This window comes from Centruroides sculpturatus, unplaced genomic scaffold (assembly GCF_000671375.1).
Source record: "Centruroides sculpturatus isolate CEXI.00-Female unplaced genomic scaffold, Cexi_2.0 scaffold1363, whole genome shotgun sequence".
Classification (NCBI taxonomy): domain Eukaryota; kingdom Metazoa; phylum Arthropoda; class Arachnida; order Scorpiones; family Buthidae; genus Centruroides; species Centruroides sculpturatus.
This window is the reverse complement of record NW_019385541.1, coordinates 111,602-181,430: the sequence shown is the minus strand read 5'-3', so window position 1 is coordinate 181,430 and position 69,829 is coordinate 111,602. Positions and strand designations below refer to the sequence as shown.

The 69,829-nt window shown below is 45.1% G+C and overlaps 4 protein-coding genes across 19 annotated transcripts in view; 1 reads left to right on the top strand and 3 right to left on the bottom strand.

Moving 5' to 3' along the window:
- Positions 1-12,257, bottom strand: part of LOC111639952 (sodium- and chloride-dependent glycine transporter 2-like) — a 15,983-nt gene extending 3,726 nt beyond the window's left edge. For 3 of the 13 annotated variants that reach the window (XM_023385922.1, XM_023385926.1, XM_023385930.1), the window contains exons 1-12: positions 11,617-12,253; positions 11,145-11,225; positions 10,324-10,377; positions 10,009-10,246; positions 2,230-2,361; positions 1,990-2,168; positions 1,363-1,400; positions 1,155-1,287; positions 956-1,090; positions 785-888; positions 599-723; positions 418-530 (exon numbers count right to left, since the gene is read on the bottom strand). In XM_023385922.1, coding sequence (XP_023241690.1) covers positions 418-530; positions 599-723; positions 785-888; positions 956-1,090; positions 1,155-1,287; positions 1,363-1,400; positions 1,990-2,168; positions 2,230-2,361; positions 10,009-10,246; positions 10,324-10,377; positions 11,145-11,225; positions 11,617-11,658 — 1,374 coding nt within the window. In that variant the 5' untranslated portion in view covers positions 11,659-12,253. Of the gene's footprint in view, positions 1-417; positions 531-598; positions 724-784; positions 889-955; positions 1,091-1,154; positions 1,288-1,362; positions 1,401-1,989; positions 2,169-2,229; positions 2,362-10,008; positions 10,247-10,323; positions 10,378-11,144; positions 11,273-11,418; positions 11,581-11,616 lie in introns of those variants that run through there. The other 10 variants (XM_023385918.1, XM_023385931.1, XM_023385919.1 and 7 more) reach the window with 9 other exon arrangements.
- Positions 12,258-19,241: 6,984 nt separating this feature from the next.
- Positions 19,242-23,862, bottom strand: LOC111639956 (heparan sulfate 2-O-sulfotransferase pipe-like). 2 transcript variants are annotated; one of them, XM_023385935.1, is made up of 9 exons: positions 23,736-23,862; positions 21,887-21,972; positions 20,750-20,844; positions 20,479-20,681; positions 20,323-20,402; positions 20,045-20,186; positions 19,863-19,972; positions 19,628-19,788; positions 19,242-19,552 (listed from the first exon to the last, which is right to left on the bottom strand). In XM_023385935.1, the coding sequence occupies exons 2-9, from the start codon at positions 21,940-21,942 to the stop codon at positions 19,395-19,397; spliced, it is 1,005 nt and encodes a 334-aa protein (XP_023241703.1). In that variant the 5' UTR covers positions 21,943-21,972; positions 23,736-23,862; the 3' UTR covers positions 19,242-19,394. The 2 variants fall into 2 exon arrangements, with proteins under 2 accessions (XP_023241703.1, XP_023241702.1); XM_023385934.1 differs by lacking the exon at positions 23,736-23,862 and adding an exon at positions 22,039-23,377.
- Positions 23,863-29,344: 5,482 nt separating this feature from the next.
- Positions 29,345-31,021, bottom strand: LOC111639950. 3 transcript variants are annotated; one of them, XM_023385915.1, is made up of 5 exons: positions 30,666-31,021; positions 30,547-30,603; positions 30,011-30,175; positions 29,841-29,949; positions 29,345-29,776 (listed from the first exon to the last, which is right to left on the bottom strand). In XM_023385915.1, exons 1-5 carry the CDS (start codon positions 30,868-30,870, stop codon positions 29,506-29,508), a joined length of 807 nt encoding a protein of 268 aa, XP_023241683.1. In that variant the 5' UTR covers positions 30,871-31,021; the 3' UTR covers positions 29,345-29,505. The 3 variants fall into 3 exon arrangements, with proteins under 3 accessions (XP_023241683.1, XP_023241681.1, XP_023241684.1); XM_023385913.1 differs by having other exon boundaries at positions 29,424-29,949; positions 30,007-30,175; XM_023385916.1 differs by lacking the exon at positions 30,547-30,603 and having other exon boundaries at positions 29,424-29,949; positions 30,007-30,175.
- LOC111639953 lies at positions 30,984-60,265 on the top strand. The gene is made up of 32 exons (XM_023385932.1): positions 30,984-31,118; positions 31,716-31,794; positions 33,343-33,408; positions 33,491-33,721; positions 33,789-33,854; positions 33,960-34,179; positions 34,955-35,086; positions 35,154-35,332; positions 35,812-35,849; positions 36,528-36,660; positions 37,418-37,552; positions 37,615-37,718; positions 37,786-37,910; positions 37,978-38,090; positions 38,163-38,291; positions 38,874-38,973; positions 39,045-39,145; positions 39,397-39,564; positions 56,053-56,266; positions 56,333-56,464; positions 56,530-56,699; positions 57,290-57,336; positions 57,411-57,543; positions 57,611-57,745; positions 57,814-57,917; positions 58,677-58,801; positions 58,883-58,995; positions 59,064-59,192; positions 59,258-59,357; positions 59,421-59,521; positions 59,595-59,765; positions 59,832-60,265. The coding sequence occupies exons 2-32, from the start codon at positions 31,756-31,758 to the stop codon at positions 59,943-59,945; spliced, it is 3,867 nt and encodes a 1,288-aa protein (XP_023241700.1). The 5' UTR covers positions 30,984-31,118; positions 31,716-31,755; the 3' UTR covers positions 59,946-60,265.
- The last annotated feature ends 9,564 nt before the right edge of the window (positions 60,266-69,829 follow it).

Genomic DNA, 69,829 nt, shown 5'->3' with positions numbered 1-69,829 from the left:
ATTTCGCCCAACGTCGTATTTATCGTCAAGGTTCGAAAGGCCAAAAGTCACCACCCCCTCCGCCGGAGGAAGCTGTTTCTCGTCCGGCACTAAGCGTAAAGTTTATTTATAGCTACGGAAGTTTAATCTTCGGCGCTGCTGGCTTTATGTACAGTACTTTGCCTCCTTTATTAAATTAAAGGTAGAGACTGTCTCTTTCGGTCCGTTTTCCTCTTAACCGGACCGGGCGGAAATAAACTTTGCGACGACCGACGACGTAAACCTTTTCCGAGAGCGGTAGCTTTCCGGTAAACCCGTTTCTTACGCAATTTATTTCCGACCCAGACCGTTCGGTCGGTAAACTCTCGCGGTAACGCCGTTTCCGGACGACAAAACTTATTCTGTATTCGCGGGTGATTAATTGAGGAGAGTACTCACCTGGCTGTCGACTCCCAAGGTAAACAACATGAAGAAGAAGAGGAAGGACCAAAATTGCGGCAGAGGAAAGGAGTTCAGCGCTTCCGGATAAACTACGAAAGCCAGTCCGAATCCTGCAATTATTAATCCCTCGTTACCTTCGAGTTTGGGAAGGCCGAGGAGTGGTAGGGACGTACGATACCTCCGGCCACCACTTCGGATACTTCCACGTCCAGGTCCCGGGCCAAATTACCCAGAGTGGAAAAGACCACGAAGCCCGACAAAATGCTGGTCAAGGTGTCCGACAGACTTATTATCATCACGTCCCTGTGCCAACAAATGCCACGTTTAGCCCTTCGGCAATTGGTGGAAGGTCGGCGTTACTCACTTGTACACGTTGTGGCGAAATTCGTTATAGCTGCCGTAGGAGATCAACGCTCCCATGGACACGCCCAGAGAGAAGAACATCTGTCCCGCCGCCGCTTTCCACACCTGGAAAAACAACGCTTATTCCCGATATTTATCGACCGCGCGCGTTTAGATTACGGCGGTGTCCAACCTCCGCGTTTAGTAATTTGGACCAAGTGGGGTAGAGGAAGTAGACGATTCCGTCTTTGGCTCCCGGTCGAAACAGTCCCGCCACGAAGAAAAGGACCAAGACCGCGTAAGGAAAGGTGGCGGCGAAGTAGACCACCTGCAAGTAGAAAGTTCGTCGGTCGGAACGTTCCGGACCCGACGGAAATTACGGCGACACCCACCTTTCCGGAAGTTTTGATTCCGTTGACCAGGCAGACGGCGACGATCATCCAAGCCAGCATCAAAGTAAAGAACAAATCCCACTTGATTCCTCCCAAATTGGACGGATCGTCGGTGGCGTCTAACACTTTCTTTCTAAAGATAATCGAACCGGTCACCCGTCGTTTCTCTTACGTAACGACATGGGATAAATTACGAAAATTTACTTACTCCCAATAGATTTCGCTGGGCGTTTTCCCGCTGACGTTCTAGGAAAAAAGAAGAAGAGAGTTTATTTTTCCGTCTTTTAACGAAAATCCGGTCTAAAGTTCGTATTTCCACCCCCGTAATAATTCGATAACGGCTGTCGAATTCCTTCGTCTTTAGTCCGACGTCATCTACGTTAAAGGAAGTGGACGTATTCCCGTAACGAGAAACGAAACACCCACCCGGTCACTCCGGTAATCGAAGTTTTTAGTCCTTAGAGAGGGGAATATTTCCGTACGACCGATACAGACGTAAACAATACCATCCGTCTCTCCGCAGTTTAATTTAAGCGAATCGACGAACGTTGGAAGAAATGCCGATAAACGAATAAGATGTCGATCTTAAATTTCAACTTACCCGAAATGACGGGGAAGAAACGTAATTTGAACACATTCGATTACGAGAAAATCCCCGTCGAATTTAAAACGATAAAATGCGAAAAAGAAAGGTGGCCTTTATATTCTCGAAAATATATTTATAATTCCTGTCGGCTCCCGCCACCGTGGGCAAAAAAAGTCGGATCCGAGATCCGTCCATTTTCTTCCGTGGCCACGAAGAAAGTAAGACTCCGATCTCCGCACTTTTACTTACGTATCGAATGGATTCCCATCTCGTTCTACAAGACGTGTTCTCGGCCCATTCCAAGTCGCAGGTGTTCCAGGGATAGACGTAAGCCAACGAAGCGAACATGTAGTAGAGAGTGTAGGTCAGTACGACGTTGTAGTATATGACGATGCAGAAAGACACCGAACACATGGCGATTCCTACGCCTGCAAAATATTACCTATTACGTATAGACAAATATACTTTAATATTTGATCTGGGTCTCACCTTTGGCCAGGGGAGCGCAAGACCAAACGCCGACGCAGCTCTTTCCCGAGAATTGACCCAAGGCCAGTTCCAAAAAGTACAGAGGTTTGCCGCAGAGAAACAGCACGACGAAATAAGGTATTAAGAAGGCGCCTGCGGAAAAAATGTTTTCCCATCAGACGGACCATATTCGCTTTTGCCCGGTCGGTCAAAATAAAAGTTGCTCGAATTGACCAGCCAAAAATATCTGTACAAATAAAAGTTCTGACCGGATGCCGTTACGATTCTACCCGTACAAAATATAGGTACTGCATTAGTACATTTTATTCCACGCAGTCGGCTGTCTAGAACCGAGGCGCGGCGTTTCTTAAACTGGGGGTCTCCACCATTCCAGGGGTGAACTGAAAGTTTCAAAAACCTAAGGTTCGCGCGTACGAAATAAGTACAGCGTATAAAGAAGGGAATGAGTTACGTATTTGTTATCGTTTAATACGTTGAAATTGTACGAAGAAACGTAGATTATAGATTATGCCCCCTGGGAGGTTTGTTTGGCACTAGATCGTCGTTTCCAAAGAAGAAAATAAAAGTTGCTCGGTAGTCGCTTCCTGCACGCCAGCTCTATAAAAATAGGTCTGGACACCGACGTTATCTTACTTACGGAGCCACCATTTTGGGACTTTTTGAATGGTGCAGATTTTAAACAAACTTGCACCGGCAGTTAGCTTTATGCCACATTAAACCGAAATTACGTAAAACCGCTGAGATTCCGGTCTAATAATAATTTCGGACGATTACGCCATGGTAATTTTATGTAACTCGATCGAATGGTTTAAAATAAAGAGTGTCCTTATCGTTTGCTGTCTCCATCGAAACTATTGTAATTAAATTAGTAGCTGCATTAGTTTTATCACCTACGTAGGCATTTCCTAAAGTGGTCGGGTAATATCGAAGAAAAGTCAAAGGAACTGTACCGCTATACGTGACTCTCGGCGAGATATAGCCTCCCCTCCCGGAAATCGGTCTACGGCCTACTTCCGGACACTGTAGGGAGTCCCGCCGCCTATCGAGTGTTTAACGGACAGTCCGACACGGTGATCGGACGAGCTAAACATATTTATCGGTAAAGAAAAAAGAAAAGTCCGAATTGCCACCCTTTGCCAGATATTCGCGTCTAAATGTGGAAATCGATGGCGCAGTTCCGATCGCCATTTTGCTGGCGGACGTCACGCTTACGAACAAATTGTTATAGGCGAGGCCATCGTGCCCGTAACAAATAAATGCATTAACTTCTGACTAAAAACGGTATTTACCGTGAACCGGTATTATTGCCTACTCTCCACGCTCCCCCTTGGTCGAGGCTCCGTTTCGGCGACCTCTAAAATTATATCGTCGAGTACTCCACCAACGAGTCGAATGGGCTACTCGAAGCCGACGTAGTCGTGTAGGATAAATAGTTAAACGCGTAATCTTAGCGGTGCGCGTTTCCACTCCCGATGGCGTGCGGCTGATTTCCAGGGGCTACGTCTCGAGAAGGGTCGCGCGTAGAGGTACGGTTTCTTCTACGGGCTCTGTCCAGGTCCCAACGGTGTCGTTCGCATCCGCAATTGTACCCGGTTCGGAATGTTCGGTTGGCCGTCACTTATTCCGTCTGAAGTTTTGCACCCATCTTACTTTTCTTTGCTTATCCGAAGGAAATGGAAATAATCTAGCATCCGAAGATTACTTTTACAATTTGGTGTTACGCGACAACCCATTCTTTCATTTTTTGAGCACTTAAATACGAGGGCGGATCTACGTAGGAACTAATAGGGCTTATGCCCTGGACCGACGCGTGTCGAGGGCCCAAAAAATTTAATTATTATCATAAATTTTAAATACTTTTTCCTTAACAATCGGCACTTATCGTCATTCGACACCATTTCAAAAATAAATATACAGTAGAACGTCGATTATCCGAAAGAATTCCAGTCGGCAAATTTAAATTTTCGCCGGTGCTGTGGCGCTGCAATCTTTGGCTATGTCTTGGGCTACTCAAATGTTTTACGTTTTTGATACTAAATTAACTTCTGAAGTATAATTTTTTATTGTTTTTATATTTTTCAATATATTTATTTTGTTCGTACAAAATAAAAAAATAATTTTTAACGATACAATAGTCTTCGTTAGGCTTAACATCGACGAAAATTCGACGCGAAGCGACACGCAACGGAGAAAAATGTCAAGATGAGATAAATTAATATATTTTTTCCTACATAATCGGTTATCCGAAACATCGATCTTCCGAACGACCCCAGTCCCCAACTGAATCGGATAATCGACGCTCCACTGTATTTAAACTCTGATTTTGATGTTATTAAAATTGAATTTTAAACCCCAATTTAATCTAACAAAAAATGGGAACCCATCGAAGTTCGATAAGCCCTAGGTCCCGAAAAACCTAGATCCGCCCCCGCTTAAATATAACCGATTCGCGCGGGAACCTCTCGCGGGTATGCTCTATCGATAAGACCCAAAATGGCCGCCGCCGCGAAGGATGGCGGAATCGCGTCCAGACGTATTTATATACATCTTGCCTGCACGCGCGTGTAGAAGCGTCGTCCGGCGGCGGCCCACCACTCCGGGGAACTCCGGTTGGAAAATGCCCCAGGAATATTTCGAACGGGGATCACTCCGAATACGTCGGCCCCATCCTTTCCTCACCACCCGGTTGCCCCATGGTGGGCCCGGCCCAACTCTTACCGCTGGCGGAGTGGAAGAAGTTATAAAAAAAGCCGAAGAAACCAAAGTATTTTTTGGGAGAGTGGTCGATTCTGAATGCGTCGGACCTAGGGAAGTCCCCGATACTTCGGACGATTTTCGCAGACGGATAAGATCTGACCGAAATAGGATTTTGCAGTCGAATTTGGGTTTTAAAGTCAATCCGGGCCGAAACCGAAACCAAATCTTAAACACTGCGTAGCGTAATAAATTCAAACACTCGGCGTTTTATCATCATCATTTAGTTCGGTCCATACAACAGAAGATTTAAAGAAAGTGTACAAATCATTAAAAGTAAAAACTGTATAAATAAAAATTTAAGCGTAAAAATAAGTGGAAATTGGCTTAGGGTATTGCGGAAGGAATTTGAAAGAATTTTTTGATAATTTTTTAAAAAAGTTTTTCGTTTTTATAATTTTTTATAATCAATCACGAACTGGCCTCTTTACGATGTAAAAATATGCTAATTAGTATGGAATTGCGTAGTAAAAGTGGTTGATGACAGTATAAAGTAAAACTAACGAGGATGTATCTGTGTTTCATTTAGTGAGTACGAATTTTTTATATAACAGTACGAGATAGAACTTGATTTGAAATTTAATATCGTATTGCGTCTTAACCTTTTACGTACCGTATGTATTTTTTGATATAATTTTACGCCCGAAACGTGTATTTTAAACACGTATCGACCCTACTAAATAAAGACGATAGAACGCCGAGTGTTTGAATTTATTACGCTACGCGGTGTTTAAGAATCAAAGAAGTGGCGATACGGTTTCGGATTATGACAAATCTTAAACTTTTTTGGCTGATATTAATGACCAAAAATCAATAAATTTCATCTCCGGAATCTACTCGTACGTACGGCGTGCCTAGCGTTGGGATTACTATTTATAAACAATTGGGCAATTATTTGAAAAATTTGAAAATCTCGAGTCGACCGATACGGTATTGGTAACATTTAGTTTATACTAGAATTCAGTTTTAATAATTTGCAGAATAAAGCGTGTTACGTTAAAAGTTGCGATTACGCCAAACATTTTAAAACCCAGCCGCGGACCGAACAGCGGAGGCTGGCATCCTCCGGGCTCGCTTAAGAGAAAGTTTTCACTGTCAATATATTTTTTATACGAGAACTAATGTCTAAAACTCGTTTATCATTTGTGTTTGCTTTTACATCGACGGCTAGGGCCTAGCGCTCGTGTGGACGGCGTTTGCCGCGGCAAACAAGCGCGCGGGCGCGCGCATGATCTCGTTCGAAGCATTTCACGCGGTCGGATTGTATCGAAAGCTGGCGGTACCCGGTCGGCATACATTGTGTATTGTACGGTGATGGATCTACGTAGAGATTAATAGGGCTTAAGCCCCGGGCCCACAAAACTTCAATTATCGTCATAAATTTTAAATACTTTTTCATTATACAGTAGAGCGTCGTTTATCCGAATCAATTAGGGACTGTGGTTGTTTGGATAACTTATTTTTCGGATAACCGATTATATACGAAAAAAATATACAGGTAGGCCTCCTACAACGCGGTGTCTTTACAACGCGTTTTCGCTCCAACGCGGTTGGAAAAATGAGGAAATTTTCTTACAATGCGGTTTACGATATTTAGAAACGAACAGAAAAATCACATAACAGAAAAATCGCAACGGATCACGTAATACGCGCCGCAGTTCGGTGTACAGAGATAAATGTTCTGGCAAACAGCTGTTTTTCCACTTTGACGTGTTATTCCCATGAAAGTTTCAGGAGAAGACCGGTATCTAGACAGATGTGCATCAGTTACTATAAACACTCAAATATATCACTGAATTTTCAATCATTTATACTCTTTCCATAGGTGGGGACCGCAAAAATGGTCCAAATACAGTATAAACGTCTATTGGGTGTATATTTTTAACAACATAGTGAAGGGAAGTTACTTTTTGCGATTTTTACTGTCCACAAAACTGCTTGAAAAAATTTTAGCCATAACAATGTCGAATGAAAAGAAAGGACCGTCGTTAGAAATAAAATTGATTAATATATCTCTTCAAACAAAGATAGAAATTTTGAATCGAATTAAAAATCAGGAGCGGATAGCTGATATTGCAGTGCGGCTCTTGACCTCCCCTTCCAGTTCTCATCTCTCTTCCGCTTTCCACCCACCTTCGGCCCTGCCACAACAGACTTTCCCTCCAACTAACCCTTCTCACTTCTTTTCATCTCTTTGAGGATATACCACTGAGTAATGCCTCCTATCCCCCTATAAATATTGATATTGGTAGGCATTTTAATTTAAATGAGTCAACTATTCGGTCGATTAAGCAATAGGAAGAAAAGATTAGGAATTCAATCGCATCAGGATCATCTATTCTTGCGAAAAATGCTGCTCCTCCGAGAGCACCTATAATGAAAACAAGCGCTAATATCATGGGTAGAAGATATGAACAAGAAACGGTTGCCTTTAAATAAAAGTGCACTTAAACACAAAGCCTTAAAAATATTTGATTATTTAAAAAAAAATGGGACAGTCGTCGGCTGATGAAACCAGTGTTAAATTCGTGGCTAGCAATAGCTAGTTTGAAAAATTCAAAAAACGCCATTCAAACGTCAAGTATTTCTCTTTTTGCAACCGAATCCCGGTTTTTGCATTAACTTGGTGTCTCCTATAACGCGATTTCCCACAACGCGGTATTTTCAAGGAACGTATCTACCGCGTTGTAGGATGCCTACCTGTATTAACCCATCCCGTGTTGAAATTTTTCTCCGTTGCGTGTCGCTTCGCCTCGAATTTTCGTCGATGTTAAGCCTAACGTAAGCTTTTTAAAATAATAATCGTGACTATTGTATCGTTAAAAATTATTTTTTTATTTTGTACAAACAAAATAAATATATTGAAAAATATAAAAAAAAACAAATTTATACTTTAGAAGTTAATCTAGTATCAAAAACGTTCGATTCAGCAGGACACAGTACTCAGAAAAACACCACACAAAAGGACCAATGCTGCCAGCTAAAACACACATCAAGAAAAAAATATATTGGAGTAGTCCAAGATACAGCCAAAGATTGCAGCGCCACAGCACTAGCGAAAATTTAAATTTGCCGACTGGAATTCTTTCGGATAAACGACGCTCTACTGTAATATATTTCGTGCGTAGATATAATGGGCTTTATAATAGTCCATACTTTTTTATTCGTACCAAATAACGTTTTTGCCTATTTTTAATGCTAGAGAGAGAGGCCTATTATTCTTATTATAACGTTCGGCACGCTCAAAAATTTTTGGTCGGCATTGGCCCTTGTCCGTATCTCGCGTCGCTACGTCCCTAGTCGGACCCTATTGTTCGTTGCTCGTCCGAATCGGTCGTAGGCTCGAAAAAAGTCTTAACACTCCGCGGCGCCTACGCCTCAAACTTACGCCCGTAGAGCGAAGACAAAAATTTAAAAAATATATCTATACTCAATTTACACCCAATGACCGACGTAGGGTGAAAAATAAATTAAAACGCGGATCGGATTGGCAATAACCAACGTCAACTAGGAGCGAACAAAAGCTCCAATTGCGGATAATTTTTTGGGTGCCGAAATAGCCGATTTGGCAGCCCGGTCTATAGGAAGAAACGACGCTCCGGGCTATTTGTAGTCGGGAATGTGGAAAATCTCTCTAAATGCCATAAAAAGGGAAGTTTGCCGTAATTTTTCTTATCGGCTTTTAACCGACGAGACCTTAAAACACGACGTTGGTGTAGTATGACCGGAGACTTTCAAAGTAGAGAGACAAATTTCCGAAAGTATTAGACTCGAATGGCAAAAACGTGACCGGACGAGTGTCCGAGACATAGCATTAGTCCGGTTCCGGGCGAAAGTGTTTAAGATACGGAGGTGTCCGGGATATCGACGAGTTTTACCGTATCTAAAAGACGATCGTCGTTATTGGAAAACCGAAGAAGCCGAGGTCCGGTCGAATTTCCTTCTAACCGTTAATGATCCGTAACGCTCGAGAGAAATTTCCTGGTAAACATTTACGCCAAGATTGTGTTATCGATAATTACGAAAACGATAATGTTTTTGCAAAATTATTAATTAAATAAGCCGCTATTTTAGTTTCCTATAATTACTCGGAATATTGTAAAGTTCCAAGCTAGTCTTAAATGGTCTTTGTTCGTACGGTGTGTAGCCTATATATTTATATTGAATGACTAATGGAGTAGAAGTACTTCGCGTAATACGCAATACAGACGGAGGTAAGCGTACGACCTCGATTATATATTTTAACTTTCGTTCTTACCGGATTAGGCGGAGGGAATAGAACCGCTTCTAACGCCCTCTTTGTTGCGAACAAATGGAAAAGAACGGTACGCGTCTTTCCAGTTAGTAAATGGTGGTAGATGGAAATTTTCTAACAAAACTAAAATTTATGCGCCTCGATGTATAAATCGCTGGGAAGTGGCCAGACCGGCCCGTGTCGGCGCTGGTCGACATCCTCCCCGTCGCCACGGGATGACGATAGATGCGCGCCGCCTAAAGGATGACCAGGTCCGGGCATTTAACAGATAGGATTGGTAAACTTTTAAACGTAATCGGCGCTAATTTTCGCGTGGATTAAGATTTTAAAATTTGCCAGCGAGTAATGCCGGGCACGGTAGAAAGCGGAGGACGGTAAATCGAGATCGTCTTAAATCTAAGCGCGTTTGGCTGCCAACCAACAGTCAAAAACGGCAAATAAACGCCACGATACCGATTTCGTCGCCGGCGGTAGGCCAGACTTTCGATTTATCGCCGACTTTTAAAACGCGAATTCCATTTTTGGCGGAGAAATTATTTTCTTACGTGCCCGAAGCGTGCATTTGCCGACGGTTACAACCGGAACGAGAAATAGACGAGAGATTATCGAAGCTGGACGAAGAACCGCCAGGAAGTTTGTCGAAATATTTAAGAGTAAAAGACGTCTTTCCTCGGACACTATTCGCGTCGTCTCCTTAATTGGCAAAAATACGGCGCGGAGACGACTAGAAACGTTTGGCCGAATCCGAACTTTAATCGACTAGAACTGACCTCCTCCGTTTTCGTAAGCCAGATAAGGGAATCTCCAGACGTTGCCCAGTCCCACGGAAAGTCCTAAACAGGACAAGAAGAATTCCCATTTGCTTCCCCATTTATCTCGAGTCGTCACGCTGGATTTTCTTCCGGAATCGGTCCGACTTTCGTCTTTCGATATGTTGGGCATTTTCATCCGGTCGAGAAACCGACTAATCCTTTTCTCGGTCGTCCGGTAATTTGGAAAAGTCTTTTCCTTAAAGTGTTGAACGTTAATTAGCAGAAATTTCCAAAAAATTTTAGAAAATTAAAAGTGGAAAAATCACGGCTCACCCGACGTTCGTCCTCCTCTTCGCACGCATTTTCTCCTACTTCTAAGTCTTCCGTCTATTTCCGAATTTTACGTTAATTATTATTTTTAAACGCGAAAGAAAATTAAAACCCGTCTAAATATTTTTCTTCTTCATTTAGCAGCTTTTTTCTCATTAAATAGTGCGCGACCGGCTTCGTTAGTCTAATTCGAACGGAGTGGCAAACGATTCCCAATCGGGCGCGGACATTTGGCGCAAATACGGCCGGGAGAAAATCGGCGAAACCGTAAACGGAAACCGGAAGTACCGACGGTTCCGATCTAAACGCGCCGACAAAACTCGTTTTCGTTGGTACGAATGAAAATCTTGGTTAAAGGAAACTCGTTCCTATCCGACGTCGGCAGCCACGACCTTATAAAAATCTGCCCTCCGCCCCGGTTATTTTTGGGGTTTTTCCGGCAATCGGAATTACCGCGCCGTAACGAACAAGGGTCGACCCGCGGTCCGAATTCCGCCGAATTAAAAATCTTGGCGCTCGGACCGGAATTTGCCAAGGGAAAGTCGACCGATCGGACCGATATCCCCGCGACATTAATAGGACCGGAGGAGGCGGTGACCAGCCGTTAATTCGCGCAGGTGGATTATTACCCGCGTGCGCGAATTAACGGAATCTTTCCGACGTTGGATTTCGACCGACTCGACTTCCTTCCGCGCCGTCTACGACGGTGTCGGGGGATACGATAGGAAGAACGAATAGGCCGATACCGTCTAATGTGGTCTATCCGTAAAATAATTAACCGGGAAGGATCGTTTTTAGCATAAATTAAAATGAAAATTTCTCACCCGGAAATGCGTTTTCTTCTCGTTCGTCATTTCGTACGACTCTTCCGATTCTTTCCGCCATTTATCCGGGACGGGTTTTTCCTACGATTTTAAACGCTTAAGTATCGACCGTCCAGGTGTACGACCATCTTACCGAAGAAATACGAATCGACGCGCTTATTTCGGAAAAGATTTAAATAAAATAAAGAAGGTTCCGACGGGAAAAAGACGGGCATTCTCCGAATTCGGAAACTCTTTTTAAAATTAGGCTACGGAATAACGGCATTTCGCTTACCGATAAATAGTTTAATGGAAAAATCAATTCTCTCGCTTCTTTCGTTTAATTTCGGTTAAGTCGACGGAAAATAAAAGAATTTCCATCCGTCGGTGGTTGTATTTAAACTTTAAATTTTGTTTAAAAAACGCCATTTTCGTCTTTTCTAGGAGAGAGAAATTTTCCGATTGGCCAAAAAAATGTTAACGAATAACTTACTTCCGGTGTCGATCCGTCGTCTGGCCGTTCCAAATTATCCATGGGAACCGGCTTCCTTGTAAATACGGAATAGGCGAAAGGGGAAATTCCTAGGTAAAAGGCCGCGGTTAAATAATCCAGCCAACGCAAAGTCGAAATTTCCGTCCTAAAACGTCGATCTTCCACCGATTAAATACCGAGTTTAAAATCGAACGGAAAAGAGTTGGAGAGTTCCACCGAACGAATCTGGTTTAATTTATTCGAAATTTGCAACTAAAAGGCGGCAGATTTATTCGATTGTGTAAAGTTTAATTAAGAAAGAGGAGAAATTTAACCGCTTTAACGTGTAAGGTTTCGATATCGACCAAGAAACGAACGTAGCGCGACTAATGAGCCATTTAATATTTTGAGCTTTGCGGCTAGGACGGACGGCGATCCGCGGCGCCACTGAACAAATCGAAACCAGACCTTACGATTAAATAGGTTTAGGTCGGTCCGAGGCGGGACCGACGTAAATTACCGGGAATATCGACCGCGGGATTACGGGGATTATCGGTTCTTTAACGTTCGTAAGTCCGAGCGGTTTCGGTAAGTGGTCGGGTGGCCAGTAAATTCCGCTTACCTTACGTAAACAGAAGCGTTATATCAGAATTTTCCTCCGTTATAGCCGAGCGCGCCGATTTGAAAAATTATAAGCGCCAATTGCCAGACTTTATTACAAATAGGTCGATAGGTAAAGGCCGATTTCCCCCGGGTAGCGTTTTACTTCCGCTATTAAAAATATCGGGGATGGCGCCACCCGGGACGCTTCCATTCCGTAGGCGGGAGTTTGGCAAAAGGTTTTAAGCGGAAATTAACTGGAAATATTATACGAAACGGCCACCGAGCCCGCGGACGATTCGACGGATATTATTTATTTATTTGTTTGTAAATATTGGTAAAATGTCAGATACCGTTAAGACCCGCCAGTTATTTCCCAGGCCCTTTTAATACTTTTATCTTTTCGTTCATACTGTATTTAATATATAAAGTAAGGTATTTTTAGTTTTACGTCACCGTCGTCTTTGTTTTTACCTACATTTGTTAATTTTGCCGGCAGATATCCACCATCCTTATCTATTTACTTATAAAAATAATGAAATAAACCAGGCGCGTGCACGCACACTACGAACCCGTTTGTTAATTAGAAAATCGTTCTCTTAAAAAACGCTATTGAAATTTAGAGGGTAGATCGATGGAAAAGAAAACGGAAAACGTTTGCGTTTCGTCTCTTATTTTGTCTTTGTTCCTCCGTCCCCGCGTTAGAGGTCGGGAGCGGCGACTCTTCCGCGCCCAGGCTTTTCCGACCGTTACTTTTTAACGCCCGGAGCGCCGATCGGGTAGGAACGTTTAACTACGATAACTGCCCAGATTTCCGTTTCCGCCGCTAACCAACGCTGGCCTTTAAACCCAACCACTTTATTCTTATTAACTAACCGCACTGGCCGTCCGTCGATTTGCCCGGGACCGGCGAAATAAAGTAATTGCCACGAAAACGTTTCGGGAAGGTAAAAATCCAACCGGTGGCGTCGGACGGGAGAGTTAACGAACCGCGGAGACGGGTGGGCGCCAAACACCACTCGGGTCCGTGGCCGTCCCGAGAAATAGTTCCTTCCCGAAATATCGCGTACGGAATTGGTCGGACCGAGGGAGGCGGAAGGAACGAAACTCGGCGGTTTTACTTACCCGCGCCTAACGAGAGAAAGTGTGGGAATCTCCTAGCTTCTTGCCAATCTGCACGTTTTCGGATCTCCCCCATCCGCAAAAGGACAAAAATTTCCGCCCGTCGGCGCCAATTCCGTTTAATGTCTCGGATCGAAGAACGGAATTGGGCGCGGTGACTGGCCCTACTCTGGAAATTAAGCTTTTTGCCATTTTATAGAAAGTTTTTTAAAACAAAATCTGGTAGCAGATGACACCGCGCGCAATTTTAATTTTTGCTTAATAATATAAAAAAGTGGTAACGGCCGGGAAAAGTACATTGTTTCTTTTTAACTGGTGGAAATATTCCCCCTCAGTCGGCAGTTTTTCGCGGGTGGAAGGATCCTTCGGCCCGGGTGCTCCGCCCACTTTCGGACGCCGACGATTTATTGCCGATTAATCGCCGGGTTAAGCGGGTTTTATTACCGTCGGAAGGCAATTAGGGCGGCCGCGCGCCTCGGGCCGTTTCCGGTTAATTACCTTTCCCCCTCGGCATATTTTACTGATTCGTCCGGAAATCTATCCGGCGGGGTAACGTAAGTACTACCGAGTCGTCCCTCGCCTATCCTAGGGGAAGGCTCCTTCCTTTCGGACGACCCAGGCCGAATGGCCCTTAAACCTCCCGGCGCCCGTAGTTTGGCGGGGGCCACTCGGTGGCGGAACGGGTTTACTACCGGAATTTTGTTTCTGTTTCAGAAATCGGCCGCGTTAAAATAGGAAGGAGAAGGAAATAAAAGGGGTCGAAAGGAAATGTAAAAAATAAGTCCGGAAATGGTGGAAAGGCGCCGTGCCGTTTAATTCTTCCGCTCACTTCAATAGTACGAAAACGAAAACCGAGTCGTTTCCACCGTATTTCCGTTTTCGGACTACGTCTTTCGGCCGTTTTTTCGTACTTCGCGCCTGGACGACCACCGGTCGAAGTACAAAACTAGAAAAGCTTTTACCGGCCTTTGGCACCGCCATTGGATGAAAAGTACTGTACGTTTCGCCCACCCGGGCGAAACGTACTAAGAGACGTAGAAGAGGGAACCGCGGACAGTTAAGGCGGTTGGGAAAAACCGGCCGAGCCGCGACATTTCGGGAGTTTTCTTTCGCGCGTAACCGGGACGATAAAAACGTAGAAAGAAAGAGAACTTTCCCGGGCTTCGCTGGTCGTTTCGTCTTTTTCTTTATTAAATACGACCGGAGCATCCGGAGGAACGAATAGACGGAAGGTGGGAAAAGGAGAAAGACCGGACGGGAAGATAAAACCGGGGTGGGAAAGAACGATTTTTCAACGTTTTTAAAGGGAAAGGAGCGCGCCTTCGCCCGCCGACGCGTTAAGTGGTAAAGAAGATTGTGGTTTTACGGGAATCGGCGCGGTCGAAGACCCGAAATTCGGCCGCGAAATACCTCTACCCGGAGACTGCGTTAGCCGGCGCCGGGTTTAGTCCGCCCGCGGGACACCGAACGGTCCGAGAGAGATTTCTCTCCGGCGTGGCCGCGTTTCCCTGGCCCCCGCGGGTTTAGGCCCGTTGGCCCGCGGTCTTCTAGTAGCTGTATCGTGGAGCGCTCAACACCATATAAATAAAAAGATTAATATTACATCTGACTGCGCATCTGCCATTGCATTATTAAAGACTAAAAATTTTCATCCTATTGCAAATAGGATACAACACACTATGAATACATCTTCTAGCTATTACATTATCAATTGGATACGGGGACACGATGGCCACTACGGTAACGAAATGGCAGATAGAATAGCTAAGGAGGCATCTACCAACGAAGATCTGAATGTCGAATACAAAAATATCAGCTTAACAACTTTCAAAAGTATCTTATGGAAAGATCTAATTACCAAATGGCAAAATGACTGGAACAATAGTAAAAATGTAACACATGACTATATCAAAGATATATTCAAATTCCTTAAGAACAAATGGTATAAACCATCTCATCAACTAACTCAAATCTTGACAAATCACGGCAGATTTAACTCGTATCTTTCAAGATTTAAAAATACATCGAATTCAAAATGCTCTGTATGCGACTGTACTGACAGCAGCAGTCATTACATTTACAGCTGTCCCATGTTGGAAACTGAAAGATTAATATTAAAAACTCTACTTCAGACGTATAACTTTCCTTGGCCACCACCCTCTTTAGATTGTATCTTTGAGCATAAAGATACATATGATGCTTTCTTACATCTCATCAAAATGTACTTTGTAAGATCAGACGTGCCTGTCTTTGTTAGATAAGCATAATTGTATATAGTTAATTTTCTTTTCACACTTAGGATATTATACTAGTCTTGTTAAATGTTAACTTCGATAACACATTATTGACTATCTTAAGATAAGGTTTGGTTCTGTTAAGGATTTGAGGTTTCATATTTTTTCCAATAGGTATGGTATCATATCATCTATTGTCAATTTTCTTATCTATTACAGTTTATTATTTTGCGGAATGGTTTGATTTGGTAAATTTTACAATCTTTTTCCACTTTATACATGATGTAGCATATTGGGTTTAATGCTTATTCTTGCTCATTATTTAGTTATAATTGGTTAAAGTGGACATGCCCTATAACTTGCGACTACTGCATCTGTATACACAGATCTTCATATTGTTTGATGATCTTCATATTGTTTGATAATCTTCAGTAACAAATATGTTGCAATGTTCTTCTGAACTTTGCTAGTCTATTATGATAACAAACAATTTATAATTTCAACTGTAAATCTCTACAGATGCATATCTACACTATCGAGGTATGACCCTCTGTGTCTCACACATCTCCTCTGTCTTAAAATAGATGAAGCTATACTAGGAGAGCTTGGTCCTGTTTTCAATTCTGATCTAATCAATAATTGTCATCACATATGACGATTTGAAAAGACTATTGTAGAATGCATTAGGAATCAACGAATGCGTTTTGGCTATTAAGTGCTGACAGATATTTCATATAATTGAACTCACATCTGGACAGTACGGATTACTAATGTAAGCACTGCACGAACTTGCAGTGCAGTGTTTCAGTTTTATATGAATTATCACATTCTTATTCGAAATCTGAAGCGTGGGATACATAAACTCTATGTGTTATGCTCAGTTCTACTTTAAATGACCACATCCACGTTGGATATTTAAGAGGCAGGTTTTGGTGTACAGTACTGAAATTCATGGTGCGTCTACACACATGTTAGATAAATGAAACTATTGGCGCTTTACCTTATAAGGATCATAGGAGTACTAAATCATGGATTATAGCATCCTAAACAAATGAGGAATAAACTGAAGAATTTCTCAACAGTTTATCATAAAGATTGTGCTTCCTGAAACTACGTATTTTGCTCCTAACAATCCTGGTAGCACGGAAAGCTTAATACTCTGGTACTTCAAAAGTATTAGTATAATAAGTTATGTAAAACTAAATGTAACCTTATGTAAATTTAGCGATGTTTTATTGTATTTTCATGTGATATTCCAGATGTATTATAATATTGTATTTTCATGTGATGTATTTATAGTATTAATTTTATTTAATATTTTGTAAAACATCGAGGTATCAAATATTTATTGTAAACGCGACCATTTACTGCGTACGTATTTAACAAACTTGTCTCTACTTTGTAAACGTGGTAAGTTATGTTATTATTATTATTTTTTTTTTCTCTCTCTTTTATTTTGTTTATATTATTCTATTTATTATTTATTCATTATACGCGTGTGCAACCATATATATTGTACTGTACACGCGATTTAATTATTACTTCTGTGTTATCTACTGTAAATCTTCAATGTTATCATTATTGTAACCTTGATTTACCCGGTAATGCTCTGTGGCACCGGGGATGTGTCTACGGACATATTACTATTAAATATATCTGTATCTGTATCTGGTCTTCTAGTTTCCCGCCGGACGACCGGACGTTAGGCCCGCGGGTGGGGAAGAGGCGGATCTTAAAGGCGGAGAAGTCGGCGGACCCGTCGTTAACCTTCGGCCCGCCCCTTTCTCGGCCAGACCGGAGAAGAAAGTCGCCTCCCTAAATTAACGGGCCGGGCTTTCCCACCCCGGATCCACCGGTACTTACCGTCGGGAAACGGGTGTCTCCGGGACGGGACCGATTTTCGGTTCTTAGGGAAAGGGCGGAAGGGCCCGGCAGATTAACGGAGGAAAAGAATAGAAAACGGGTGGGCCGACCGTTTTTATATTTCCAAGAGGCTTTCCGATACAACGAGAAATATAAGTCGGAGGCGTATTAACCCGGTTGCCTAAATGCGCGGACGTTTCCAACCGGCCGTTTTCTACCCATTTTGTCGGCCCTCGGACGTTACCTTCTTCCGGCAACCGCCGTCGGTCGGTCGGTTAATTTTCTCTCCGGAAAACAAGGTGGAGGTGGCCGAGCGCCCGTTTATTCGGGTCGAACGGAGGAAAAATTTGCCGGAGCCGATAGCCACCCGCCGGGCGCTCCGACGTTATTCCCGCTTTTGGCAGAAAATTATAATTTGGCCCTTTTCTTAAACTAATCCCGGGTGCCGAACGTAATTTTCCAGTTTTTAAGTCGTGGCGTAAATACGAATCGACGTTAAAGTGTAAAGTAATTAAACGAAGAATAGGCCTACCGCCACCCTTGGCGGCCGACCGTACTCTAGACCGGGGGTTCCCCACTCGCCTCGGCCGATAAAATTTGGGGTTCCGCAATAAAGTCGGTCGAATGTAGCCGAGACGACGACGGTGCGCGCAATGTTCGACGGAGTATTAAGAATGGCCAAAGCCATTCTTAATACTCCGTCGTTTGGTTTTCTTCCTATTGAAATAATTGTGGTGTGGACGAAGTTTCTTCGACTTCCAGTGAATATAAATGATGCAGCGTGAAGACAATCCTTCAACTTCTGGTGAATCTTACTATGTCGGAATATTACGCATAGATGCTTGGCGGAGTTCAGTGGTGTTGAGAACATTGTTCAACTTCCATTGCTCAACTACTAGCGGATTTTCTTGTGGCCGAAACATAGTATTTTGGTGCAAATGATTGTTACTTCTTTACACTATACTGTCTTATTATTATATATCATAATTTGTATATATACTCATTTCTATATGATATGTATCATCTATGATATTTTTGCACTTCTGCTGTTCGCTTTTTTTTTATAATTTGTTAACTTGCATTTAATTGTTGTGATTCTAATTTTATTTATCTTCGTTACTTCTAATTGTTACTGTATATTTACACTATCTTATTTTGTCAAAAAAAAAAAAAAATACTTACTTGTATAAATATATATTACGCCTGTATAATATCCTTGTTGCCCTCCCATCATTGTACTATTTTACTCTTAATGTTTATTAATATGCTGTATTCATTGACATAATTATTTAGTGTTTTTAAATCCTGATAATGCTCAGCGAAATCAGGAAATGTAACGCATGTTATTTTAATAAAATGAATGAATGAATGAATGGCCAAAGCCAGAAAATCGCTTTAAAAAGTATCCGAAGAGAGTCCGGACTACGCCCGAGCGCCTACCCACGTGGCGGGTAAAAAGCGGACGGAACCGCCACGCCACCCGGACGCGACTTAACACCGGGGTACGGTCGATTACGTCGGGACGGAGGCGAAACGGGAACTCGTCTCGACGACAAACACGTGTGGCCGGCAAAACCTCCGAGTGGCTCAAATACTTACTTTTTTTATAACCGATTCTCCATTAATTACGGGAATGTCGGTCGACGGATCTGGTCGTTGACGTTCTTTCTTTTTCACCCGCGCCACTCCTTCCACCGTTACTGGGCAAGAAAGCCCGTTCTCCGTCCAGAACACTCGGAATGAAAATAGAAATATTCGACCTTCCTCGGAAAGAGAATACTTTTTAACCACGCCGTCCGACGAAAGCTTTAATAAAAGACAAGCGCGTAACAACGTAGAAAATAGAATTTATTCGGGTGCAAAATATAAATTAAAACGCCGCTTTCCTAATGTAGGCAGACGACGTCGGTCGGATTCTGCGGAAGCGGGAGGGAAAGGCGTCGTCGCCGGCAATGACGTCCCACGTTTCCCTCCGGTGGCTCACGTGGCCGGGTTAAGTTGCAGTCGACGGTACTGCGCGTACAGACGCTGGACCGCGAAGTGGTACAACTCGTACTCCGACGTCAGGTTGGCCCTCAGGGCCGCCTTCAGATCCTCGGACACGTGCTCCTTCTGTCGATTCTGGTTCTTGCGCACGCCTGCGGCGGAGTTTATATTTTTAGGCTTTTTAAGGAGACCGCGGCCGTAGAAATTAGCCGGCCCGCCCTACTTACTCAAGTTGTGGTACACTTCCCAGGCTCCCTTGAAGAAGACGGGCAGAGAAGCCTCCAGGACCCGGAGAGTGACGTTCATCTCTTCCACCACGCCCACCACCGCGTAGTACCTTTCCATGTTGCTCTTGGCCGCGCGCAGAGCCCAAGGGTGGTTGAGAATCCTGCGCCGGTCGAAGCTAAAAATTAGACGGAAGGAAAGAAAAGAGCGCCAGAACTTTGGAAAGAGGCCACTTACAGGCATCTCTGGTCCTGTCCGCAGAAGTAGGGTAAGAGGAGAACTCCGTAACTTTGGCCGTCGACGAAACTGCACTCGGGATCGGCGTTGGCCACGCAGTGCCTGAATTTCTACCGAACGAAATTTAATTTTTTCCACCGTTTGGCGTAATTTGCATAAAAGGGAAAGAGACGGGACCGTACTTTATTCAGCCAGTAGCTGCTGGGTTTGGCGGTTTTCCCTCGACTGTTCCTGGCCGCCAGACGCCGATAGTAGTAAGACGAGATGATCCTCTCCACCGGATCCCTGATCAGGTTGATGTAGACGGGAGGCGATCGTCCGAACCTGCAAACGGAAACGTTAATACCACCACCTCGGAAGCCGCCGGCGTCCGATTTAAACGTCGGACAGGGAAAAAGGATTACCGGGTGGCGCCAGTGGCGGCCTTTCTATTTAATCCCGAGAAAAGAGGACGACTCACCTGGTGAAGTTGACGAAGAAGATGTGTCTGTCGAAACTGCAGGGGGCCGGAGTGTCGGCCACTCGGCGGACGAATCTACTCTGGCAAAAACGTAGCGGAAAGTTGAGTTTGGCCCGTGTGGCCCGGCAGCCGCGAGAGGGGAGTCGGACTACTTACCTGTTCGGACGGGTCGATCATCTTCTTGTCGTACACCTTGGAGTTGTAGTGGACGTAGCGGTTGAGGACGGACAGCTTCCTCATCAGCGTGTAGAGGGTGGTGCTGGCGCACTTGGGCACCCGGTTGTACAACAGTCTGCCCCCGTCCGGGCGGATCTCCTCCCCGCCGGTTCCCGGGTCCGGGGGACAGTCGCAACCGCCCACTGTCGACAGATACGGTTAGTTTAAAAAGGAAGGAAACCCGCGGACGAGAATAGGAAGGAGGACTTACGCGGTCCGTGGCCGTCCGACCGGTAAACGGGTAGAGTGGCCAAGGTGAAGATGGCGTACAACGACGCGCCGGCCAGAAAAATTCCGGTGGCCAACCTGAAAGACATAAACGGCGCTGTTAGAAAAGTTCCCACCCGTCCGGCTGACGGCGGGGAAAGGCGATTAACGCGCGGAGCGTCGGACCCGACGACGACCTCTTTTGTTTTTCTTTTTCGACGGTCCACATCTGTTAACCATCGAGGACGTCCTCCTTCTCGGTCGGCGCGAGTCCCGGTCACGTACCGACCGTCGACACCGCACGTATTTATAACAAAGGACCGAAGCCAAGTGCCCGGCCACCCAGACTATTAATAGGAGCGCGACGGCTCTTTAGCGCCCAACGAGGAGCGGAGAGTGGTGGTCGGCCGGTGGGAAACGCAGCGGCTATCGACGACCTCCCCGGGGGGGTCGGGCCGACGGGCAGCCTCCCCACCCTCTCTCCCCTTCCACGCGCCGTCCCACCGGGCCAGAAAACACGGCGCGGCGCGGAACGTCGTCTGGGAAGGTTATCGAACGTCGACGGCAGAAAAGCGGTTTTCGGAGCGGGTCGACGACCCGCCGTCCGGGTGGTGGCGCGAGAGAAATTCGGTGCCGACGACCGTCTTTCCTTCGAATCCGTCCGCGTACATTCCGACGGAAAGGCGGAAGCGGAAGTTTCCGGGAAGAAGAAGGAAGAGAAGCCGGACGCGAGACCGATTAAATTTCCGCGGGGAAGGAGAAATTTTTTCGAAAGAGAAAAGGGAGAGGCGGCGGACGGCTTCCGAAATACGCGCGACGGAGGAAAGGGAGGGTTTTCCGCAGGCCGGCGGCGTGGGGCGGAAGGAGCGGATTAGGACAATTACGCGCGAATTTCCCTTTTTATTTTGTTTTCGTAAGATAAAAAGAGATTAGAGACCGGTCGGACCGCCGCCGCCGCCGCCTCCCGGATTCCAAGGGAAAATCCGCCCGAAAGGTCGTCCTCCTCCTCCTTTCTTTCCCGGCAAAAAAGAAGTCCGTTGGTCGGCCGAGACCGAGGAACCTTCGTTTGCCCGGTGGGCGGGAGGAAGAAGAAACGAAAAACGCCTTCCGGTGGCGAGGGGAGGCGGGACAGGGCACTCACCGGGACCAGGAACCTCGAGCGGTCGACTCTCTTCCCCCGGGCGACGTCTTCCCCATCGGAAGTTGGGATCCGGAAACGACGATCTCCTGAAAAAGACGAAATCGTTTTCGAGCGGACGGCGCGGGCCACAGCCGCCACGGAAACCGTCTCACCTGGCGTCTCGGTCCACCGACGGCGTCGGCATCCCGACCGGAGGTGACGCGGCGGAACCCGTCTGCGGCGCAGTCTCTAACCGGGTCGGACCGGCGATTTTTTCGCGGCAACCAGCAAAACGGGTGGCGACGAACCGCGCTTTTCGTTTTCTCCCGTCCGGACGGGGAGAAACGGGGTCGGCGGAGGGGAACAAGTGGCGAACGAAATGCGCCCTGCGATTTCTGGCAGACACTCCCCGACATTTACTCCGGGTTTATCGCGCCTTTTTTCGCCCTGAAGTTAAGATCGGAACGAAAAGAAAATGTCTTTCTTACCAGCGTAAAGCCGCAATTATCTCCCTACGGATTTACGTGTTACGGAAAACCAGGCATTCGGAAGGAAAGCTAAATTAACTGTTTCCGTTACGGTATTTAAAGTTTCCCTACATCGCAAACCTTTCTCATAATTGTTTGCGCCGGTGCGAAGAAACCGAAAAAGGGTGGTCGCCACTAAATTTATGAAAACGAAGAAAAGGCCGGAGGATTTCTTCCTTCGCCGGAAAGAAGGCGTTTGGCCCGGAAAAAGACGGAGAGGGAAGGGTCGAACGCCGGAATTGCGGAATAACGGTACCGGACCGCCACGGGGCGGAATGTTGGCCTCCCCGGAGGACTTTCTATCGAAAACCGGATCTCGCCCACGTAGATGTCGGACGCGCTCGCCCTACGCCCGCCGTGGGCGTCGGTAAGTTTTATCCGCCGGGCCGAGTCGGGGACCGACCTAGTCCCCTGGAAAAGGGTCGGAAACCCGTCTCTGGCGGAAGAAGCGGAAGTCGGGTCGGTCCTTCGCTCGACTTCCGCCGCCGGAAAGAACGGGGCGGAAAACGTTCCGGAAGAAAGTGACGTCGTAGTGGGTAAATGGTTTGGACGCGGGTGGAGGCCGGATTCCCGGTGGTCGGGGCCCTCTTTCGCCCCGACTAGCGGGAAGAAACGGATTTTCGATAGGACTAAAGGCCGGACCGACCCGGGCCACGTAATTCTCTCGACGCTTCGCCTCTTAATTGGTTAATTACTCTCGGCTCTCGGGAATTGCCGTCCGGAAAGAAGGAGAGTCGGAGGCCGTCTTCCGAAAAGAAAAGCGGCCCGGGGCCACGCCGCATCTGCCGGGAGACACGACCGAAAAGATTTTCTCCATTTCCACCGGAAGGAAATTTCGGAAAAGGACGGAAAGGACGAAATAAGGGACAAGGAGAAGGCGGAAAGCCGACCGACGGTTCCGACTCCTCCCTCCGCCCGTCGCCCGTTTTAAGCGAAAGGACGACCCCGACCCTTTCTCTTTCCCCAGCGGCCCCGAGACGCGAGAGAAGGATCCTCCCCTTTCGTCCGAAGGGCCGTCCTTTCCGCCGGCGAGGAAAAGTGGCGGACGAGTCCGGAGACGGAATACGTAACGCGCGCTCCGGCTCGATCTAAAGTTAGGCCGCGGCTAATAATTTTTACGCGTAAAGCACGGGCGCCGGCCGAAGGAGAAAGGAACGAAGGGCAATTTAGCGTCGGCGGTCGGGAGGTAAAGGACGGGCCAAAGTAGGCCACGGACGGCGGAATAACCGGTCCTCGCCGCGCCTAATTAACCGCGCGCGTGGACCTCCGCCTCCCCCGGAGGAGGGCCCCTCCCGGCGGGAAAAAGGGAAGACGAAGCGGTGGGTCGGTGGTCAGCTACTTACCCGACGGCCCGTGGCTGGATGCGCAGCGGGAAGAAGAACGGTGGCACTCGGCCCGTGCAAGGGCGGAACCGGTTCTCCCACGGATTTCCCTTTCCGCGCCGACCACCCAGCCGCCGGGAGTCGTCGCGCCACCTGTCGACCGCCGTCGGCTCCACGCGCGCCGACGTCTTCTCCGGGAGTGTCGACCGGCGCGGCGGCGGCGGCGGCAACTTTCCTTCCCACCGGTTTAAAACGACCGACGACTTTTCCATTCTCCCCCTTTACCCGCCAATTTCAATTTCTGTGGAACGCTTCTACCCGCCTTTTCCTTAGCGGAGGGAAACGTCCGGTTGGGATCGCGCCCTTCCCGGTTTGGCGGGAAAGTCGAAGGGAAAAATCCGCGGCCATTCCCTCCGTCCGCCCGTGGCGTTTTTTCGGCGGACGGAAGGTGGTCCCGACTTTTTCGCCGGTTTACGCGGTGGCCGATCTTTCCTTTCCGGAACGCCGACTCTTTCCTCCGCCAGTCCGGAAGGAACTATCGCCGGTGGCGTTGGGAGGGGGAAGAGAAGAAGTATTCTTACCTCCGGCTTTCCGGTTTCCCGGTGGGGGCGGAGAGTCTTTCGATCCGGAAAACAGTACGGTTTATTACGTAAACCGTTTTTGTTTTGTGGTTTGTATCGGAATTTTGTGGCCGGAATTTCGGGAATCGATAAACCTCCTTTCGTCTGCACTCGTTCCGCAGTTAATTCTGCAGAAAATGCTAATTTTGGACGTCCCGAAAGAGGCGTTGGCCCGGCGCCCGTTCGATTGTAATTTATAAGTCAAGTGTATATAGCGGGAAGAAAAGAGATTGGCCGCCTTCGAGACCGAATGCCGACGACGTTTAGGCGCGACCGAGTGGACCGGATGGAAAACTAACGGACTCGAACTTCCACCGGTGGGTGGCCGGGAGAATAGCCGAGAAAAGACTAAGGTCAACTGCGCGAAAATCCGGGAGATGTGGGATAGAGTTAACGGGGGACGACTGGCGATTTAACACCTACCGTCGGTTTACGTCTCCGGCTAGAGAAAGCGAGATACGGAGGAAAAGTACGAAGCGGCCGACGACGAGTGTACGTAGAGTGGGCCGAAGCTGGAGTAAACAAATAAAAAGTAAGTTCCCGACACTTACTTCTTTCCGTTCGACGGTTGGCACGCGCAGCGGCGGTAGCGACTCCCGGTCTAGTAAGAAAAGTCAGAGACCGACTATATATACGGGAATGGGAGTTGCCGATTTCTCCGCCCCCCAAACGTCTAAATTCGAAAGATAATTGTTTTCTTACGTAGCGTACGAAATTTGAAGATTTTGTAAACGGCGGTGGTTGAAATATAAGCCGTGGAAAAGCGCGAAACTTGTCAGAAAAGTCGTATTTTCTTCTCCTCCTTTTTCTTCGTCGGGCGACGGTAGAGAAAACTCCGGCCTTTCCGGTTACGGGTGAGGCGCCGGCCAAACTTTCCGCTCCGTAGGTCAAAGTTGGCCGGGATTTGGCCAAGACTTCTTTTACTTTTACGGCTTAACTTTATGCTTACGAAGAAAAAATTGCGCGTAAACCAATGAATTTTATTCGAAATGTTACTGGGAAATATTACTGTACCGTACATACGTCATCGTCTTACGTGGCCAAGTAATAATATAATTATTAAGCAAAAACAATTGGTATCCGAACAAAAAAATAATGACAATTTGGACGACGTTAAACGTTTTCTTAGTTTTTCTTCGGTAAAGATAAGCCGGGCGCTGGACATTATTGTTTTCTACGCCGGCTGGTCAGAAAAGAAATGCCACCGTCGTTCAAATTGCGGTGGCGTACCGTAGCGGGGGCGGCGAAATTTCGCAATAAATATTAATAATATCTTGTAAAAATTTGAAACATCCTAATCTATACTGGCGTCGCGGCTACGATAGCGCTATCGTCCGGACAGTCCGGGAATCGGCTGGCCGTCCGGGTGAACTAGTAATTCTTTCGTCCGACGAAATCCTGCGTAACCCGTTGACCGTTTGTTTTTTCTTCTTATACGTATATATACACCACTAATATCCCATAGAACTATTTTAATCGGGTCGCTGCGCTGGCACGGAATTTTTTATCGCTAGTTCTGTGACAAAACTGAATTTTAGCCTTTTAAATTGAAGTACCTAAATAAGGGGGGGCGAAATTTTCCTCCCACCCCGGCGGCTGACACCCGCGGTACTCCACTGTCAAATTGTCGTCATTTTTTACGCCTCGGATGTTTTTCTTGGGATTATTTACTACCGACAATAATTTTACATGGGTCGGCTTTTGCCAATTAATCCCACAAATGTAAGACGCGGCATTTCGTTTCGTTTGCATAATTTTCGAGCCTTACGGCAACGAGAAGAAATGGAAAGAACCGGCATTTTACGTCTGCCGATAGACGACCGACGGATCGGTCTGCGGACTCGAAGGAAGTTAATAAAGATGTTCCTCGGGATATCTCTTCCCGAATAGAATTAAGAAAAAGCGCTGCGTATAAATACGGGTAGGCAAGTTGGAAGACGGTGAAGCCAGTCTCTCCGCAGTCTTTCTAAACCGGAAAAAAGATCGGCAATTATTTATTTGACGCGGGCTGCAATTTTAATAGTACTGTATTTTAAATGTATTTCGTTTAAAATCCTCTCCACCTTCCCCGTACGTCGTACTTTTCCCGTTAGAAACAGAGTCGTGCCGGTCGTTATCTTACTCCTTTCGGTAAAAATTTTTGAATGGAAATACAAAAATTCCGGTTTCGAACGGAAGTTCGTATAAGTTAATAGGGGCCTCCTGCCCCTAAGCTTTCCGTATTCGGTCTCGACTTTCGTCCGTCCGTTCGTCTCGTCTAGTTTGTCGTTGTATTCGTTTGTTTTCTCGCGCTGTCTGTCTGTTAAGTAGTATTAAGATTCGCCGTGGCCTTCAGTTTCGTTAGCATTAAGTAGTATAAGTCTTCCTACTATCGGCCATTTGGCACTAACTTCTACTCTTAGCTATTCGTGGCGGCTCCGAACCGTCGGCATTCGCTACCCTCGGGTTTTCTTTTACATCCTTCGGGAAACTACGGCCTGGCAGTCTAAAAACTGCTCGCCGACATCGAACGCGGAGGGTACTGTAACCAAACGTACTGTACGCCGTTCGGAGGGATCCTACCCTTCTCTACTGTCTATCTCCTCTTAATAATTTACCACATTATGATATTCAAATGTACACAGATTCACTCTCTGCCCTTAACATTATCCGTAGCACTAAGCTTCGTCCTTTGGCAGTGGAAATAAGGAATTCGATCAGAAACTCAACATGTAATATCGGTGTTTCTTGGGTTAGATTCCATCGGGGACTCGCGGACAGTGACAGGCTGACTCTTTTGCAAAGGCTCCACCATTCCTTTTTCCTACGATAAAATCAGTCATATCACTTTGCGACGCTTACTATGGGAGGAAGCTATTAACCATTGGCGACATCGTTGGAATGATAGTAACCGAAGTATCACGTTTCAATTTGTCCCCGACTTATAAAGCTTCTTTAAAATAAAATAGTTTACTCCCGATTACTACACAACTCAATTATTTACAAATCACGGAAAATTTGCTGCGTACCTTGCCAGATTTTTAAACAGAACATCAGATCAGTGCCCAACCCGTATGATTGCGGATGGATCTCAACACTACATTTTGATTGTGTGATGACCCAAATAGAAAGAACTCAACTGCGACTACTCTTGCAGGAATTGAACATAGCTTGGCCGTGCCACCTCTCAAACATCTGGACCAACCAACAGATATTCTCTGCCTTTAAAAGACTTGCAAAAAAGATCAATCGGATCACAAGCCAACTGATCTACCGCTAACACTGACTTTGACTTAAAGACTGTCTACTTATAGTGTTAGCTTTGTAATTACTACTTCACACGCGAATACGTTGTTACACGCGAACTTTATTTAACTTCAAATTTTGCGCATTTTATCCACAATTACGAGGTTACGTGTGGAATCTGCATTGTATTTACTGCTGTTTACTAAGATTATTGTGTATTTATTTTTCTGTACGTAGTCCTGTGGAAGTGATGTCACGCGAGTACTTAGTGTTATTTAGATGTAATATTACTTAATTTTATCTCATTGATTTCGTGGATTTTATCAATTATCTTGCGGTTCTGTGAAGGGATTTTTCGAAATTCCCCCGCGGGGGAGAAGGAAAGGATTAAGGCTTAACCCGAAGAACGGCTTCTACCATACTATTTTAGATGCGATTCTTTCTTTTTAACTACGTTTAGTCTCCATCGAGTACTTAGGTGTATTAAATTGATAACATTTCGGACATTGTTATAAATATTTTCATATATTTCCATGTTTTAACCAAACGTTCGAACCGTTTTAAATTCCAATTTGTTATCGCGTATCGGTTCGATTATAGAAGGATCGTAAACGTTCTAGAAAACAGTTGGTTCGGTTCTCGGCGGTAGGTGTTATGTAACAATTACTACGGTGGTTGAAATACTGAATATAAATGGGGTTTGCTGGCAAAATCCGCGCGGGCCGAGTGGCGGGTAACAGCTAATTATAATATAAAAGTCGTGGCGTGTGCGTATGTGAATTCCTTATAACTCCCGCAATCTTTGTCCAATCCAGACAAAATTTTGGTTATATTCGTTTTGTGTTCCGACGGAAAGTACAGGCTACTTATTTTGCGGAAATATTAGCTATAGAAGAAACGTGTTATCGATTTGAGATGGTAATGATAGCCACGTCGGTGACCACGTGGCGTTCTATCATCCAATCGGAAGAACAATCTAAAAAAGCTCATTATTTACAGAGCGTTATGGCTCATCTAATTAAAATACAGTACAGTACATATAATTCGTATTTGTTTTATTTTGTGGAAAAAATACCTAGGAGAAAGCGTAGGATTAAATTGGTGGTGTAAATTCTACATCTAAAAGAGTAAGAAATGAACGAATTGATCATTGGTCGTACGTACTCTCGAATAGTATATTTTTCGGCGAAAAGCTTCCAATAATCCCCATTTCTCGTAGAAAACGTGCGGGTAAAACACTAAAAATAATGGATATCGTACTTACGTAGTCGTTTCGCCTAGCGTTTATTTGATGCGGATATCCGGAACAAACGTTCAAACAAAGGTTTTCGACTTTCGCCCGTCGGAAGCCGAAATTTGCCACTCGATAATTGGGAGCCGGGCCCGATTGCGGATTCGGGCGGCAACGCCGTAGGTCCGAGTAATGTCCCGGATTAAAATACGTTCTTTACGTGGCGTGGATAAAAACGGCGGCAGACAAATCCGGGTGATTTTCTCCTCTCGTCGTAATTAAATTAATAATAAAAATATTCGAATATTTTAAATGGCCACGTCTCACGCGCGCATTGGAGACGATTTAATCGCGCGGGAAAATAATACGGGTCCTTCCATCCCCGGCTTCGCCGGCCACTGGGTCGGTGGGTCTCTCCCCGCCACGACGGCCATCCAACGTAGACCTTTCGTTCCAAGTAATTCTATGTTCCCAAAGACCTTTTTCTAATCGGCCGCCGACATCCGCCCTTCCACCTCGGTAACCCGCCAAAACCCGTTAAACGGAATCGAAAATTACAAGAAGAAAAAAAACATGGCGAGAATTACTTTTTAATTTTTAAAGAGAAAAAGTCTCGGTCCCAATGGATGTGGGAAGAAATTTGTGGCGGCAGAAGGCATTTCTTTCTTTCGTCGGCCTCGGTAACGCCAAGAAGAAAGACGCCATTCGATCGTCTTCAATTTAAATCCACCGTCGCCTTTTGTCTGGGCCATTCTCTCTCCGCCCGCTCTTTTAATTTCCGCCAAATTTTCTTTTTTTCTTTCTTTTCCGCCGAACGAATCCCATCGTCGTCCGTGGGTTTCGTTCCCGATCCGCGGTGGGCCAGGTATCTTCCGTAGTCCAGAACGGTCTTTCCCTTAGAAGTGGCCCGGTCCCGGTACCTCTTTCCTCTTCTCCAAAAGGCTCCGCCGTCGGTCCTTCTTCTTCCCCAAAGAAGAGTCGCCGCTCTGAAGAAAGGAAATGCTTTTGCGGAGATCGTGGCGGTTTAGCCCGGCCCGCCACCATACTCACGCCACCAGAAACAGGAGGAGCGAGAGTGCCAGGGAGAAGAACGTCAAAATCTTCTGCCGCGGGTTGGAAGGTCTCAGCCGACTTTCGGCCAACCAGACGACGAGGCCGCCTGCGGGAGGGAAGAGAAAGAAATTGAAGAATCCGACGGAAGGACCGCCGGACGCACTTACCTCGACAACTCCGGAGAGCGGTACTACTCTGGCTCCACGTGCCGGAACCCGGAGGACAGGGAATGCAGCGGGTGGAGGCGTATTTCGGAGCGTAGGTGTCGGGCGGACAAGGAAAACATTTTCGGCTCTCTTCGAACTCCGAAAATTCTCCCGGCGGACAGGCCTCTGCGAATATCGTTAAACGGTAAGATTAACGAACGAATAAGGACGTAGAGGACGTCGTCGTTCTTTTTCTTCCCAAACGACAAACAAAATTTCTCCTCCGTCTCCTCCCCGTCTTTCGCCGGGGTTATACTCGGCGCCGACTTTGCCCCTCTGTATTTGGCGTTCGGTCCGTCCGACGGAATTCGTTCCCCTCGCGGTCCGTCGGTTCGTCGTCCGGAGGATATCCCGCCTATAACCAAAGAGCGGGTCTTTCGTCACCGGACCCCCCGACCCCGTCCGTTTCCGGCTCCGGCGGCCGAGTCGGACGAAGGGGCAAATTCGGGCCGGCGTAGACCGGAGAGGGTGGACGGAAGACGAAAGACGGTACTCACGGCACAGACGGCGGTGCGATCGGAAGCCGGGCGGACAAGGCCCTCCGGCCGCAAACCCTGCGAAAAGTCCGAGTCTTAAACAAACCGGAAACGAAAGTCTAGATTCCGAACGGACCCACCTTTCGTCGTTCTTCTCAGTGGAGGACGGGACGGTTCCCGGATGGAGAAGGGCCTTCCTCGGCTTTCTTGCCACTCGTTCGAGGCCGGGAAGAGAAGGTCCCCCTCCCGGGCGGGGGTGGTGGCGTAGAAGGAAAAGCCGGAGACGACGTTTTCCCCGCAGAACGAGAAATAGAAGAGAAACGGAAGAAGAACGAGAATGCTCATATTTCTCCGACGACCGATCGATTCCTGCGGTAGCGAGAACGGACAAAGTAGACGGAGAATATCGAAACGGAAAGAACAAACTTCTTTCGAATTTCATTCTCGGAATAAAGCGCCACCTGCGATCTGCGCTAACGACGGACGCGATTCGAATTTCGAAATTTGTTCCTCCTTTCGAACGAAGGTTGGACGCCGTTCGACGGAAAAGAATCGAACGAAGAAATACAGAAGGCGACTTTGGCCGTTTTCGGGTAAGAGGGGCAGACGGACGGACTTCGGCCTCCCGAAGGGAGATTATCCCGTTAAAAGTTAGGCCCTTGCCATTAAAATCGACGGAGAAGCTCGAAAGAGACGGAGTGTACGGACGTTTCTCGCGCCCTTGTCTAACTTGTTTAGCCGTTGGACCCGACCGAGCTTTTGCGCTGGTGCCTCTTTTCCTTTCCCCCTAGACGTCCAGTTCCTCGCTTTCCAACGGAAGGATCAAAGCCGAGAGGCGACTTTCCCTATTTTACGGATCCACGGGTTTATTTCGGGAGGCCGACGACTAAACACTGCGACTTGCCGTAAAATTTACCGTCTCGGGAGGAAATTGGCGCCGCCGTTCGATTCTTCGAGTTTTCCGAGTGGAAATTCGGCGCTTAATTTCTACGCCACTCGGTGCCCGAAAGTCGCATTCTTCCCGGAAAAGTCTGTTTTTCCGTTCACGACCGAGTTTGTCCAACTCGGAAGAGGAAGGAAACCGTTGTGGGGGGAACTCTAATGCCGAAACGGACGCGATTAAATAGTTTTCCAGTCGGACGGGGCGGAAATATCGGTTGCGGCTCTGAAGGATGTCGGTTTCGTCTTAGATCTATCGACGAATATTCGACGGAAACGATAGAAAGTGTCATGGACGAATCGGAAGAAGAAACGGATATGATCCAGCAGGTAAGACCTTGTCTCCTTCTTCTACCCCGTAACTTGTCATGTAACGAATATTCGGTTACTATTCGGTATTCGGCCTATTTTTCGCTATTCGGCCGAATATCGAATACCTAAAAACGGGAGTAAGAAATAATAAGAATAACACAGTAAATTAATCATTTTGGTATTTGGATTTAATGTTATCGGGTTAGTGTTGTTTGTTTATATTTATTTATAACTTGTAACATGCACAAAATAAAAAAGAAAATAATATTAGTCACACGCATTCACAATTTATAATTACAAAGATCAGCACACGTACACCTCTATCGTTGGAGAATCCTCGCACATCCGAGGCTCTGACCTTACCTATCCTTTTTAAGCTCTCGTCTTTGCTCTTTCCTTTCTCTTTTGTCTATCGCTTTAATCCACGTATGCCTGTGCATACATCACAATACGCTCTCACCATACTTTCGATTCGTCACTTTTCCGTCGTAGATTTCCCATTTTACAATTACGTGACTCGTAGCTTGGTGATAACGGTGGAAAGAGACAGATAGGGCGTCGGTATAAGTCGCAGTTACGATTTCACTGATTCCAGGCAGCTCGGTAACCCGAACGGTCCCGGGCTTTCGCCCGTGCACGCTAAGTGACTTTCCTTACAAGCATTTAGCTTTCCGAAGTCTATGACAACAATTGTTTGGCATTGACGGCCGCGAGTTTTGTGCCAATAAGCTGCCTCGACTCGTTCGATTATGTTATCGACTCAATTTCATATTTATTTTCACTTCGCTGTCCTTCTCTGTTCTTTTTCCGTTATTTACACGTGTAGGTCATTTCGTTGCTATCCACATTTGATATCGTCATTTATGGCATACTGCCACGACGCTCTTGTCTGTCCGCTACAAATATCAAGAATTAACGCGCCAGTTTTCGTACGCGCGTTAATCGAGCCGAATAATTTGGCCGAATATTCGGTATTCGGCCCGAGGCCGAATATTCTATTCGTTTCGACACTACCCGTAACCCATCGCCGGTAATTTTGGGCGCCGAAAGAGGGGTGTAAAGACACGAAATCGGGTCGGAACTACTTCCGAGGGTAATTCGAAATGATTCTCGAATAGCAATAGATTGAAAAATTTATTCCTACTCGAGTTAACCCCGTGTCGTCGGCATTACTCTTTCTCAGTTTAACTAAAATTGTGTAATACGTTTTTACGTTTATCGAATAAAACGCACGAAACGTGCCGCGTCCAAAGCGCGCCTCGATACATAACGCGTAAAACAGTGACCAAAACGTCTGATTATCAAACATGTATTGTTTCGGTGTTAAGGGTAACTTCAATTCCCTTTGTAGCTACCCCGGGTAACTTGAAATCGATTTCGTCCTATTCCCGGTAATCCAAAGGCAATTTTCAATTAACGAGGTATAGGAGAAAGCGGGAACGATCTAAAATTGCTACATCGGGGAAGAGTTCGTTTTTCGTTGTCGGGAAGGCGGCCGTAAGAAGTAAATCGTTACGTTTATTATTATTATTTTCTTATTAATTAAGAAAGGCGTTTTGCTTTCAGGACGAAGAAGAAGGTCGAGCGGAAGCAAACGGGAAGACGGCGGTAAAGCGAGAAGAAATGCTCGAGGTAAAGTATTGTTTCCTTCCTCCCTTCCGGGAGGAATGCGGAAGTGGCCGGGGGTTTCTAGTTTCCGTCACTTTCCGATCAGGTTTTTCGAGAGGACGTCGGCGAAGAAGAGACCGAGAAGACGGAGGCCTTCCAAGCCCGCTTCCCGGTAAATTGGCGCCCCTTTTTGTGTTCTTTGAGCGGTGGCCCGGACAAAACGATAATCGTTTGGTTATTCGAACGAAAGGAAACGGAAGAAACCGGGAAGAAACGAAAAAAGAAGAAAAGAAAAGGCTTAGCGGACGGAAGCGGGAAAGAGGAAACGCCGGAAGAAGTAGGATCAGCCATCGATTCCAGGACCTTTCTCTTCCTTTCGCTTAACGCGGCTGTTTTTCCTTCAGGAGATCGTCCCCGTGACGAGAGAACCGCTCCCGGAAGAAAACCAAACGGAAGCGCGGAATTCGGAAGTAAGTTCCCGATCCCTCTTTTCTCCTTTTTTTCGCATCCGACGGCCCTTTTCGCGGGTTTGGTTCCACCTCGTACCTTGGCTTACACGCTCGTACTCCGTTCAGCCCGATAACCGGTGGAGGAAGAGAGAAGACGAAAGAAAACGGAAGGTGGGCCACGCCGTTCGACGTTACTTCCGGACGTTTTGGGCGAAGACGGAAGGAAAAGAAGAGGCTCGTGGTTGTTGGAAAGGAAAGTGGGATTTCTTCCTGTCTTGTTTGGGAGTATCGGTCGGAATCGGCAACGTCTGGAGGTTTCCCTATCTGGTTTTCGAAAACGGAGGTGGTGAGTGGCCTTTATATTTTACCGCTTTTCGCTCCAATACTTTAACGCGGGCCACGATTCTTTCTTAATTGATGGAAAAATTCCTCTCGTTTCGTACAGTTTCTTTATTTTCGATTTAGGCAGAAGCTGAGAATTATCCCGCTTTCTTTCTGTAATTGCTTTTCCGCCGTAAATTGTTTTCTGCCCCGAAAAGTCTAGCGCGCGTACCTTAAGAGTTTCCACCCGGCGGTTAATAATAGCCAGCGAATCTTTCCGCGAATAGAACGGAGGAAGACGAATGGCAACCGGAACCGGAACAAGAAGCTTGTTTTATCCGAGCAAAAAAAAGCTCGATAAGTATTAAGTACGAGTATTTCTAGCGGCAGCCGAATTATAGTAAAGAAATTTTATGCGCAGTACTTTCGCTTGCTGCCAGAAATAATATACGTTGCTCGGTTTCGAAAGGTTTCGTCCCGTTTGAAAGAAAAACCGTGGTTAAGTTATTGCCGATTACGCTTTCTATTTTATGATACAGATAACGGCATCCGCCGATTAAAACGAGTTTCCGCAATCGGTTTTTCCCCAGTAAATAGCTTTTATTCTGTTTCCTTCGTAATTTTCGATTTAGTTCCGCCGACTTTTACTAAACGGCATTTGAATTAAAAAGATAACTGTCCTTAAAGTCGCGGCTAAAAAGTGCGATTTTAGAGCCGCGGAATACGTTAAACGTTGGGAAATAATTTACGGCGGAGAGAAATTCGGCCGGCTTTACCCAGGCGTCGACATTTGTTCGCAGGCGCCTTCCTGGTCCCCTACCTGATAATGGTTTTTCTGTGCGGTCAGCCCCTGTACTTCGCGGAACTCTACCTGGGTCAATATTCGGGCAAGAGCTTCGTCCGGGTCTGGTCCAGCTTTCCCGTGGCCAAAGGTAATCTTTCTATAACCCACGCGTTCTTGGAGAAATATTTAAAAAACACCACCTTTAATTATTTCAGGTTTCGGCGTGGCCGCGTGGATATTTGCTTTCATTTTCGTCTCCTACTATAACGTGGTCATCGCTTACACTCTGTATTACGCCTCGGCTTCCTTCGGTTCCGACTTGCCCTGGAGTTCCTGCCGATTCGAGTGGGCCCAGAACGCTTCCTGCGCCTCCAGGTCTTCTCTCAAAAATTACGTAAGTGATCCGACGTTTACGCGTCGCGTCCGGAGTTTACCGCCGCGGTTTCCGAGTTGGGCCGTCTCGGCCGTTACGGCGCGTAACCGAAATAATTGCGTAGAAGAGATATTCCGTTAGGTTTAACGGTAGCGTTCGGCGTTGGAGAGAACGGAGAAGCCGGAATTGACGATAATCGAAGCGTAATTACTTTCCGTAATAAAGCGGCGCGAAATCTTACTCCGCACTCTCGGGAGACGCTGCCCGTTGGCGGTCCCCGAAAAAAATCCAAGGGGCGACGTTACGGAGTGTCCGTAACGCCAACCGATAACAAAAGCAGGCGGCGTGCGCGGAGAGTGGACACCGCTGCCGAAGCGTTTGATTCCGGTCAATTTAACAGAAACGAAAACGAAAGATTTTCGTTTAGTTTTGTCCGTCGACGTCAACGGCGGAAGGTCGAGAGGGAAGAGGAATTTCAAAGGACATTTTCTTTTTTTCAGTCGTCCTTGTATCAGACTCCCAGCGAATTATACTGGAAGTGAGTACCTTTTCTAAATTTCTGGTTTCGTTCGGTGGGGAAGAAGGCGACGCCCGAAGTTCGGACAAATGCTTCTAAATTTAATCTCCTACGGGATCCCGGCTGTTTTTTAACCCGGGAAATCCCGCAAACTTCTTAAAAGTTCACCCTTTTTCTTATTTTGCGTTAAAGGTTAGGAAATTTTGCAAATAGAAAGTATAATTAAAGCCGAACGAACTGTCGAATGATCGGGCCGTAAGCTCGATGCCGCTATTAACAGGCAGAGAAGGTGGTTATTTATTTTAAGGCAATATTTTCTTCGGCTGGAGTAACCGCACGATTCGATAACACTCGTTTACGGGAACGGCCCCTGACTTTTCTCGGATGGTTCCCTTTCCCGTCGAGAAAAGGGCAAACGGACCCTAAAGAGGCGTAAAATCCGGCTTCTAGTTTTACAAAGCGGTAAAATCGTGGACACCGGAGGACTATTCCGTCCACTTAAATCGCCGACGGGACTTTTTCTGTTTATTTGCGGGCCGCGGCCTTCCTTTCGTCGTTTCTCCGCATTTAATTGGTCGGATGCTTAGGAAAGAGAAACGTCGGCGGGGAAGGAGTGGGGTAGACGGGCGCCGTCTTCTTACTCTTAGCTTAGATATAACAGGATCAATATTTTATGCTAATAAAGAGGATTTTTTGCAGCAAGAAGGTGTTGGGCGTGGACCCGAGTGTGTCGGAACCGGGAGGAATCAAGTGGGACCTGTTCTTGGCCCTGGCGATAGCCTGGACGACGGTGGCGGCGGGGGTGTGCAACGGCATCCAGACGACGGCCAAGGTCGGTGTCCGTCGTTTAGGTGGCCCGTTCCTCTCTCCGCGGAAGATCCCTCGTCGCTTCCGCCGAAATAATCGGCGGAAACGAAAATGCCGAGAAGGCGGCGTCCATCCGTCTCCCCGGATTCGACTCTCCTCCCGGCGGCTTTTAACCCTCCTTCCGTTAAATTCCGGGACCGCGGGTTGGGTCGATACGAATTTTGTTTTTTTCAAAAAGCAATGGATTTTCGGAGGGAGAAACGTCTTATTCTTTCCTTTCGTCCCGCTGCGGGCACTTGGCCGAAGAAAAGTCGCCTTTCCCAGTAAAAAGACGGCGGCAATTACCTCCGGCACGGCCCGTCGGCCGATGGCCGAAGCCGACTTCTCCGCCTTCGGTGGGAATTTTTGGCCGACGAAAGAAATCTGAGACAAAACCTTTTAGTTCCATCGTTTTAATACTACGAATTGGTAAATTACCGTAATAAACGGTGTGGTACGCGCTGTACGGTACAATGCGCTACCAGCTATGAGACGAAACTTTTATTTTTTCCCAAGTAAACGAATAGTCTCCCGGGTGACGGGTTACCGCGGAGACACACCCGTAACTCGCGTGCTTTTCGCGGCACTTTCCCCGCCAAAAACCAACAGATAATATGGGAACCTTTGCCAAAACGAAAGCTTTGCCGGAATTAATTGCCGAGATTTTCTCGTTTCCTCTGGCCAAACGCCGCCGCGGAAGGCCAAGACGTGACGTTAATCGGATGGGCCGAAATCCGTTTCAGGTGGTGGGATTGTCGGTGGCCTTTTCTTACCTGGTCTTGATCTTCTTATTTATTTACGGAGTATCGCAACCGGGAGCCGAGAACGGAATTATCTTTTTCCTTTTTCCCTCTTGGGACAAACTCCTAAACTTGAAGGTAAGTCTTTCGGCAAACACCGTCGGGCGGGTCCCCATCCGTAACCCAGACTCTTTTCTCAGATCTGGACGCTGGCGGCCGGACAGATGTTCTATTCTCTGAGCGTGGCCACGGGATCTCTCGTCACCTTCGCCAGCTTCAACCACTTCCACTACGACATTTACAAGTAAATCCACCTCTTCCTTCTCCTTCCTTTCGTCGCCGGATAACGAAAAACGCGCTTTCCTTTGCAGGGACGCCAGGATCCTGGTCCTGGCCGACACTTTCACCAGCGTCCTGGCCGGATTCGTGGTCTTTTCTCAGCTGGGCGTCTGGGCTCTGCGGCTGGACGTGGCCGTGTCCGAAATCACCGGCGCCGGTAAGACCTCCCTTTCCGCTCTTTTCTCTAACCCTCCACCGTTCTGTACCCGCGCTTCTCTTTTCAGGATTCGAACTGGCCTTCGTGGCTATTCCGGAAGCCCTAAACGCGCTTCCGCTCCGTCGGACCTGCACTTTTCTCTTCTTTTTCCTCCTGTTTTCGGTGGGAATCGAGAGCGAGGCGAGTGCGGTTTCTCCTCCCTAAAACGTCGGTCCTACGTCCGATTAAAAAGCCGACTTTGTTAAATTTCAGCTGGGTATGGTGCAAAATTTGGTCATCGGCATCTTGGACCTGATTCCCAAGTATCGAATTTACAAGCGGCGATTCTACCTGTGCCTGTGTCTGTGCGCCTTTCTTTTCAGCATTCCCTGCGTCACTCGGGTAAGTTCCTTTCTGCCCCGCGCGCGTCACTCGCTTTCCGGTGGGGCGTTTTTCCCCCGAAAAGTTTCTCCGGGTTAATCCCGGGCGGAAGACGTTAAGCGTTAGGAATGACTTTTCGTCGCCGGGTTAAGGAGACGTTTCGTTTTTCCGTCTTCCGACAGAAAGTAGTTTCCGTCGACGATAAAACCGGATTTACCGCATTCCGTTAGACGAACGTAAAAGGAGGACGGAAAGCCAATTTTTCCTTTCGGCCCAGACCATATTTTCCTCCGGACGGAGCCACTTCTCTCCCGTATCTCATCGTCCGTCGCCCTTTCTTATCGACTGTAGGAGGAGGCGACGAATAATTCCTCTGGTCCGACACCCTCTCCCTTTTCTTTGACCCGGGAATATTTCGTCCGTCCGGACGTCGCCCCGCCGTCCGACGGCCGGGTGCGTGACGAAATGGAAGGTCACCTCGTCCTTTCCTCCCCTCCCCGGAGACTTTCCGATTTCTACCGAAATTTGTCGGCCGCCGAGCGAGAAATTGGTCGCCGCGCATTTGCGGAGAGCGACGTTTTACGGATTTGCGTCCGATGGCAGGGTGGATTCCAGGTGGTGCGAATTCTGGACGGTTACGTGGGAGGAGTCACCTTCGTCGTCTTGGCCGCCTTCGAGTGCGTCGTCCTCTCCTGCATTTACGGTGAGAGACCTTTTGACCTCGGTCCGACCAACGCCTCTGGCTTTGCTCTAAATTCTTGTTTTTTCTCCAAGGAATTCGAAACGTGGGTCGAGACGTCCGCCGGATGTTGGGACTGCGCACCAACGTCTACTGGAAGACGACGCTGGGTTTTTGTTGTCCTTTCGTTCTATTCGTAAGAATTTTTCCGCTTTCTTAAAATTATTCCGCCGGACTTTCGGCCTTCCCGTTTAACCGCCCTTATTTAATGCCGGGTTTTAACAAATATTTCCTACTTTCTTCGTATTGGAAGCCGAAGCGAAGAAAAAGACAATTAAATGCCGAGTTTTATTTTTTTTTTCCGCCGAGGAAGGCCGCTCCGCGCGGATAAAATGTTAATTTACATTTCGTCCGACCGATCTTAGAAATTTCTCGATCGACTTTCAGATGTTATTCGTACACGATTTGGTGGCGAAAAAGAACGTGGTCGACGACCCCGACTACGTCGTTTGGCCGGACGTCGTCTCGCGGTTACTGACGGCCTTCACTTTGATTCCGATACCGATTTGGGCGCTGATCCAAGTCAAACGACAAAAACCTAAAAGATGGCGACTGGTAAGAGCCTTTTCCCTCCTTCCGAAGGCGCGGAACGGACGGGGGTGGGAGAATATAAAAGGAACGTAAGCGTTTTCTCCCGGAGGATAAAGCCGCCGGGAGAAGCGTAATCGGAAAGGATCGGTGGGAAAGCCGCGTAATTCACCGTTTTCTTTTTGTCGGACAGAAATTGAAGAAGGCTCTTCGACCCTCTCCCGACTGGCTCCCTCGGAATCGGCAGACCGAAAAAGGATGGTCCGAAGCCGTTTCCTAAAATTCGACAGGAAAATTTATATTTATTTAAAGACTCAATAAAGCTATTTATAAGCAAATGCCGCCGGGATTTTCTAAAAACTACCGCCGACTTCCTTCCCTCCCGTAGGGAAGAGAAAAAGGTTTCTCGGCTTCCCTCCTTCGACCACCGCGCGGAATCGCTTGAAAATGCAAATTGGACGCCGGGCGAAATAAAGGAAATTAATAACGACGTAATTAAAAACGGAGGGCGTCCGACTTTTCTGCTTAACTTTGCTAGTCTTAAAGCGGTCGATCGGCGCATTAATTAGAATCGCCGTCCCTCCTTTCCTCGGCGGGGACGATAGAAAATCGTCGAAAACGGAAAGATACGGGTTTTAAATGTAATTTAAAATAAGTCGAAACCAGAAACGGAACTTTCGACCGCCGTCCTTTCCCGTAGGCTAAAACCAAGAAAAAACATTATCGGAAAAGGCCAGTTTTAAGATCCGGACCGGTAATGCCGCGGACGACCAAAGTCTGTACTGTATTTGGAAAGACGGAAACCCGATAAACGGCGGTTCCTTTTCCGTACGATTTTTAATTTGTCTCGACACTCGCAATAAACAGCATTTTCACCGGGATTGTCGACCGCCAATATTCCGCAAATGGCGGAATTAAACCGTCACTAATATTTTCATGGTGGAGAATCGAAGGTAAACCCGCCCGACGTTTTCTCAATTCTTTCAAATCGCCCGATTAAAAAGAAAACTCGAATTTGTTCGTTAGTTTTTATTCGTCCAAATCTTTCTTCTAGAGAGGTTAATACGGCGTCTAAAATGAGACGGGGCCGGTCGAATAAAAGCGTTAAGCGCTAAAAAGCTGTTAGTAAAAGTAGGGGAAATACGGACAAAATGACAGGCAACGTAATTCGAATTTGGCGGTGTCGAGCTGGCAACTGACCACGACACCGCGTTATCCGAGCGGCTCTTACTAACCTTTCAAAATGTGAACGCACTCCTCTCATTGGCCCGGGTGTCACGGCCGACGACAAGAAATGATACGTTACGAGTTTTTTTCCCGGCAACAAGTTTTTTTGTATAGATGGTAATTTTTTCACTATTTTATCTATTTGCGTAACATTTATTTCAACCCTCAAGAATTTGTTGTCGCACTTAAATAACTTTTTCCCTTAAAAATAACATCTTTGTATTTATTTTATAATTTTGTTTTTTTATAACGTTATACGAACAAAACGACATAGGCCTACATAGACAACCGACATAACGACATACCTGTCATTTAGTCCATAAGAGCTTAGTCGAGAAACTTACCTTAATCTCTTAACGTTTTATTAATTATAAAAAATGTTTTCCAAACAAAGTCTTTTATTATTGTTTAAAAGAAATTTTAGTATAAAACTTTATTTCCTTTCTTACAAACTTATTTACAAACTTATTATCTTTCGCGTAACAAAAAACTTGCAACGAATTACGTGACTGGACAAAACTCTTTAGTTTTAACTTCTACTCCTAATACGAAGGCAATTAAATCAAAAAAATGTGTCCAAAGCTCGGCCGGAGAAAAGGAAACGAAATATTACTAAAAAGTTACCTGAAGAAGAAAATTTTCCCGATAACTGTCGTGATGATGAAGAAGACTGTCCACGCCTATATTGCCACGATCTTTTTTCCCCATCCAACCTGGAGAAGACTGGTTACGGTGCTTAAATTGTTTCCGTTGGGCTCACGCTTCTTGCGCTGACGTTTCTAAAAGAACCGAGCGTTTCATTTGTCAACTTGGTCAGTAATTTTATAGTTTTTACGCGTATGTCATTTTGTCCGTATTTCCCCTACTTTGTACGCGCGAATAAAAGGTTACTTTTACTTATTAGTAAATGTTTACGCTTTTAAGTAAATACTGACCACACTACCGAAATGGCGTGGCTAGGCGAAAATCCAGCCAACGCGGGCGTTTGCCAATGTTTTAAAAAATACAGAATATCGTTAAACGAGTGGCCAGTTCCCGCTGTTAAAAGACGGAAAGAAATCGGCCTTCGACAAACGCTGGAAGAATGGGAAAAGGCCATTTCTGATTTGCCGGACGGAGAGACCAACCCCGCCGCCAATCGTATGGCGGGTTACGATTTTGTCCCGTCGACTGGCGAATAATTCATTTCGTTAATTACGGGTGCGCGGTCCGCAGGAGTACGCCCGGGCCCGGCGGTCGACCACCGGAAGGAAGAAAGGGCCGCGGAACGCTCTTTTATACCTTCCCTACCGCCTCCCTCCACCGGGAACGAAAAGAAAAGAAAACGTATTCTTCCGGAAACGGAGGAAACCAAATTCTTCTCCAACGGGTAAGGACGAAGAAGGGGCGACTCGACCCATCGCCCCCCTCCACCCGCGTACTTTTACCGCCTTCGAGTTCCGAATTATCGGAACGTTGGGAAACTTTGCAAATCGTTTAAAAGCGTTTGTACGAAAAACAAAACGATAATAAAGTTGGAATTTTTCGATCACGTTTTTCCCAGTTTATAATTCGGTTCGGTCCTATCGGTCTACGGCGGCGCCCTCCGAGGGGAATTATCCGGCGGGAGGTCTTTTACGGGAAATTAAGACGTTACTAACTGGAAGAAAACCCGGGAATTGTCGTAAAATAAGAGAAAATCTCATTAAGTAAGAAAACTTTTGTAACTAACGAAGGAATTTACTTACATTCGCTGGTCAAAAAATGACGATTATTTTCGAGTCGAGAGGTCGATGAAATATTTCGTTAGCATCCAACGAATTTTTTCCGGCGTTTCTTCGAAAAGAAATTCCCGGCATCGACGAAATAATGGGAAAAATCCCGTAATTCGCCGTCTTTTTTCCCCGGTTTCCATGGCGTAAGCATTTATTTCGTTTTTCCACCAAATACAACGATTAACAGTGGATAAATTCCTAAAACGGCGGAAGAAGCGGTGGCGATGGACGGAAATTCGTCGGAAGAAGGCGTCGAACCCGAGTCGGGCGTTTCTCTCTTCTCGGTTAAGACCAATTTCTATCCGGAAAAAATTATTTATCCGATTTCTTTTACCGCTTCTTAAGACAACGCCACCAAATGGCGTTAACGAAAATTTAATTAATTCTCGGAGGAAGAAGAATTTCTGGAAATGGCCAGAAAAACAATAAATGGGCTTTCCGACGGGATGAAATTATGGAAAATACGGAGAGAAGACGAAACTTGGAATCCGGTCGGACGACGATCGAGCGTAACGAGTCGGGGGAGAAAATGAGAATTCTTCTCGTCCCGCTTAGGACCGGCGGTGGCGTCCAGGCTCCCTTGTCCGGTCTTCGAAAGCGAAGAACATTTTGTTAAAGAGACGTTGGCCGGACATTTTTCCTTTCTCGGTTTTATATGTTTGTGACAATTATAGTAATTACTTTAAAAATCCATAACTTATTATTTCGATAGCCATTTTGGTACGTCGGTTCTCTTTCTACAGACGCTTCCGGTAAAAGCCCCCGACGTCATTATAAATTTTATTACGAGTGGCGAATTTAGTAATTAAAAAATTAAGTTTAGTTTTCGATAAGGAGATTAGTCGGAAGTATTGGCGACTTTGGCGCCAATCGTTAAGAACGATATAATTAGAAAATGCGCGCGTAACTAAGCGAGGAGACGAGTCGAGTATTGGATACGTAGCAACGCGATAAATCGTTCTGGAAATAAACGCGGTAAGAATATGGGACACGGCGTAGCGTTAGAAAGGCCGACTTGCGCGCCTTCCCACTTACAAACGCCTTTTTTACTTTTCGACTCTACCAAAGTGTCGTTTAGCGTATTTACAGGTTTTATGGTCGAAACGAGGTCTACGAAAGTTTTAATCGACTAAGAATACGGGAGAAAACGAACGCCAAGGCCGAAAGCCGCCATACGTTTAGGCATAAATAACGCGATAATAGGGAAGACCTTCGAATAATTTATAAGTCGTTAATTTTATAAATCAAATTTCATCACATTCGGTTATATTTTTATGGCCAAAGTAAATCGGAGAAGAATTAATGGCACGAAAATCGCCTACGTCGGTACCATTTCGTTTTACCAGAATTAAAACTAAGAGTTTAGAGAAAGGTCCGTGGAAAGGACCCCCCAGCAAAATTCCCTAGGCATTTCCTACCGACAATTCCGCCCGGTTTAAAATCCGGCGTTTATATTAAAAGTACCGAACTACATCCGCGTCCTATTTAAAGAAAGACGTAATCTAGTTTTATGTTTTAAATTCCAAACTGTGTATAAATTAACGCGGGAATAGGAATTTTACCGGCCGAGGAAACTCTTTTCCATTTAAGAATTTTATCCGATAATTGTATTTAAATACCGGCGGGTGAAGGTTTTCCTCGTATTTATTCGTCGGACGGTCAAGTAAATCGACGTTTGTGACGCTAAAATTTCGTATTTAATTTCGCGAGTTTATATTCTTTGATGGCGCTTAATGGCCGCATTCTTTTCCTTACGGCACCCTTTCCCGGCCGTTACCGGGCTCCGAAGAAAAATTACGCCACCAAAGGCGTTTCCATTTTTATTACTCGCCGTTAGTAATTTCGTAAATCGTCATCGGCGGTTTCTATCGACCCGGCGCCCGTCGAAACGTTTTTCGCCATCGGACGTCGGGTGACCGAAAGTAATCGCCATCCGTTAGAAAAATAGTAAACGTCGTCCTTTCGCCTTCCGTTTTCCCCGCAAACGAAATACGTAGAACGTTTTTTCTTCGTTAGTAAAAAGCCGTCTTAGAGATTCTCTCTTCCGTTAGCGAAAGTAACGATCATTTCGCGGAGGCGGCCCCGCTAATCGGAAGCCAATAATTTTGCCACTAAAACGGTCGGTCGAATAAATGGCGTAACGTCGTCCCCCAAGACGGCCGATTCCTAATGCCGCGTAAAATACCGGGACGAGGTGTTTGGAAAGACGCGGTACGGCATTTTTATATTTACGAATTTGACGCGGCGACGGTCGGGAGTTATCGCGCCCCTTTAAACTTAATTGGCCACCCGTTCGGCCGACCGGAAAACGATTGAAAAACGACTGTTTACCCGGTAAAGTATTCGACAATGAACTCTTACCGACTACTATTAAATAATTTCCGTTTAACCACTATTTCGTATTCGCTTAATTCGAGGCGAAGGCCGCCTAAAACGACCGCTGACCCACTTTTCTTCCGCATAAATTACGCTTTAAAAACGAATTCGATAAAAGCCGGTCGCTTCCCGTCGTCGTCGACGCGAAAAACAAAGAACTTACCCGTTTGGTTCGTACGAAACGTCGTTTTACGTTTAGATTACTCGGATTTTATCTTTCTCGGGGGAAGCAAATTCCTTTCAAAATTCCGAGTCTGCCCTTTTACTTTATATCGTTTGACTATTTGCCATTAAAGGAAAGTATTATTATTTTACCCGCTAAATTGCCGACTTCGTTCCAGGACTTTATTGACGTTAAATCGATCGTCTCCGCGTTATCGTCGTTGCCGCATCGGTTTTGTCCATTCACCCGTCGTTTACGTTGTATTATTTTTTAGCTTTTACCGTACCTATTGTATTTATTACGCCATTCGACTCTTAAGCTAATTATCGTCTTAGTTTTTCTGTCTCGGTCGTCCGTTCGCACCATTTTCGTTAATGTTTTCGCAACTTTTAACGCTATCTCTCTGTAATTACCTATACCCGTTCGTTTATGCAACGCTGTACTTTACCCGATTACGGTTCGGCAGTATCGGGGGACAAATAAAGTAAATAAGTAAGTAAATAAGGTACGCGCCGCGTTATCTGCTAGATTAGGGCTTAAACGCGTATAATAAAAAGCCAGTAGACCTATTCTCGGCCAAAACTTCGAAACTACAAACTCCAAAACCACGGAAAACGAAAGTTCGCGAGCGCTACCGTCTGGCGGCAAAATTCCCTAAATTTATACAACGCTTTTAGGCGTATTATTTTTTTAATGTTTATTTTTATTACACGACGCCAGTTGAGGAAAATATGGCATTCCGAAACAAATTTTTTTCATTTTACGTAGATTTTATGTCAGAGGGGGTGTGCCGGGGCCACCTAGACTCTGGCTCCGGCTCCCTTCGTATATTTACTAAAATGTCCAGCGATATACGAATCCCACTTTCGCGAATTCGGCGTATTCCCAATTATGAATTCAGCAAATTTTTGCCTATATCGTACAACTACCGACATTGGCCAATTCTGCGCAATATATGTATATACATATACATACGTATACCTATATATACATATATATATATATATGCATTAGTGTGTGCGTGTATGCACCGTACGAACTGTTCGGTACGTTTCTCCGTTCGAGTGTCGATGCAACGCCGACAAAAATTTCCATTAGTAGGAAATACAGTGGTACCTCAGGATACGAACGCCCCAGCTACGAAATTTTCAGGATACGACACGAAATTCGAACATGTTTTTGCTCCACGATACGAACAAAAACTCACCCTACGACGTTAGATTAATTCGCAGCGCCATTTTTTATTCACTTCCGTTCGTCGGTCCGCGCGTTTGCTTCGTGGCGGAAGGATCTCGCTCGATAAAGGAAATCTCCAGGTATTATCGGAAAGCGACCGATTTTATTGAAAAGAAACATCTGGAAAAGGTTCGCACTGGCCGTATTGCCGCTCGGAGTAACGACATTTGCCTAAACCATTTTAGAAACATTTTAAAAAGTAGGCAAAGCCAAACCTCTTCGGATAGATATTTTACCAAGCCACCTCTATCCAGTGAAAGTGCTGGTGGAAGTGAAGGAAAGAAAGCAAAAAGCAGTGAATAAAAATTTTAAAAAATATATATAAAACAACACCAATTTTTTTTTTTTATCTTTTCTAAGTTATTTTTAAGTTATTGTTACATTATATTATGTAAGTTACGTTTTAGTATCATTTCCCTTCTCTCTCTCTTCCGCCACCAGTTTACACCTCCACCGTGGTCTATCCTCGAAGGTAAAGTGCAAATAAAACTACATTTTTTAAATTAATTATTATTCTATTACGATTACTTATACATTTACAACTACAAAATGCATTTTTCAGTGTTTTCCTTACTACAGTTATTTTTTTAAATGTATTACTTAGCTTTAATTTGAGTGTGTTTTTCGTGTTGGAACGAATTATTTGGTTTTACGTGTAATCGTATGGGGAAAAACCTTACGACATTTTCGTGATACGATCTCAGTGTCGGAACGGATTAATTTCGTATCCTGAGGTACCACTGTATAAGGCATACTATAGTCGTTATAAGATATACCGTAAATATATAGGCCTATTACTATCGTAGTTTAATTCGTTACTACAGTTTGCATTGAATCGTAAATTACAATTTCGATCTACAAAAGAATTAATAAACAGACATGGTTTTGTTGGACGATAACTTTTTGTATCTTTTTTTAACGGAAGATTTGCCCCCGAAGAAAATGTCCGCCGGACGGGGCTATACGGCGCGGGACCGTTGCCAGCGCGAACTATAGCGAGAAACGTCAAAGGGTCAAACGTCCTTCGAGAACACTTATCTTATAGAAAAAGAAACATAAGGGTATACGCCAATTATAAAGCTATTTGTGTAACCGATTCCGTAATGAAAGAAAAGAAACATTCGAAAAAGAATTTAAAACATCCGAGGAACATTCCATTTTGTCAGGGGAAGATTTTTCCTCAATCACGCTTTTACGGTAAGAACTGCTAGAAAACACCAGGTTAAATCCAAACAAGTGGAAATACGTATTATAGTATTTTTAATAAGACCCATTAAAAACAATAGAAAGAACAAAAACAACCGTTATAAACACGATAAAACACATTTCTACGATATCGAGTGCCAAAAATAGTTGGAACATCAATGTCGGAAGACTTTACGATGAAAGAACTTCGGCAGACACGTCCCGCTCTTATAATTTACGCGGATTCGACTTTCCGGAAACGGACTGGAAAATACGAGTGACGAGCGAGAGATTTCTTTATAATTTATTATCGCCAATGGATCATTCGCGATAATAAATTATAGTAAAAACCGAAGACCGGGATATCTTACAGCGAGAAATTAGAAGACGTACTCAAATTAATTATAACGAAAGGAAATATTCGACATTCGAAGAAAACGACGACTCGATAATAGATCGGATCGAGGTTTTTAAGCAACGCCGCGCATCGCCCATCTTTCGAGGAGTCGGTGCCTCTCGGAAGGACTTTCTACGGAAAACCGATTCCTATTTAGGCGTTAGACACGCCGAGAAAATCCGGAAAACTCCACTTGGCCAGCCTGTCCGAGCCAGGCGCCAACCCCCGACCGCACTCCGACCGGGGACGAAGACCTCTCGGCCACGCCATGCGAGTCTTCTTCTTCTTCTTCGTCGTTCTTTCTACGCGGGTTCGTATCACGCCTCCCCTTAAATGCCGCTTACGCCGCTGCCTCCCCGTATCGTAGCGCGGCACGGCCCTATTTCGGGAATTAAATATTACCAGAATTATTCACACAAATCTATAAATTTACTTTTTTGAATATCAGAAAACCCATTTCATATTGTCAGCGTATTTATTCTTGTTCGGTTTGGAAATTTTTAATGATCGGAATGTTTAAAACCTAATTTTTATTGTTTTTATAGAATACTAGCGGATGACCCCGGCGTTTCTCGGGCAAAAAGTAACGGTGGCGAAGATTGAGATTATTAGATTAAGCCGAGCTTAGCCGCTTTCACCGGGTGCAAGAATTAGGTCCTCCCTCTTCCGAGACTAATTAGAGAATTTTTACACGGGTCTAAAAATATGCTCGATTTCTGGCAAAACGCAAAATAATAGTACAGCGGAAGCCGAGTTCTTCGGGGTAATCCTTAACCCTCTTCTTCTCCCCCGCTTCTTAGTGCGTATCCTCGTGGCCCACCCTAATTGCGCACCAAATTTCAGCTTTCGACTCCTAACCGTTTGAACTCTGCGCTTATCATTATTATCAACCCGTCTCGATTATAAGATGAGTGGAAATTTACTGGAAGTCGTTTTCGTAATCGGACAAAGACGTTTACTAACCAATAAAATGTCGTTTTCGGAAAAGGCGTGTTGTCGAATTTGGCAGGAATCGAGTGGGGCCGCTCTTTACTTTCGTGTCGGCTCCGATCGTCGGTACCGCTAAGATCGGAAGTGAATTATAGTCTGGAAAATTCATTTAGAATTGACCCGACTTTAAATTTCATTCTAAGTATAATTGGTTCATTTCTGGTGAAAAAATGCTCTTAAATTATATAAATTCATTTTTATAAACAAAAATACTCAAAATTTTTATATGTGGCAAAGTACAGTACGTACGATATCTAATCGGAATACGAGTAGATACCAAAGAAAGGCGCTTGGCCGGAACGACCACTGACATTTCTCATACGGTTATCAAAAGACCGACTCTCCTTTTCGTTTTTTCCGTCCGACCCGCCATCGTTTGGGGACGTTCTCGTCCGTCGGTTCTTTTGTATTTACTAAATTTCAACATTAAAAAATATTAAGGGACGAAACGTTGTCGTTTTAGGTTAGTTATTTCGCCGCTATATTTCCTTACGTTATCTCCATCGTTTTCCTGCTCCCGGGTGCCGAAAACAGAATTCTTTATTTCTTCACTTTCGTTTGGTCTAAATTATTAAGCGGAGAGGTTTGTACCGAAAATAGAGTTTCTTACGCGATAGCAATATTTACAATTGGTTCCGACAGTCGACGTTCTTTTATTATGCTTTTCCGGATGTGGAAATCGGCGGCGGGACAGACGTTTTACTCTTCGGCGTGTCTACCTACGGATCGTTTTATTCTTTACGGTGGTTATAACGACTTCCGTCGTAACATTTATAGATGAGAAGCGGTTGGAAGCAGCTTTGCGGCCTACTATAAAAACGCTGAAATTCACAAGAACAACTACGGACTACATCCTAGCTGCTTCGCCTTTCGAGCTGAGCTATTAGCAGCTATAAGGCTCTGCCATGGAGCAACAGCAAATTCGGCAACACTCGACTCTATTTTTACTGATTGCGCCTCTGCCTTACACTACTACGAAATTCGACGTATCACCCGTTTGCAAACTACATTATCAAAGAGATCGTGGCTACCTCCGATACAATCAACTTTAATCGGCACGGTAGGAAATGAAAGAGCGGATGAACTCGCCGTGTCTGCAGCTCGGAACACCGACCTATGGCTCGATCATTCCGAAATTTCAATAAGACACGTCAAAACTAAGCTAAAGCAGGAACTCATTAAGAAATGGTAAGCTGACTGGATAGATAACCATAAATAACATTTAAGTTTATACCTATAATTGACGAATACTTACACAATGATTGGATACGCATTAACCACTATATCGCTGGATTCCTGACTGGTCGCGGAAGGTTTAATTCGTATCTCAACCGTTTTAACCTTCATCAATCGAACACGTGCCCCGTACGCGATGTTCACGACGGAAGTAAACGTTACATCTTTAACTGTGTTGGACTAGAGACAGAGAGACAACACCTCGAGACTTCGGTAGAAGAAAATGGAGATGTTTGACAAGAGGTACGCGAGAACGTAAGGAATCCGCCGCACGTTACTGCCATGTTTCGTAGCAATTGGTCGAACGGCCTTCGAGTGTATAGCGAACAAACAAACATCCTCATTAATATATAGCAGAGCATCGATTATCCGACCCCCGATTAACCGTCACATCGGTTAACCGACCGTTCTAGTCGGCAAATTTCAAATGTCCGCTAATGATGCGGCGCTACAATATTTGGGTATGTCTTGGCTACGTTAATATTTTTGTTAAATTTTTGTGTTTTAGCTGGCAACACTGGCTCGACCACGAAAGGGAGGCCAGTATTTAAACGAGACTTAATTTTCTAATTACGAGTGGTTGTTTGTTTTGTGAGCAATAAAATAATTGAAAAATAATTTTTAACGATACAATAGCCACGATTATTATTTTTAAAAAAATTTTGTTATGCTTAGCATCGATGAAAATTCAATGCAAAGTAGGTTAAGAGCCATATACTAATATACAGTACTAATATACTATATTAATAATGTATTTTTTTCATTCTTTTCGGTTATCCTATTTTTTCAGTTATCCGACCAACCCGAATCCTCGATTGAGTCGGATAATCGATGCTCTACTGTATATACTAGTAGCCCGGGACGCCCCCTAGTGGGCGTTTTTTACAAATTCCCACGAGGCACGGTTCCTTTGACTTTATTGTTTCTATCAATATTCTCTACAGCTCCGTTAAAGTCCCGATCGCGTCATACGGATCTAGATTTCTACCCATTAAACATTCTATAAATGCTTTAGAATAGTTTAATTTGTTTACTTACCTTCGCTCGTAAACCTCGATTTTAATTAATTAAATATGTCCGCATTTTTTCAACAAATTTCCCGTGAGTCGATGCGCCACGTTCTCCGAGTCGCGGGATGTGGTAAACGTGCGGCGCGAGGTTAATCGAGGCTTATAATAATTATTTATACCATTCCGTGGTATAAATAATAAATTCCTATTACAAATAAAAATAATTTATTGTTAATTTAAAATCATCGCTAGGGCGCCTCTAGTGCCCGCTATTGTCATACCGTTACGCGGACGGACGGACGCGCGTTCAATAGATTATATAGATAGATACTAGCTGCAAGTACTGGCTTGGCTGGGTTTTTATTTGTTCGTACATTTATATGTAATGTAGTTTTTTCTTTATATAAAAGACTCTACGTAATCTTTGTGTGATTCGATGCGTTTTCCTATAATTTTCAAGTTGCTCTTCTGTCTGATTATTTCTGTTTCGCTGATAATTTTCTCGTAGCAATGTTATACGTACTTTCTTCCGCGGTTTCATTTCGCCGCGCCATCTTTTGCCTTTCAGATATGATTCGAGACCGCAAAAATTCTTTCTTACGCTTTGGCATTATTTTTTATATTTTTACTTTTCACACTTCACTATTCACTTTTCACTTTCTACTTTTTTCTGTTATTCGTACACTTTTACTTATGAAAAATCAACCGAGGAATGTGCGTCACACGTCTCCAAAAGCCATTCCCACTACAGTACTCGCACATAACAATCCTCGACTATTTCAAAACATTTTCGACTATTCGACAACATTTAAGATTAAGATTAAAATTACATTATAGCAAATCTTACCCGTTTTCACAGAATGCAAGAATTAGGTGCCCCGTTTCCAGACTAATTAGAGAATTTTTACGAGTCTAAGAATATGTTCGATTTCCCACAAAAATGCAAAAAAACGCATCTGCGCTTGTAAATCTCGCACGCCGCTTTATCTTAACCCTTCCATTAGGATCTCCCGCACCCTTATAGCTATCGAGACGCAACCACCATAGTGCACGATGCGCTATGTTCACGAGTGCACCGAGTGCACATAGTGCCCTCGGGGCTACTGCCACACACAAACAACATTCACGCGCGATGTGTAGTTTTGGCTGCAGAGTGAAATATAGGCACAACATCATTCGTACGCTATTTTATTTTCAAACGAATTCGTTTTATTAATCCTGTTTGGGAGACAAACGAGTCCCTACTGCCGTAAATTATGTCAACGCGACACTCGGGCGATCTGCCTAGGAGGGATGCCTTCCGGGAGGTCTTTTTAAAGGAAACTGGCCCCTATTTAGACGTTACAGACCTCGAAGACCCTTCGGCCACCGGCCAGCCCGGAGACCCACCGGTGGCCGAGCGGTCTTCTTAGGTCTTATATACGATACCACCGTATTGTATATAAAAATGTTTTACGTTTTACGTAATTCGTCGAGATTGTCTGTCAATATGTACAATTTTTCGCGCGATTGTCTTAAGGATTTGATACTTAAGAAAGATTTGAGTTTTTACTTGGTTGGCGATTCTTTGTAGTAACCTACAAAGAATTACTACAAGGAACTAAACGAGCGTGGTAAAATCGACGATTTTGAGACGATGGAACTTCTATTCTGACTTCATTCTAAAATAATTGTTAGACGCGCGTTGTAATATCGTCGTAAGTTTGTATGTCGATTTTTCCGAAGCGACGATAAGACGCAGAAAGTAATTTCTATCTCTTCCGAATTTCTTAATAAATTCAACTTTCCAAGAGTTATCGTCTCCCGTACTCCTTACGTGACGAGAATTGGAAAATAGATTCGTCTAGAGTGTTAACTCCGCCCGAAAAGTTATATTTCGAAGACGAATAAATTCGCGTCCTAGTTTATCGCGGTCTTCTTATTGGATTTTTAACTGCCCCGGGTAACCCGGATGCGCCGTATTCCGTTCTGGCGTCGCTTAACTTTGTCCGCACTTTTTTAACTTACTCCCTCCGTTACAAAATTTTCACCCACTTTGCGTACGTACGTATTGGCGGTAACGATGCATTTTTTATTTTCCTGGCTATTATATATAACGGACGAAAAGTATGGCAATCGGTCAAAAACGATTAGCGATTAGCAAAAAAAGTAAAATTCGGAAAAAGTTCGATAACGAATGGCGATACGCGTATTAAGCTACGCGTAGCGTCGATCGCGCCAAGTTTTCCGACGTACGGCATCGTCGTACCGTATATCGTAAGGCTGGGTAGAGGCGAGTAAGCGTTATAACGTCATTAGAGGTCTATAAACACGAGGTCGTCCGTACGAACCCGCGTAGAAAGAAGAAGAAGAAACGCGAAGTCGGGACACCAACGTTTCCTACGTGGCCACCATATTGGTACCTTACTTCCGCGGTCACGGTACGGATTTCGTACTCTGTACGTAAGGTAAACTGCGCGTTCCTCGGAGTTCGAGACGCGGAATTCCTTTTATAATTTCAAATAGAGTATCTTTTCATTTAGAGGTTACTCCGACATATAATTAAAGGCTTTAACTAAATAAATTTCGAAATAAAAAGCTATTGGCCCGTATGATACGGAACAAGGATATTTAGTTTCCAAATGTAAAATTAGAGAAGAAATTTGTAGATATTTGTTAAAATAAGAATATATTTAGTTTTTTACATTGGCAAACGGGAGCTCGGATTAAACATTTCTACAAATTAAAGTTAGAGGAAGAGGGGAAAGAAAAGTACTCTTACGCGCTTCATATATTACGTAAAGTAAATGTGTTTGCAAGAAATAATAAGAGAGTTGCTAAATGAAGTTACGCGTATAAAATAAATTTAGTTATTTTATAGACGATTAAATAACTACAATTATAAAGATGTATTGGACAGTAGACAATGGCAATAGAAATATGGACTCGGACTTTATTTATTCCGTTAGTTTTCCGTAGTCTTCTCACACAGCACGAATCTTCACAAAAATTAATAATAATTTAATTAATATAAATGAGTTTAAATGTAATTAATTGATGAATATCTCTTACGATAATATTATGCGCTTCCTGTTATAAATATATTTTTTAAATCTGAAAAAACAATGTTTAATGTCCTAAAAACATTCGTTTAAGAAAAAGCTGCTAAAATGTAAGCGGATGGCGTTTTTTCTTAATGTACGTAAGGAAGTCGAGCGCATTATCGAACAATAAAATGTCACCAGGAGACAAAAAAATCTTTAAGGCGGCATTTCTTCATTTATTTACCACGAAAACTTATTACTACCGAATTCCAATAAATCTGGTTCCTCCGTATATAACATTACGCCTTTGGCCGACGAATTTTTACAATTCGCTGCGAAACCTTTTTTTAAAAATAGGCAACGGAAATTCCGCTACTCGAGATGGAAAATAACAAATAACCAAATTGGCTGTAGAAACACCGCAAAAGGCCCAATATGGCGGTATCGTGTCCTAACCTGGCGTTTATGGACTCGGCCTCGTCCGTCACAACTAGCGCCGCGCGTCTAACTTCCGTGGCTAATTTCACCACCCGATTTTAAAGATTTCGGAATTGTTTGCTCTTCGGAAAATGGTCCGAATCTAAACGCCGGTCCGTGGCTTTTCCCCTTAACCCGGAAAGTTCCGTTTCCGCTCTTGGAAACTTTTCTACGTCGGGACGTGGCGGAAAACGGTTAGGATTCCGTCATCCGGACCGGGCGGAAGGACGGCCGACGTCCTTCGCCTCAAATCGCGGCTGGTTGGGTTTACGAGACTTCCACGCCCGGACTAACCGGGAAACGGGCGATAAAGCCACCGGATTCTGCGCCTTCCTTACCCGGATAATACGCCGACGGGTTCGAATCTCGGGCGGGAAACTGATTACGACGCCAAATACTTTTCTAATTTCCACCGAGAAAATTAGGATTTTGTTATCGTAACATTTGTTTGTCGCTTTGCGCTTTAAATATTTTATATTGGAGGCAGTCGGACGTTTTAAATATAGTATTTCCGGGTAGCGATAACCACCCCCGGCCGAGCGGAATTACCCGAGTTGCGACGCCACCCTGCCGACCTAGCGCCGAGGTTTTCGTCGTTATGGCGATAATCGACCCGCGGGCGCGGCCGGGCCAATTACTGCAGATTAGACGAGAGAGGGACTTTGGCCTTCCCGGTGGAAAGAAAAATCCCGGACATTTTTTACGGCGCGGCAAACGAGTCAAAAATAAAAAGTTGCCGTTGCCGGGACGGCTAGGACCACCCTGACCGCGGTAAAAGTCCGAAAGGGATTTCGGCATCGAAACGCCTCCGCTCGGCTGGGCTGCCGTTTTTATGGCGGAAATCGCCCGCGCTCTCGGTGGCCAAAGGCGCTTTACCGCCAATTATCGGGGGGTTATAGACTACCGCCGTACGATATCGAACTCGGCCTAATAGGAGGGACGGTCCGCGGCCGGTCCCCGATAAACTTCCTCCCCAACGACTTTGGATTTATTACGGGCCGGTCCGGCAAAAACGGCGCGTCCGTCGGATTTCCCTTCCCTAATTATTATTCTTCCGGTTTAAGCTCCGCCCGGAAGTCGGAGACGAACGGGTTTCCGTCTCCGGGCGTCCCTCCCGCGCCGACCAGACGAGAGGAATTGCAAATTGAGGGGACGAGCGCGTGCTCGGGCGTAAATTGGCCTCGGCCGTTCTCGTTCTTTCCCCCTCTACCCGAGACGGAAACGGAACGACGTCGATAGATCGAAGGTCGGAATACGCGTGCCGTTCGAACGCCTTTCCGCCTCTTATCGGCTTTATTAGTCTCCCGACCGCCGATAAACAGTTGTTAATCGTCGCTCGACTTTCGTCCCGACTGCCGGCCCCGGAAAATGGAGGCGGCAAAAACGGTAAGAGAGCGGCGCCCCACTCTTTCCCGCGGAAATAAGCCGGAAGTGACGGCGGACCTTCTTTCAGGACAAATCCCGGGGACTGGACAATCTCGGTTACGTATCGGACCCGACGGACAGAGGGAAGACGCCGGAAGAGGAGACCGTCTCGGTGGTCTCTCGAGGAAACTGGGCCAACAAGTGGGAGTTCCTGCTGTCCTGCATAGGGTTGTCCGTCGGAATCGGAAACGTCTGGCGATTTCCCTATCTGGCCTACGAAAACGGTGGAGGCGAGTTTAAGTTTTAGTCTGCCTTCAGCCGGCTTTTTTTCCTCCTAATTTCCCCCACTGTTTCAGGAGCCTTTCTCGTCCCCTATTTGATCATGCTGCTGCTGGCGGGAAAACCCATGTACTTCTTGGAACTGGCCTTCGGACAGTACTCGGGAAAGAGTTGCCTGACCGTCTGGTCTTCCGTCCCTCTGGCCAAAGGTGAGTAGCGGCGCCCGCTTCCCCGGGACGGAAACCTACCATTAAAGTGTGGTTACCCGTCGTAGGCGTGGGTTTCGGCATGATGTCCGTCTGTCTGATCATCGTCATCTATTACAACGTCGTCATGGCCTACACCGTATTCTACATCGCTTCCACCTTCCAATCGGTCCTACCCTGGAGCACCTGCGACGCCGAATGGGCCGTCAACACCTCCTGCACGCTTCGATCCGAAAGGGTGAGTCGGAGTCTCTTTCCTTCTTTTCTGTCGTTAAATGTCGGGAGGGACGACCCGCCGACCGTTTACGGAAGTGCTAAAAGGGGTGGTAAGGGGTGGAAAAGAGCAAATCCTTTCGCCTCGGGGGCTTTTCCGATTGTCGATCCGCAGTCCGGTTGGAAAACGCCGGGATTCCGATTCCGTTTCCGTCCGGATTCCCGTCACTCGGGGAACCATTCCGGTCCGTCGACGGAAATTCGTCGCTTCCGGCGGTGGTTAACGCGACGAATTCGATTACTCTCGTCCCAGTCGAACGGACCGTCCGATAATCCCTAAAAGTCTTTCCCGCAAGACTGCGTGCGGGTCCCGAGTGGAACTCGGCAGGCTCTCGGACGGGAGGGAGGCGAGCGACCGCGATAACAGTCCGGATGGGAAGATTTACGAGCCGCGGGTAACGGGCGCCTCGTAAAAACTCTCGTAAATCAATCCTATCCGCCGTTTACGTCTTTCTAATTATAACGAACAAGATTTGTCCCGAGCGCGGCACAAAAACCCGTCGTCCCCCGGCCTAGGTTAGTCGTTTGTAATTTTGCCAAATTTTTGTTTTGCAGACGAACCGCACGGGAGAAAGAAAATCGCCGAGTCAAGTGTATTGGGAGTAAGGCCCGTTTAGTGTGGTAGGAAAATCGCGCGGTTCTGGAAACGGAAAAGTAATCGGCCGCACGCTTTCAGGAGGTACGTCTTGGACACCACCGACGGTCTGTGGGAGACGGGAGGAATCAAATGGGACCTATGCCTGTGCCTGCTGCTGGGGTGGACGGTGGTGGCCGCCTGTCTGCTGAAGGGGATCAAGTCTTCCGGAAAAGTGGGTGAGCCCTCCTCCGTCTCGAGCCCGTCTCCGACGGGTTGACCCTCCTTCCGTCTTTTTTCAGGTGGTGTACTTCGCCGCCACTTTTCCCTACCTGGTGTTGGCGGTGCTGTTGGTCTGCGGTCTGATGCAGGAGGGAGCCGCGGAGGGAGTGGCCTTCTTCGTCACCCCGGAATGGAGCAAGCTGAGACGCATCGAAGTAGGTCCCGCTCTCGATGTTTACTTTTGGTTTGCCCGACCGCCGTACAAACTTTTTTCTTCCGGAAGGTGTGGCAGGCGGCGGCCGGACAGATGTTCTTCTCGCTGAGCATTTCCATGGGCGCTCTCATCTCCTACAGCAGTTACAACGACTACAGGAACAACATTTACAGGCCGGTGGCCTTTCCCCTCTTCTTCGCTTTCTCCAGCCAAACCCTATATAACGAATTTTCCTTGTTTCTTTGACAATTAAAATCTAGATGGGTTTCGGTGGTCGGCTTTTAATATCCCGAGTAACACTTTCGGTAACGTGGTGGGGGAAAAGGCGTTTTTATTTAGTGGTGTTTAGACGCTAGAAAAATAGAGATTTAATTGCCAGTCGAAAGTAGAAAGAAAGGTTTGGAAGAAGCATAATTTTACAGGAAGTGGTCACCGGATTTTGTTTCCGCCTCGACCGAGATACCTTAGTACATTTATCGCATCGCCCCGCAAAATCTACAATATTTTGCTCGTTTCTCGGCGCCCGAACACCGCGGAGTTTCCATTTGTTTCTCGCAAAAGGACGAAAGCCATTCTGCTGGGTTCCGGCCATTTTTTCGCTTTCGGCCACCGATTATAAACCGAGCGAGAAAAGACTTCGGTCGAGCCGAAGGAAGCCGGACGGTTTTCCTTCTCCGCGCCGGAAATGCGTAGCGGGCCACCAGTCGCGAGTCTACGAACGGAAGAAGAGGGCCCCGGGCGATTATTTGCGGAACGTAGTCTAATTCACGTCGCGGTTCGTTCCGTATAAATAGCTCCTCTCAAAGGTACTCGGAGGAACCGACTTTTTCTCCGTGGCTCTTTAGGCAGGATCCGTTAGAAAGCCGACGTCGGAGCGAAATCCGTCGACGTTTACTCGGAACGGCGTCACGTATCTTTTTGAACGGTTGCAGGGACGCTTTGGTGGTCAGCGTGCTCGACACCGTCACCAGCGTGGTGGCCGGACTGGTCATCTTCTCCGTCCTGGGAGCCATGGCCCACGATCTGGGAGTCGACGTGTCCGAAGTAGTGGCCAGCGGTACGTATCTCCCGCCCGCCGCCCTCCGCCGGTCCCGCGGGTGGCGGCGGGAAGTGACTCTAACCCGAATTTACCCGCCAGGACCCGGACTGGCCTTCGTGGCCTATCCGGAAGCGCTGACTCCTCTTCCCGTGCCCCAACTCTGGTCCTTCCTCTTCTTCTTCATGCTCTTCGTCCTGGGATTGGACAGCGAGGTGAGTCTCTTCCGTCTTCCGGTGGAAATCCCCTTCCCGAAATTCTAACCGCTCCGGCCCCGTTTCAGTTCGCCTTGCTAGAAAATATATTGACCAGCCTGGCCGACCGATTCGTCGTCCTCAGGAAACACAAAACGCTCTTCTGCCTGGTCACCAGCTGCTGCTGCTTCCTTCTGGGACTTCCCTGCGTCACTCGCGTGAGTAGTCTTCCGTATTCTTTGTTTCCCACCGTCCCCGGCTGAAAGACCGTCTTCCGTGGTAGGGAGGTCAGTACGTTCTGACGCTGATGGACAGGTACGGAGGAGGAACCGCGGTGGTATTCGTGGCCGTGTGCGAAAGTATAGCGATGGGATGGATCTACGGTAAGAGTTGCGTCATCCCCGGCGCGGCGAAAAGTCTTCTCTAACGTCTTTTTCCGGTTACAGGTAGCGGACGCTTCTGCCGAGACGTAGAAAGGATGCTGGGCACCAGACCCGGTTGGTACTGGAAGATCACCTGGACGGTTTCCGCTCCCGTCGTCCTGACCGTAAGTCGTCGTTTCGGAGGTCGTTCTCGTGCCAGGACTCTCTCGACTTTGTTTTTTTTTTTTTCTTTTTCAGTTCGTCTTCGCCTATTCTCTGATAGAACACGCGCCCATCCATTTAGAGGACCCCAGGTTTCCGTCCTGGGCCAACGTCTTGGGCTGGAGTCTGGCCGGCCTGGCCATGATCCAGATTCCCCTGTGGGCCGCGGTGACCGTCGCCCGGCAGAAGACTTCCGGTTTCCTGCAGGTGAGTGGCTTTTCTCCCCTTCCGGTCCGGTCGGACTTCTTTTGATTCCGGTTCTCTCGTCGGCAGAAACTGAAAGAGGCCGCGAAACCCACGCCGGAATGGGGCCCCAACGACCCCGCTCTGAAACGGGAGGAGAAAACCCAGTCGGAGGACGGCAAAATATATTCCGTTCGCCTGTGACGTTGGCGGGCCTCCCCAGGACGGACGACGCCTTTCCTGTTTATAATCCGGATAATTTCAGAATCGTCGACCATCCGACGGAGTACGAACGACCGAAAGAGCCGTCCCCGTCGTTTCCGAAAAGGCTTTAAGACACGGGAGAGAAACCGCCGTCCGAATGGCAATAACGGTTACCACGGGAGCGCGGAAGAAGTGGCCGCCAAACCGTTCTCGTCCGTCCTCTTACCAACGACGACCGATAAACGTATACGTAGTGTCTGTCTTTCTTTTAAATATTTTTACCTAATAGGCTTTCTCCAATAAATCTGGAATTATCGGCAGTCTGGTTTCCTTCGGTCGCTATCGGAAATCGCGCAGGGTCGGGACACCCTGGTTCCTCGCGGAGTCGCCATTTTGGTTCCTTAGTTCCGCAGTCAATAAATAGAATTCGTGCTCGGTAGGCGAAGTAAACTGCGGGTTTTTTCGAGTTGGAGCCACCAAATTCCTTTTATAATTGCAAATAAAGTACGCCTCTTCGTTAGTTAAAGCCTGGACATTTACTTCCAGGCTTTAACTAAATAAATTTCGAAATAAAAAGCCGTATCGATGGTTCGTAGGATGCGATGCGAGGGTAAAAAATTATTAAACGGTAGGCAATACCGACGAATAGCAATATCAACTTGGTCTTTATTTATTGTTATTTTATAACAAAATTAATTATTCGTTTAAAATATGTAATACATTAATTGGGAATAATTTAAATGACTAAAATTTAGAATAAAATAATTGAAATTAAAACTTTCAAAGTACGTTTTCCATCCACAAACGGCATATTATAACTGATTTACCGTTTAATAAGTCGTATTATACAAAAACTTTACTACAAACACGGTCTACAGATTGATACTAATCCAAGAACCACGCTTTAATCTTCTAATTACAAACGCTATCGAACAATTGAAAAACACTCGTTTGGTCAAAACATAGAGAATACGGTACAAAAACACTACATTCCATTTCTGAATGGAAAAAGTGAACCATGCTAGCCATTACGGTACAAAGACATTTACCAGATTCTTTACAATTTTTGTGCGGATTTTGGGCATTACGGTACTGCCAGTGGCTAGACTTTACTTACAAACCACCGACAAAACACATCGTCCGTTGTTTTACTGGGCAGATTATTACCGTTTACGGAAAAGCTTTACCCACAAATTTAATATTTGCCAAATATAATTTAAAACAAAGGGCTGGCATATTTACAAATATACATATTTATTTATAATAATTTACAATTTGTATCAGCAGCAATTTTCTCCCGCCCCCTCTTTTAAATCGCGATTTCTCAAAGTGTGGACCTGTCTAAAGATTCGGTTACTTTACGTTACAAAAGTTATTCCAAACACTCGGTAACGTCCGGCCCGGGATTATCGGTTGTTTTCGCTTATCTCTTCCGCAATATCGAAGCCATTTACCAACCCCGCCGGCTTTGTTCCGTTTTCTCGCTGGCGATCTTACACCTTTTGCCGACGAATTTTTACAATTCGGTGCCGAGTAAAAACAAAAAGAGATAACGAGAAATGCGGCAAATCGAGATGGAAAAAAGACAAGTTCTCTCTACAAACGCCGTACACGATACCGGAAACGAACCGATTAGGCGACCTCCTATAGGGTAATAGATGCGAGGAGAATTACGATTCGTGAGACGAAAATTGGGCGTTTTCCGTGTTTTCGAGTGTCGAATCCGAAGAATTGGATTTTGGCAGTTGTAACGGTTAGGCCACGCCAACCGACCGAGGCATTTCTAGTTATAGCCTACGGCCGAGTTTTGTCCGGGACTAATTTAAGTTATTTAGAAGAAAGGGAAATAATAAAACTCTTCCTTCGACCATCCGCAATTATTTCTCGAGAGTTCGTTTCGTACGTTACGTATTTCAATATTTGTCTGGGATAACCCGATTCCTGGGTCGTGTTACGCGTGACGATTTCCGGCAACAAAACCGCCCAACTACAAATACCGTAGTGAAATTGGTCGGAGACTCCCGTTTGTGGCCGGATAACCGCGCGTTTCCTAAAGTCATTTTGTTTCTTTTTCGCAGTCGATAAACTTCTTAAGCCCATCACCGTTTCCGTCTCAGCAGCGGGAAAAAATGGCACTTTGCAACTCGGTTAACAAGTTTCTTTCCCAACGTATAGTAAAAAGGGCGACATTTTAATTAATAAGACTTTATACACCGGAATTAACTAAACCAAAATGGTAAACGAACCTACACAATTTTTATCGTTATTAAATTTTAAATTAAGTACGGCTCTGTAGCCCGGAGTCGAATACGCATTAAACGACTATCAAATTACGGCTACTACGAAAAGGCCTTCGGACACGGAGACGAGAAGGAACTAGACTGAAATTATACAAATATAACTTTAATATTGGGAATGCGTTTCGGGTAGACAGACCCGTCGTCGTCCCTTTCGGGATTATACGTGTAGCCAGTGCCGGCCCCAGGCAAGTTTTAGGATGGAGCGAGATCCTATTATGGCGCCCCCTGGGTTGCCCCTGATTTATACCCTTTAATTTCTTTACCACCGAGGCGTCCCCTAGGACTTAGCGCCTGGAGCGGCCGCTCCGTTCGCCCTATGGTAGGACCGGCTCTGCGTGTAGCAAACAGTTGACAAAAATAGTTTACGCATCAGTCTATACAATACAATATTTCACATATTTATCGCTACACGTCTAATGTCAAAAGGGCCGACGAGAGTCTTATATACCCGAAACGCATTCCCAATATTAAAGTTATATTTGTATAATTTCAGTCTAGCTCCTCAGTGTGGTTAGCCGTTTTCGGTGTAGTCGTAATTTGATTAATATACATTCAACGAATGGCCTAATTTTAATATTGCCGGAACGAAGCCACGGTTTATACCTCTATTTACGTATGGTCGATTTTTCATTTAGGACCGTCGAGCGGATGTTTCGAAATACTGGCGATGGATAAAAGAAAATGCCGACGAATATAATGGAAAGAATAGGACGGCGGGTTTCCGGTGCCGCCGAATAATCTACCGCGAAATAGGCCTAAACCCTAACCGGAAACCCGCCGTAAGTTAAATTATCGCCAGCGAGAAAGGAATGGAAAAGCAAAACCCGTCGGTCCCGGGCATCCCTACCGGTTACGCGGCGGCACTTAACGGAAATCTTACGGATTACGGACATTTACGATTTTCTAAGACCACGTCTAATTCGAAAATTAAACCTTTGGCTTTATTACGATAATTAATTGTATATAAATTTATTTTTAAATGAAATCTGATAACAGACGGCGCGGCGGGAAAATTTTATTTAAAACAATTACTAGCAGAAATAAATAAGGAAAGAAATGAATAAAAACACGCGTGTTGTAGGTTTAATTTCGTGCCAAGGGGAACGAAGCCCGAAAGAAGGTAACTATCGGCCGAAGGAGTCCGACCCACGGGCGGAAACCGGAAAGTTACGTAACCGGTTGCCGGATTTTTTCCCCTAAACGCCAGTTTACCCGGGAAGCGGACGGGAATAATTTCGAACCCGGGCGACAGTCAGCGGCACGCGTTATTTAGAAATGAAGTAAAGATACGGGAGTAAAAAGCGGCTCGGGCGAAATCGCTTATCTACGAGTCGATAAGGAAAAGAAATGCGTTGGGAGTGAAAACGGACTGGTTTAGTTTTATTCTACCGATAAGATAAAGGATTTAAATAAGGTTAGGTTCGACCGTATCGTTAAATTCGATTTAAAGTGGACTATCTAACACCTTGGGTGGAAAACTTTTAAACGGAAATAACGCGAGAAGTTCGTACGTAGTTAATCGGGTTCTATATCCAGTCTGGTCGACGTAAGTTCGTTTTCGAGATTGAGGAAAGGCGGTGGGAATTTTTGAAAAAATTGTAGACCTTAACTTACTATCGACGAGAAAAATCCTTTATTTGCACCGGTGTCCGGCAGCGGAAAATTGAAGTAGCGGGAGTTTGATGAATTGCGCAAGCTTTTTCTGCGATAAAACACCCGTGCAAACAACGCGGTGGAAATCAAAGGCTTTTAATTTCGCTTTCGATTTTACAGTTCGGAAACGCCCCGGCACTCGACTGGAAAAAGACGGGTTTCGTTCCCTCCACAAATAGAAACGTAGAATCGGAAGCGCTAAATAATAACGGCCGGGAAGATTATTAGTACTTACGAGAATTCGTTAAACGGAACAGAAAACTTTTCTTCCCATCGGCCGACAAAAAAACGTTTCCATTGCGCGGGTCGGTTGGAAAATTTGGCCACCGTCGGCGCGGTCGGTTGGAAAATTTGGCCCGGTGCCGCCGATTCCGTTTTTTCCGTAACGGCGAAGATTTTAAATACAGTAAGACCTCGTTTAGCGCTAAACCGGGTCATTTTAACGTAGAGTAAACGGGGAAAGAAGAACACGCGACCAAAAATAAACAGATTTTACTTTAATTTGCGTAATAACGTGTTACGTAACACGCGAACATATGCGCGCAGAAATGTAAACTTCATTTTTTGTGACGAAGATGCCGAAATTCTTGACTTTTTTGCGTCTAGTGCCATTTGTGGCTTTTGTCGAGAGCTCGTCTGGCTTTTGCACTCCTTTCAAAATCTGGATCATTGGCTACAATTTGATCAAAGATTTCGGTTATGGTTATCGAACCTTTATTAAAGAAATCCGTAACAAGTTCTTCGTTTTCGGAATCACTATTTTCCAGTTCTACACCAATTCCTTGTTCCGCAGTTGTCGAAAGTGGTCGTTGGTAACTCCTCCATACATCTACACCTAGACCCGTTATATCGATTCTCGTCGCTTCCACTCTCCGTTCGTGCATTTATCGGTTAATTCTTGCCTCGATGTTATATTTTTTACAAGACGAACGTAGATTTAGGGCTACGACGAATTGCCACTTTTGCTAATTGGTTCGTCTTCGGGAATAATCGTATTATATATCGGGGGTGCCCAGACTTTTTGCCCTAAGAGTTCTAGTTACCTACCCGAAAATATCGGGAGCCGCATCTAAAGTTCTTGGTATAAAAATATAAAAAAAATTTCAGAATCATAATGTATTTATTTCGACAATTAAAGCCAGCCGTTTTTACATATTATTACATTTTATTTATTTATTCCTCGCTAGTTGAATGTTTACGAATTTGTAATGTCGAAATTAATTTTTGATAATTAGAAATTGAACTTCTTATTAATTCTTTTACATGTTGGTTGGTTAACTGCGAATTTCATCGTCGAGTACAACGATTCGACAGCGTACGTCGGTCCAAAAATTGACAGTAAACGATACGCCGCATTTTTTAAATTATTGCCCATTTACGTAACAACTGGAGACCTCGATCTTCTTCTGTCTCAATTCTAATTCTCCCCATATCTTTTCGGCGAGTAAGCATTCTAATTAATGATGTAAAACCATTGTTTAAACGGATTTAATAAAAATGCATTTGACGGTTTTAATGCTACTAAATCTGCAAATCGTTCGTAACGCTAACTGTGGCTCCGGCGTATTTAAAACAAAAAATTTCTGTATTTATTAGTTGAGCCACAATTACGCTCTTGAAGAGCCACGTGCGGCTCACCAGCCAGTTTGGGCATCGTTGTTATATAAGAATCAACGAAATGCCGCCATATTTTGCATCGGCGTAAATCGAGACTCACTAGAGTAAAAACTTAATCACGTGACATTTGCGTTCGCGTCTAGATTGCGGTGGAGGCGCGGCTATCGAAGTTTTTACGGCGACGGTGCTACCCCGAGTGTCGAAAGTAAGTACTTCTTCGCGGGTGAATTGGTGGAAACGGAAGACGGTTGTATACGTAAAATCTATACTAATATTATGAAGAGGTAATGTTTGTATGTAAGTTTGTTTGCAGCGGGTAATCTCCGAAACTACCCATCCGATTTCAAAAATTCTTTCACCAATATTTAGAATGGAACTTCGGGGTGGACATAGGCTGTATATTATTCCGTTAAACATTCGTATAAATTAAAAGATATCATCTAGGGTTAAGGCTTTTATGTCCAACAGATGGCGCTACGAGTACGACGCCCTAAGTTTGCTTTTCTGTGAGGCATTAGGCCAGGAACACACATGCATAAAATTCAGCTTAAAATCTAGCATAAAACAGAAAACGTAAAAATTTTTCTGAAATTTTGGCTGAAACAGAACTGAAAATAGAGTAGAGCGTGTCTCTACTTTTTACACCGAAAAATTTTTACCCCAAAATACCTCCAATAAGGCCAGGAACACACATGCGTAAAATTGTGTGGATGAAAACTGAATCAGAAATCAGCTTTCAGTTCAGTTTCTGTTTTATGCCAGAACACACACACACGTAAAAATTCTGGCCGAATAGGAAACACCACTGCCACCAACAGTGCTAATTTTATTAATTTTATTAATTTTTTCCTCTCATAGAGGCTATCTATCCCTTTGTACCTTCCAGTTTTTCTCCACTTCCTCTGCTATAATATAGAAAATTTAATTAATAGACTCGTATTCCGAATTCAAATAAAGAACGTGTGATCTAAATACTAGGCCTATATATCGATTCTGCTAGACTTACCTGTTATTTGAAATTTAACACCTGTAGCCATCCATAAACGTTGTTTAAATACAGTGTCTTTATACATGACACTGATTTGGTCGAACGAATTCAATAAACTCCTCTGTTTTTCCAGAACGTCACAATTGTGGGATTAACCCTCATTGCCGCCATTGTTAGAATAAAAACCACGTGTCTACTTTGACGTCACAGGAAAGACTTCTCTTTATTGGAGGAATTTTGGCGTAAAAAGTAGAGACACGCTCTACTCTATTTTCAGTTCTGTTTCAGCCAAAATTTCAGAAAAATTTTTACGTTTTCTGTTTTATGCTAGATTTTACGCATGTGTGTTCTTGGCCTAAAGAGAAGTCTTTTCTGTGACGTCAAAGTAGACACGTAGTTTTTATTCTAACAATGGCGGCAATGAGGGTTAACCTACAATTGTGACAGTCTCGAAAAAAACGAAAAATAAATGAAATAGAGGAGTTTATTGAATCCCTTCGACCACATCAGTATCGTGTATAAAGACAAACAACGTCTATGGATGGTATAGGTGCAAAATTTGAAATAACAGGTAGGTTTAGTAGAATCGATATATAGACCTAGTATTTAGATCACACGTTCTTTATTTGAATTCGGAATACGAGTCTATTAATTAAATTTTCTGTATTATAGCAGAGGAAGTGGAGAAATAATGGAAGGTATAAAGCAGGGGTGTCCAACAGGCAAGTTCCAATGCGGCCCAATAAACGTGTAAACAAAACCGACAAATGTTTTAATTTATTATTATTTATTTATTTCAATGGCATAAACTCAAAAAAGAAGTTTCACAAAGCCGTAAACCTTTATTCATATTTTATTTTTGAGTGGAAAGAAAATATTTTCAAATACTGTATTTGGAGATGTGTGAATGCGGAAGGATTACTAAATAAAGCTGGAGTTGTGACTCAAAGGATTATAGACCCAAATTTCGGAAAAGGAGGGAAAGATGAGAAAGGACAAAACTTGTAGTAGTGAGAAACGTTAAATAGATCTTCTGTTAAGCAAATATGGACCCGTAATTTTTCAACCTTTTTCACTTTACAGTATTTTTTGTTCTTCGCCTCTTTTCCCCCGCACTTGGGTCTATAATCCTTTGATTCACAACTCCAGCTTTATTTAGTATTTCTTCCAACGTTGCAAGATTTGGCTACATTGCGCCAAATGTGGCTACTTTTTTTTGTATGACGTAAAAAATATCACTTGGCGCTTTGGCTACTTTTTCGGCTACATATCAATATTATTTATAATTATATTAATTGAATAAAAATGCACTTTAAAATGGTGTTTCGTCGCTTTTTATTAATTAGAGACCGAAATAAAACAAATATTTGTGTTTTTCAAATAAATTTTCGTTAGTCTCTTTTATAATAAATGAATTTATCAATTTTTAAGTAAAAATTGAAAGTGTCTGTAGAAGTAATTTTTTAAAATATCCTTTTTTCTTGATAAAGTTTTAATACTTATTATTATAATCTAGACATGTTAATTTTTAAATATACTTGTATATTGGGCCACAAGTATATATTATATATACTTGTGGCCCGAAACTCCTTGACTTCTTCCAATGCGGCCCAGAGAAACAAAAAGGTTGGACACCCCTGGTATAAAGGGATAGATATATGAGAGAAAAAAATTAATAAAATGTAGCGCTGTTTGTGGCAGTGGCGTTTCCTATTCGCTCAGAATTTTTACGTGTGTGTGTTCTGGCATAAAAGCGTAAAACAGAAACTGAACCGAAAGCTGATTCAGTTTTCTGCCACACAATTTTACGCAAGTGTGTTCCTGGCCTTACGCTTTTCTGTGAAAATGAACTAAAGCGGATCATCTTCTACAGTATTTACATAAATAAAAATGTAATGTTCGTTTGTTCCTACCGATTCCTTTGAAATTTTGACACAACGCTGCATTCGAATACGCGCGTTTTTATATAATATACGTGTCGAAATTCCCCCACTGAAGGGAGATGGTCAGGATTAAGGCTTACGGTAAAGAACTCTGCTTCTATTTTAGAATCCGGTAAAGAAAATGCGAATAGTTTTAAAAAATTGTTGCAAAAACGAAAAGAATCCTTCGCTCGCGCGTATAAAACGACTTAGGTTTTTGAAGCGCTGAAAAATGAATAAAAACCTCACCTTATATGCGAGTAAATACGGTAAGTTATCTTTGGGGGAGAAGGTCGGCGCCCGAGACGAAACTCCGTTTAAATCGGGCGGCGGAAGCGCTCTTCGCGGCTCCCGCTCCGATTTTCCCCCGCTGTTTTACCCGGATGGGCCGGAGTCAGTGACGTGAGGGAGAGGGTTTTCGTCAGGCGCTCCCGAAAGTCNCTGCAAACTTTTTAATGCGGTTTTAAGTTAATTGTAACTCGTTGTTTTGGTTTTATGCGATTTTAGAAAATTACGGAACGTATCCCCACTTTTTCAAGGCAAGCAAAGTCTTTTTTTATGCGAATTTTTTATATGCTCTTTTCTGTAGAACGTATCTATCGCATAAAACGAGACCTTACAGTATTACCTTTTTTTTAATACTCTTTCCGCCCTGTGGGCACTAGGAGGGCCTCTTATAGCAGACCCATTATGGGTTCGGCCAGATCCACAATGGGGCGACCGGCTGGTGAGGGACGGGGCCCGACATATTCGAACGGACCACCCCCCGAAAAATTCCTGTGGATTCCTCGACCCGTCCGGATTCGATCCCGGGTTCCCCAGAGCGATAGGCTGCACCTTGACCGCTCGACCATCCGGCCTCATATATTACCCTGTGGAGGCTGGAGATGGAGACTTCGCAGTGGAGTTCGATCCAAAACATTATACTAATATCGATGTTCAGTGTTCACTGACCGCATCGGTGTTCATGTACCTCTAGTGATCACTTTGAGCACTACCAATTGTTTAGCATTGGAACTGTTATAGGTTAAAGACCAAAAAATCTATTTACTGCCAAAGTAAAGTAACAAAAATACACAATAAAAATGAATTTTTTGAAAGGTACTAAATTGAAAGGTATTAGGATTTCGTGAATGGTACTAGGAAAATGATGATGGGTATCTTGGTACTGGGACAAGTAAAAGGTATAGGTGGAACAACACTCAAAGGAGCGCCGTCTGCCGGCCGTTTACGTAAACGGCCGGCAGACGGCGCTCCTTTGAGTGTTGTTCCACCTATACCTTTTACTTGTCCCAGTACCAAGATACCCATCATCATTTTCCTAGTACCATTCACGAAATCCTAATACCTTTCAATTTAGTACCTTTCAAAAAATTCATTTTTATTGTGTATTTTTGTTACTTT

Excerpts from the sequence above, each read along its gene's own strand:
- LOC111639956 (XM_023385934.1), bottom strand. The coding sequence starts at position 22,281 with ATGTCGGGGAGTGTCTGCCAGAAATCGCAGGGCGCATTTCGTTCGCCA. Across the intron at positions 20,845-21,886 it reads GCTCGAGGTTCCTGGTCCCG|GTTGGCCACCGGAATTTTTC; the intron begins GTGAGTGCCCTG and ends TATGTCTTTCAG. Across the intron at positions 20,187-20,322 it reads TTCTTCGTCAACTTCACCAG|GTTCGGACGATCGCCTCCCG; the intron begins GTGAGTCGTCCT and ends TTCCGTTTGCAG.
- LOC111639950 (XM_023385913.1), bottom strand. The coding sequence starts at position 30,870 with ATGAGCATTCTCGTTCTTCTTCCGTTTCTCTTCTATTTCTCGTTCTGC. Across the intron at positions 30,604-30,665 it reads ACTGAGAAGAACGACGAAAG|GGTTTGCGGCCGGAGGGCCT; the intron begins GTGGGTCCGTTC and ends GACTTTTCGCAG. Across the intron at positions 30,176-30,546 it reads ATCGCACCGCCGTCTGTGCC|AGGCCTGTCCGCCGGGAGAA; the intron begins GTGAGTACCGTC and ends CGATATTCGCAG.
- LOC111639953 (XM_023385932.1), top strand. The coding sequence starts at position 31,756 with ATGGACGAATCGGAAGAAGAAACGGATATGATCCAGCAG. Across the intron at positions 34,180-34,954 it reads GGTTTTCGAAAACGGAGGTG|GCGCCTTCCTGGTCCCCTAC; the intron begins GTGAGTGGCCTT and ends ATTTGTTCGCAG. Across the intron at positions 59,522-59,594 it reads CCGCTCCCGTCGTCCTGACC|TTCGTCTTCGCCTATTCTCT; the intron begins GTAAGTCGTCGT and ends TTTCTTTTTCAG.